The sequence below is a fragment of the Globicephala melas genome, chromosome 9 (genome assembly GCF_963455315.2).
Source record: "Globicephala melas chromosome 9, mGloMel1.2, whole genome shotgun sequence".
Classification (NCBI taxonomy): Eukaryota; Metazoa; Chordata; class Mammalia; order Artiodactyla; family Delphinidae; genus Globicephala; species Globicephala melas.
Window position 1 is genome coordinate 25512598 of NC_083322.1, and position 72089 is coordinate 25584686.

Genomic DNA, 72089 nt, shown 5'->3' on the forward strand with positions numbered 1-72089 from the left:
TATGCACTGAAGCTTAGCTCTGAAAAGCAGAATAAGTTAAACTTTCCATGAACTGACAGCAGCATTTGTACATGATTTATGATCTGCCAGTACTCTATCATCCATAAAAGTATTTCTTTACAACTATATACCCTAGGAATTTCTAACAGTAGTTAACAGATAGGAACTTCCTCTTAGAGTTTCTTCATAAGCCTATTAAATGACTCTCTATTTATATTTACGGTTAAAGAGTAGAGTGATTGAAATAACAGGATAATATTTTTAAATTGTGTGTATTTGAATTTGAAACACAGTTTTGCATTTACAGCCAATTATAGACCTTAATTTATCATCCCTCATTACTCTCTCTCTCTGAAATAATAAATCAGTTATCTCACTTTCTAAACACAGTGTCATTTAATTCCAGGTCTCTCACTCAGCTTCTCCCTATGAATGGGTTGTTTGGTCTCACAAAACACCTCAGTGTTTTTTCTCCATCTATCAGCCCCATGGAGCCTAACTTTCTTCCTCTTCTGGCCTATATTCCGTGACCCACTGTTCTTTAGTCAATCACTGGATAAAAACTTGAGCCTTGGTTGAATTCTATAGTCACCTTTCATCAAGCTTTCACTTAAACAGATCAAAGATACTCTACAACCTGGCAGCCAACCTCTTTGGGCCTTAATGGTACCTGTGAGGGCCCACTAGTACTTCATTCTCCCATTCCCCTAAAAATTATTTTCAATTCATATTATGGAGAATTCCAAACACAGTAAACCAAATAAACCAAATACCATAATAAACTCCAATATACCTGTCATCCTCAACAAACATCAACCATTTACCATGTTTATTTCATTAAAACTCTGCACACTCAGTAGCTACCCAATTTTCAATTAAGTGAAATATCCACATATTGAGAGGTGTACACCTTAACAGTTTGATTCTGATAAATGGATAATCATGTAATCCACACTGATATCAAGATACAGAACATTTCTTCCACACTGGAAAGTTCTCTCATGTCCTTTTCTCATTCAGTTCCCTCTACACAGAGCTAACCCAGTATTTTTATTTTTTTTCCCACCACAGATTAGTTTTGCATAGATGAGATTAGTTTTTCTAATCAAAAAATAGCTTCTTTTAATCAGCATTATGTCTGTGAGATTCATCCGTGTTGCATGTATGTTTATTCCCTTTTATTATGGATAATATTTCATTTAATAAACAATACTACAATTTGTTTAGCCATCCCTCTGTTGATGACATCAGAGTTGTTTCCAATTTGCAGCTATCATGAATAAAGCTGCTATGTGAACTTTCTCATACAATTTCTGGTGGACATCTGCACTCATATTTCTGGAGTAAATACGAACAAGTGGAAAGGCTCTGTCAAAGAGAGTAGGCACATGTTTACTTGGCTCTTTAATCTGATTAGATGTAAAGACACAAATGATTCTACCACCACTAGAGCACTGAGAGTCAATGGCATGATATGGCAATAGAAATACACAAAATATCTCCATTGGATATTCCTAAGCAAACACTAACAAAATGCAAGGATCTGAGTGAACATGTATATAATATTTTAGGTTACTTTTGCCAACCTAATAAGTATGATGAGGTTGGCTGGTTGCTCCTGATGCCTCTGGACAAAGTGGGAAACGAAAAGGATGGGCTCAGGAAATCAAATTCCCAGCAAAAGCACTGCATAAATGACCTGAGTGCTTCTGTAGCTGCCTGCAAAGAGACACTTATCTCCAGTAGCTGCAGAACTAAAATGGCTGAAATCCAAACTCAGAATCTCACCCTGCAAGTGACTGAATTGCAACACAAATTGAATTCCCAGCCCCACAGGGTGTTTGCTGTTAAAGTGAGGGCATTAACTGGGAACGAGTAAGATCCTGTGCATTTTAACGGGGATGTGTGGTAAGACCCTGAAAGAACTGAGGGTCGACCTGGTCTCTCCACCTACTGCTTCTGAGAGGACTAACTATGAATTGCCCGAGGAAATGTAATGGCCTTCCCTGAGGCACTGCCTTCCAAGACAATGCAGACACTCCTGAGGACCCCCCCCCATCACTTCTCTTTGTTTCTAGATCTATAACTAAATTCAAGTCCCAGTAGTTCCCTAAAGGTGAGGTGTACTACACGCCAGAAGAATTACTTGAGTTTTCTAATTTATATAGGAAGAAGTATGTGTGGGAACAGATATCAAGGATGTGAGATAATCATGGAAGGAACATAAAGTTGGGTAAGGCCAAATATTTCGACGTGGGCCCACTAAGCAAGGATTCTGCATTAATTTTGTACCTAACCTGGGAGGTTTGAGAAGACACAGCTTTCATGGCAAGTATGAGAAGTAAATTTGTGAAGGTAGACCCAGCATCTCTGAAGAACTGAGATCATTCTTCTACGTAGACTGAACTTACAATGGGGACTGAGTCCCCACTGAACTGAATGGTGAACTGAACTGGTAAACCTGAATGTAATGTAAGTCACTGGATCCCAGGGTGGCAGAAGCTGAATGACAGCAGACGACTGCCAAAGGCAAGATGAGTATGGCTGCTGTAATGTACGGTAGAGTCAAAGGAGTACTCAGAACAGTCTAATACAAACAAGGGAGTTGGCTAGCTATTAAAGTAAGTAAACACTAAGTAAAGTGTTCCTAGAAGTGAAATACATGAGAAGCTTACTAAATGCTTACTTGATCTACGGCAGTAGTGCTGACCTACAACAAAGAGACTGCCAGATATTCCTCCACCAACGATGGATTTATTCAAGATCAGCTGAGAGTTACAATTAAGGTTCTGTAATGATGGCAACCAAGTGCAAGCCCCACACAATAAGGTAAGAAGAATGCTTTTACAGAGGGGAGAAGTCGGTAGGGCTATAGCAAACCAACAGTCCACGGCTTTTCATTAGCTATGTCCCTGCCAGGAAAGAAGAGGAGTCTTTATTCTTCCTGTTGGGCACTGGCAAGCGCTTTTTCTCCACACCTGTCAATAATGTCCATCAGAAACAGTTTTCTTTCAGCTGACAAGGTCAGCAATACAACTTCACTGTCCTATCTCAGAGGTATATACCACTCTCCATCCCTATGTCATAATTTAGTTCACAGAGATATTAATCTTCTTTCCCTTTCACAAGGTATTACCCTGGCCCATTACACTGAGGTCATTATTCTGATTGGACCTAGGGATCAAGAAGTATCAACTACTCTGGACTCACTGGCAAGACATTTCTGCGTCAGAGTGTGAGAAGCAAACCCAATAAAATTCTAGGCCTTTTATCTCTAGTGACATTTCTATGGGTCCAGTGGTACAGGGCATATCAAGAAATCCCTTCTAAGGTAAAGAATGAGTTGTTGCATCTGGCCCCTTTTACAACCAAACAAGAGTCACAAAGCTTAGTAGCCCTCTTTGGATTTCGGAGGTAATATCTTCCTCATCTGGGTGTGTTACTCCAGCTCAATACCAAGTAACCTGAAAAGCTGCTAGTTTTGAGTGGGGCCCAGAACAAGAGAAGGCTCTGCAACAGGTCCAAGCTGCTGTGTAAGATGCTCTGCCACTTGGGCCACAAGAACCAGCAGATCCAATGATGCTTGAAGTGGCACTGGCAGACAGCGATGCTCTTTGTACCCTTTGGCAGGCAACAGGCCCTATCATAGTTATTATAAATCTGAATTGAAATTTCCTATTTATTCCTTTCACTGTCTGATAGACAACACTTTGAAAGATGCTTAAGGAAAGGTATTATGTCTGATCCACCGTCCTCCCCATTTATAAGATAAAACATCTTATGTATATTTTTGTTGGACTTTAGTTAGAAAGAGACATATCGTCAAGATTCTCCTTTTTATTTTGTTATTTAAAACTGTCTTTCAATTTTAATAGGTATTTGCTATAAAAGTATTAACATGACTATAGATAAAGGTACTATTTTTGAATACAGCAATTGTTATGTTTCAGAACAAAGCATTCTATCCTTCAAACTTTTGAATGGGAAGTTTTCTGTTGTCTTTCAGTAGGATATTCTCACTGCACATGCATGCACCTTAACATCTGTGCCATTCTGTTTTGAATGTTTGACAGAAAAATTATTCAACAGGTACTCCAGCTGTCAAAGCATGCCATTTGTGACGCTTCAACAAGCAGCACAGACTCTTCAAACTACACTGCACCCAGGGGAAACCTCCACTGGGAACTCCTGCCTCAGATGTTTCAAAGCATACATAGGACACTGACACTTTTTAACATCCGGTCTCCTCTATTTCTGCAAAATTGGTCTCTGTTGATAATCTCCTTCTTATTTTTCACCTGGGGTGACAGTGATATGATTGATCCTGTTTACTCACTTCTCGATGGGCTCTTAAATACTGTCTTATCTTTGACATTTCACTTATCTCTGTTTTACTTGTCAGTTATTTATTTCATGTATTAATTATTTCTTTATTTAATGGTGACCTTTCTCGGAGAAGTTCCATGTACGGATATACTTTTTTTTCCTTTTGGTTTCAAAAAATACTGAGGAGTAGAGATGGAGAGAATTGATGAAAAATGATATAAGATCAGTTTTTAAGCTACTTCTGGAAAGCACATCCCAAATCATTGCTATATAAGAAAATCTATTCACATAAGGCATACCTTTGACTATTTTATGAAAAATATTATTTCAGGGAATATTGTGCCATTTAAGATATGACACAAGCGAATAGCACTCACTTTCTACTTCCCTAAACTTATTATCCTTCCTCTATTATGTGTATCCATTGGTGATTCCTTATTCTTCCGAAAATCCTAAATCAGTAAACTTGAAACGATCCTCGAGATTACCTCCTCATATTCAAAAATTCATCAAGTCCCATTAAATCTATTACATTTACTCATTCAGACAAATCCTATTAAGTACCTGACACATGCCAGGGACTTTGATATACAGTAAGATGGAAGGAGAAGCTAAAACTGCATGATCCCTGACATCATGGATCTTATGGACTCGTTTTGAGAGAAGAGGCAGACATTAATCAAATAATTTCACAGACAACTGCAGGTACACGAAGGAGAGGTACAAGAAGGAGAGGTTCTTAGTGGTCCTCGTGCATATATTAAAACTTCAATTGAGAAGTGGTGAATCGTGTTCGTATTAGAAAAAAGAATAGGCCTTGAGCAGATGAAGGGAGGTTTGGAGTGTTTCAGCTGAGGGAACAGCATGTGCAAAGGCTCAGAGGACAGAGGGGGTAGAGTAAGTCTGTGATACTAATAGAAGGCAGTGTACCGGCTGGGTGAAAAGTAAGACTGGAAACTTTCAAAATGAGTCTGAATAAGTTTAGGAGGGACTTTTCTATGTCAAACCTTATAAGACATATTAAGTAATCTGGTTCTTAGTATATAAACTATTTAAAGCCAATGAGTCACTTCAAGCAGAAAATGGAAAATGAGGGATTGGCACAATCAGATTTGAGTTTTGAAAGAGCGCTCAGCTGTGAGAAGAAAAATTTGGAAAGGAGCAGTGGCTGGACATGAGGAGAGTACTTCAGATGCTCCTGAGAAAAGATGATCTAACACAAAGACAGTGTTAAAGATCACTTACTGTTATCTACATTTTACAGCTCGGGGAAAAATGCGAAAGGACGAGGTTTAATGTAGTGAAGAACCATAAAATTTCTAGACATGTTGATTTTAAGAAATCTTAATGAAGGCCAATGGGGTGATATCAAATAGACTGTCATATATATATATATATATATATATAATGTGCTTAGAAATTCTAGGATGAAGATATAAATCTGATTTAACTGCATATAAGAGATAATTAAACCCAAGATGAAATTGCTTAAGTGTTATAGGAGACCTAAGATTGGAATGTGATGACCTTTGGCACATAATATCTGAGGAAATAACGATGAAATTAGAAAGCAAAGCAAGAAGCAAACAGAGAGACAGAAATAAAATCAGAGAATGATACCATAAAGGGCAAAGAAAGAGAGTATTTCCAAAGAGACTTGTTGGCCATGAGAAATGAAAGCATTTATCTAAACAAAAACTTGTATTTAAATGTTCTATAAGCAGCATAAGAGCCAAAAAGTGGAAACCACCCAAATGCTCATCAACTAGTGAATGGCTAAACATTATGGAAAACTACTCAACCATAAAAAGTAACAAACTAATAAATATGTAATAATATGGAAAAAATTAAAACCACAGCACTAAATAAAAGAAGGCAATGACAAAACATGAAATCTAAGAAACAGAGAAAATGACCATGAAATAAAGAACATTAATGCTTCTCTGGAGCTGGCGGTGGGAGGTTAGACAGGGGGAAAGACTGACTGTAAAGGGTCAGAATGGAACCTTTTGGAGTTGTGGAAATCTCTTATACCTTGATCATGGTGCAGATTAAATGAAGTAAATTACGCCTCAATGAAGTTGCATAGTCAAGGGAGTTGTAGGTCAACAAAATCAAATGCTATTGAGAGGTCAGGTGTGATTGAAACTGCAAAATATTTTTTAAGTTAAACATAATGATTTATTAAGTTAAACACAACGGACACCAGGTATTTATCAGAAATGACTGTGCGAGAAGTTAAATCAGGGTGATTATTTTTAAAGACTGAAGTAATTTCTAGTGACTGAAGAAACAAAATCACTAACTTTTCTAAAATTTAAGACAATTAATTAATTACTTCAGTACCTAACAACTATTTAATTCTTCATCCTTAATCAACTCCTAACAAACACATATAATGTTTCTTGTGATTAATGTAACACTGTCTGGCTCTGTTTTTGTTTTGCTTTGCTTTGTTTTGTGTCCCCCACAGAAACTGTCAACCACATCCAAACTGAGGATGGACATGGGAATGGCTACATTTCACTACCTTAAGATTAGAAGTGGAGATCAGTGCTTTGGCAATTGCATCCACGCTATTATTATCACTCGAGTTTTCTTTTTCCTTTTAAAGAAGAGTTTAATGTAATGTTCACTGCATCAGAGTTGGCTGCGTAGTGCCTTTCAGAGGAAAGCGCCATATAAATCTAATAAATAAATAATAAACAAGTGATATAGGCAGGAGGAAAATTATGTGTTTTAGGTGAGCTGTAAAGAACATTGTAAAACCTGTAAAAATGTGTTTGTTAGATGAAGAGACAGGGAAGAAAATGCAGATGATCATCGTTCATACAGAAGTGAGTGCCATGCAATATTTTAAAGTACAGAAAAACCCCCAAGATTTTTAACCCTTTGTGAAACTGACTCTTGCCTCTGCTTTTGGCTGCAGGGAATGTGAGGCACAAAACAGCAGGTAGCTCAGTGGCATTTTGTTTACTTCCTCGGTAGGCCACAGAGGGGCTGTATCATTCGGGTTTTAATTTTTTTTCTACTACATCATATTGGTTGCAATTTTCAAGTAGCCTAGGGCAATTTAGCACTGTCTGACTATAAACTACATAAGTTCATATCTAACACTTAATGATTAATCATCTCACACTAAATGTTTGCTAGGATTATCGCCTTAAGAGCAAAAGTAATCTTAACAATATTATAGCTATAATTTTATGTGGATTCCTCAGGTACCTTGAAATTTTTAATTTAACAGATAGTTAAGATCAAAAATAGTTTTGTGTACAAATATACTTCAAATCCGTAAGTTGTTTTATTTCTTAAATATTTATGTGCACATTTAAGTAACCACATCGAAATATTTCAGATGATTTTGGAGCATCTGATATAGTTCACTCGAAAATGCATCATTTCTCTCTAAATATAAAAAGTAAATATAAAATACATTATATTTACATAAAACATAAAGTCTTTCTCAATATAATATTCATTTTGGTAATCAATTTTATAAAGATGTTTTCTTCATCCCAATCTTATATCAATGAAGAAACAGGGGTACATATGTACCATATTGTATGATACATATGGAATAATCTGTATTTTCCTATCCATTCCATAATTGAATTTTCATTAGTTAGGCTTCTGATTTGATGATTTAAGAATTTGCTTAAGTGGTGTTGTTAGCTCACAGTCTATCCACAAGGACCAGAAAATCAAGTTTGAAGGCAATGACCAACATCATGTAAAAAACTAACCCAGTGAAAACACCAGAGCCTTGAGCCATAGAAAACAGATATTGCAACTTGCACCCTAAAACTGGGCACGGTATTCTGCCTCTATGAGAGACGCTGACACTAGTTCTGGAATCTGGAAGAGCTACTACAACCCATCAGCAAAACAACTTCTGTGTGATCCAACTTTCCTTATGTCAGTATATCCAGATTCATCATCCAGAGCAGGTCCATCTGAGTAGTGAAGCACACATCCGATGCTCGGGCTGTAACTTCTAGGGAAACTGCCAAAGATAGACTGTAGATATTTCACCTTCTATGGTGAAAAGGAGACTGTCATAGAAGATGGTTGATTCCTCTAACATGGGATGAACTTTCAGATGTTGGTGTGCCAAACGAGAAAAATATATATATATTACTACGGACATCAGTAATGATTTTCTAGAAGCAAAAATTATAATATTCTTTTTTCTATGTACTGACAATTACTCCTACTTGTTTGAAGAGTTTCTGGTGCAATACATAAGCATCAATTAATGCTCGCAGTTTGTAGCCCACTTGACAGTCTTTAACTATGAGTCAGCACTCTATAACTTAGGACTGCATTACTTTAAAAGTGTGAGGGTCTGAAGACTATTTATGAAAACCCCACAGATAACATCATTCGTAATGGTGAAAAGCTAAAAGTCTTTCCTCTAAAAGCAGGAACGTGACAAGGATGCCCACTCTTGCCGCTTCTGTTTAACATAGCACTGTAAGTCCTTGCCACACTGATCAGACAAAAAAAGGAAATAAAAAGACATCCAAACTGGAAGGGAAGCAATAAAACTCTAACTGTTTGCAGATGGCATGATACTAAATAGAGAAAACCCTAAAGTATTCACCAAAAAACTATTAGAACTAAAAATGAATTCAGTAAAGTTTCAGGATACAAGATTAACACACAGAAATCTGCTGCTTATCTATACACTAATAATGAACTATCAGAAAGAGAATTCAAGAAAACAATCCCATCTACAAACCCATCAAAAAGAATAAAATACCTAGGAATAAACTTAACGAAGGAGGTGAAAGACCTATACTCTGAAAACTATAAAACACTGATGAAGAAATTTGAAAATGATACAAAGAAATGTAAATATATCTTGTGTTCTTGGATTGGAAAATTAAATGTTGTTAATATGTCCATACTACCCAAAGCAATCTACAGATTTAATGCAATCCCTATCAAAATAGCCACCACATTTTTCATAGAATAGAAAATAATCCTAGTATATGGAACAACAAAAGACCCCAAATTGCTAAAGCAATCTTGAGAAAAAAGTACAAAGCTGGAGATATCACACTCCCTGATTTCAGACTATACTACAAAGCTACAATAATCAAAATAGCATGTTACTGACACAAAGACAGACACAGAAATAAATGGAACAGAACAGAGAGCCCAGAAATAAAGCCACATGCTTATGGTCAATTAATCCCCAACAAAGGAAACAAGAATATACAGTGAAGAAAAGGCATGGATTTAAGTATACTACCAAATGTAAAATAGATAGCTAGTGGGAAGCAGCCGCATAGCACAGGGAGATCAGCTTGGTGCTTTGTGACCACCTAGAGGGGTGGGATAGGGAAGGTGGGAGGGAGACGCAAGAGGAAGGAGATATGAGGATATATGTATATGTATAGCTGATTCACTTTGTTATAAAGCAGAAACTAACGTACCATTGTAAAGCAACTATACTCCAATAAAGATGTTAAAAAAAAAAAAAAAGTCTCTTCAATAAATGATGCTGGGAAAACTGAACAGCTACAATGTAAAAGAATGAGATGAGAACATTTCCTCATACCATACACAAAAGTAAACTCAAAATAGATTAAAAGACCTAAATGTAAGACCTGAAACCATAAAACTCCTAGATGAGAACATAGGCATAACACTCTTTGACATAAATTGTAGCAATATTTTTTGGATCTGTTTCCTAAGGCAAACGAAATAAAAGCAAAAGTAAACAAATGGGACAAAATTAAACTTCAGAGCTTTTGCACAGCAAAGGAAATCATTAACAAAACAAAAAGACAACCTACAGAATTGGAGAAAATATTTGTAAATGATATGATCTATAAGGAATTACTGTCCAAAATATATAAACACTGATAGCACTCAGTATCAAAAACAAACAACCTGATTAAAAACTGTGCAGAAGACCTGAATAAACATTTTCCCAAAGACATACAGAGGGCCAACAGGCACATGAAAAGATGCTCAACATCACTAATCACCAGAGAAACGCAAATCAAAACCACAATATCACCTCACACCTATCAGAATGGCTACCATAAAAAAGAACACAAATAACAAATGTTGGCAGGAATGTGGAGAAAAGGAAACCCTAGTACACTGTTGATGGGAATGTAAATTGGTGCAGCCATTATGGAAAACAGTATGAAGGCTCCTCAAAAAACTAAAAATAGAACTACCATATGATCCATCAATTCCACTCCTAGGTATGTATCTGAAGAAAACAAAAACACTGACATGAAGAGATACATGTACCCCAATGTTCATCACAGCATTATTTACAACAGCAAGGTATGGAAGCATCCTAAGTGTCCATTAATTGATGAATGGATAAAGAAGATGTGATATATACACATACACACACACACATACATATACAACAGAATATTAGTCAGCCATAAAAATGAATGAAATTCTGCCATTTGCAAAAAAATAAATGGATCTAGAGAGTATTACTCTAAGTGAAGTAAGTCAAACAGGGAAAGACAAATATACTGTATGTTATCACTTATATGTGGAATCTAAAAAATAAAACAAATTAATGTATATAACCAAACAGAAACAGACTCACAGATATAGAAAACAAACTAGTGGTTACCAGTGGGGAGAGGCAAGACAGGGGTATGGGATAAAGGGACACAAATTACTATGTACAAAATAGATATGAAAGAAGGATATTTTGTACATGGTAGGGAAATATAGCTACTATTTTTAATAACTTTAAATGGAGTGTAACCTATTAAAAAACTGAATCACTGCTATACACCTGAAACTAATATAATACTGTAAATCAACTGTACTTCAATAAAAATAAATTCCTTTTAAAGATAAAAATAATAATGAAATAAAATATGTTATCTCAATTAACTTGAGCATGGCTTGGAATGAAACAGATTTCCATATCCTTATCTGCGTCCTGTCTTCTCTAATTACTAATTATGTGATTTCTGAAAACTTATTTTACCTCTTTGAGCCTGTTTCCTCATCCTTTAAGATATCTCCTTGAATATCTTAAAGTATTCAAGAGAGTAATAAAATGGTGAACATGTATCTCTTAATATAAGTAGAATTATATAAAAACTATGGTATAAGAATGGATAGAAAATATGAGGTATTACCTATGATTTGTGTCACATATCATAGTTTACCAAATGTCTTCATATGTAATCTCTCTTAATATATCACGTAATCCCGCATACCATCCTGTGAGGCAATTCTGTGGCCTCTACACCACTGTTGTATTATATTGATATTTCATTGCATCCACTTACTGAATGCACTTCAATAAAATACAGACATGACACACAACTGCACATTTATGTGAGGTATGACCATGTATATCTGGGTGTGAACTCTATCATTTAAAAGCCAACATAAATATGCCACAGCAAATCCCCAATCATGACCAGCCATTTGATAAATTGCTCTTATATATTTAAACTCTTCCTTACACTGATAAAACCACACAAAACGTTTTTGTATCTGCACTGAAATATTTAACAGTCTAATGCTTTATCTCTGCTACATATGTAGCACTTTATTATACTGTATAATTTAAATTATTTCATATATCTGAATATCCACGTTTATTGTAACTCTCTTGTTGGCAGAGATGCTAAAAAGCAGTGCAGAACAGAATACCATATATAAGCATGGAGGAAAAATTGGACAAAGGGAAAGAAGGACTGATATCTAGCTGTAGATCTACTATTTAGTTGTTGCATGGCCCTCAGAAACAGTCCTGGAGCCTGTAGATTTGCTTGATCTGCCCCCCAATGTCATTGTATTGCATATCTGATCAGCACTGAGGTTTCTGGGCTGCCTTTAATCTGTGTCACAGTTAATATATCTTTTGTATAATATGAGGGGAATGATATATTGAAGATCATAAGTTACTAAATGTAAATATTAAATGTAAGATACCTAACATGGTGATGATCATGTAAAAGGTGCTTAAGTGATGTGTTCCTTTTATATCTGTCTCTACCTGTCTGTCTCTCTTTAATTTCCTACAATGTCTAGGCACATTAAAAACACCTTTTTACATTAATTTGGTCAATACTCTCACTTTCTTATTGAACTGGTATTAAGGAATACTATTAAACTCTCAAAAGATTATGTATATATATTTTAATACATAGTCCTTACTGATGACAAACACCATTTCTTAGCCATGTTTTACCAGCACTGTTTGATATGCTCCTCACTTCCAGGAGAAGACAGTATCCATTCATTTAAAAACAAAACTTCTATTTTGACAACAGACTGACAACATTTAAATAATCAATTTTCTAACCAGCCCTCACAATATCAAACATGACATATAATAAAACCAAGCAGAAGTACGGACTGTTGTCTTGAAGAAGGGTATATGACCTGAGGATCAAAAAACAATGACAGTCAACAGAAGAATTATGCTACTTAATTGCATGGGTCATGAAGACTGTTTGTAATCCTGGATATGGTGGGCAAATAAAAATTGTCTTTCATCTCCACTGCTTAAGGTTGAATGAGATTGCAGATGTAGCTAGCGAAATGATGAAAGGAAAAATTAATGAACATAAATTAAAAATTCTTCGTATGTCTGTACTGATAAAATCTCCTCACTCTCTAATGTGTTTCCCTTCCCAGGCCACCTGGAAGCATCTGAGTCCTGCAGTTTCATCTGATCTGTCCCACCCATACTATTGTACCCCTGCACACCCGACAATGGAGTTCGGGGGATGGAATTATCTAACCCTTCTAGTATTGACTGAGCTAACAGAATTGGGTTTCAGTTGAAAAAAGAGAACCAGCAAGGAAGAATGAGAGAGGTAGGAAGAGAGATGGTTGTAGCTGGTGGCACTATTTTTTAATAGAACACAGTAACCATTTATAGAGTAAGTATCCTTAGGAACTTCACGCTAAAATCAATATGCCAGCTGTGAATACAGCACTGCTGCAGGGAATTTTTTTTCAAGAAAAAAAAAATCTTAACAGATTTAACAAAAATAGAAAACATATGAGTGAATTTATCCCCAGGGATTGAATGGTTCCTAGGAATAGAAGGTAGAAAGAAAACTATTAGCTGCCCATTATGCCAAGCTTTAAGCATAAAAGGAAGCATGGCGGGAGGCATGGCAAGATAGACCATCTTCTCCAGGATGGTCTGAACTCAACAGTAAGAGCCCCAAATGCTCAGACTTACCTTTGACTGAATTCTATCTACCCCCACCTCTACCCGCCTACACACATACACATACACCCTTCACGGCATTAATGCTAAATGGTTCTTTACATTTTAAAATATTTACCTAATTCTAACATGACCAGGCACTTTTATTGGCTGGCTTTAGATGAAAAAAACATTTTGCGTCTATGTTCTTCGGGAGGCTGACTGTGTGGATGCATTTTCTCAGTTTAGATCCCATTAGAATGGTGCAGCTTTTTAGACTGCCTTTGATGTACCAGAGAAATGGGAGGCATCACACACCAGTGACAGAAGTGTAACTAATGGCCCTCTCCCAGGATTTCTGACTCAGGATGTTGATAAATGTAAGCTAGTAGGATTGGCAAAAGTTAGCAAAGTTCTAATAGAATTAACAACCAGGCTGTCAGCATTCAAAGCCAGTCCCTCTCAAACGGACTAGACACTATGGCTTTGTGAATAGATTCTGTTAATGATGATGACGATAACTAAAAATTTTTGACTAAAACTACATGACAGACACTTTCCTGAGTATGTTATGCAGGGGTATCTTGTTTTTTTTCCCAATTTAATTTAATCCTGTGAGGCAAATGCTACTATTACTCCCTTTCTACAGCAGGAAATGGAGGTAAAATACAATGCTTTCTAAAATCAAAGAGTAAAACGATTCTTCTTGTTCCGTTGAGAAGACTTGAAGCTAAAAGCATTGTATAAACAATGTGAAGACAGTGTGGATTCAATCAGAGAAATGGAAAAGTAGAAGGGGAATTGAAGTGAAATATTTAAAAATTCCTCCTAATCATAAACCTGAATAGAAAATAAAATGATCATTTCAGTGGAAGAGAAATACAAAGAATCATTATTGTCTTACACTCTCCTCTCAGAAAAACTCAGAAATCAGATAAAACAATATATTTATGGATGAAGAGTTGTTTCAATACTTATCGCTAAAAACTTAGTTTAGAATTGTGGATATTATAGTCCCCACAGAATATCACTTGTTGATACATTCATGAATGAATGACTCATCTGGATAGATTTTATTCTTGACCCATTATAACAGCTCCTTTCTTTAAGGCATATGCAGTTTCCATCTCACAAACTATTGCAATCAATCAGAGATAGGTTTCTAATTCTTGACCCACATTCAACAATAGCCTGTTGTGGGCTAATTTTTTTGGCATTTCTAATAAATAACAAAACAAGAACCAAAATAAAACCCCCAGAATAAGAACCAAAAAACACACGACTTAAGAGGTTTATCTGAAGCATGGACTCTCCAGTTTGCAAGAGAATTTACCACTCCCTAAGATTTTACATCTAGCAGTTTTATATAGTCACTTATGCACCTACCTAGAGCTTAAATAGTCCCATTAGTTAAGGACATCTTTACTCTAACGTAAAAGAAGGAAATGGTTGTCTGATTCAATGAAGCAGGAAGAGGGCAGGGTGGTGGGAAGAATAGTGTCACTTCGTGTTCTGGCACACATCACAACTTGTTCTTGGCTAGCCAACCAAGCTCTATCTTCTGAGGAAGGAGAATTACCAGTGTAGGTGGTAGAAGGTGAATTCAGAAGAACACCAGAAAATGTCTTGTGACCTCAAGTCTCATTCTGAAACCACCCAGAGCATATGGAAACGGGCTAACATTTGCTCAGGGAAGTGGGAGGTCCGACTGCCTTCCTGAGACACAGGATGCAATCAATACCTGCAAACTGCAAACTCCTATCGTGTGCAAACACTGCTGAGGATGCGATCATCGGAAAACCAGCAGAAATTAGTTTTCCCACGTTTCTCAGGATTTTTTCCTGAAGTTGCCTTAGGGCTTTGGTTTCCATCCTTGATAGATAGATAATTTAGGCAGAATGAGATTACATGTGTTTGGGTGAATACACATATACACATATATAGAGAGAGAGACACAGAGGGAGAGAAAATATGTTGATATATATCTACAACTATATATACATATAGGGTGGGCAAAAAAGTGCCATCAGTTTTTTAAGTAAAAATAAAAGACATATTTTTCATTTTCACCAAGAACTTTACTGAACGTGTTCACCCTTCTGTTCCGCCATTTTCTGGGCAACTTCCTAATTCCATCTTCCCAAAACTTTTTATGTTTTTGAGCAAAGAACTGTTCCAGGTGCCTTTTACAGTCTTCCAGGGAACTGAAATATTTTCACAAATGCTCAGTTACCTTTGGAGGAAAAAATTTCCTTTGTAGCTCCACCAAGCTGTGATTTTTAGGTTGGGGTTGAAAAATCCTTTCCAGGGATTATTCTTTAAGATAAAAGAATCCTCTAACTCTGGAATAAAAGATTTAGGGGGGCTGAAAGGAACCTTTAAAAGCTAAAGGAAGAAAAGACCAGGCCATCTTTCAGCTCAGTATGAATTGTCCCTTTCATTTTAAAGAACAAAAAGCCTAGAGGATATGGAGTAATAAGAGAAAGCAAAATAAAAATACAAATGGATATTTACTATGGGTTCACTCACTGATTCAACAAGAATTTAGTGAAGCATTTACTATGATGGCAAGGATTTTTCTAGTTGCTTGGAAGAACGCAATGAATTCAGAGAAACAGGATCTTTTCCCTCATGCAGTTTATATTCTGGTAGAAAAACACAGACAATAAACAAGTAGGCAAATAATTTAAGAATAATGATTGTTTTATATATTGTTAGGTAGGTGTGAGATCCTATAAAAGCTTACAAATACAAGTATTTGAGGACAACTAGTTGTACACCAGCAGGTGATTGGGAAACACCAGTAGGTGACTGGGGAAGTGAATTAGGGAAGGCAGCCCATAAATAATGTTATGAAGGAGCTCAATCCCTCTTGGGAACTCGGAGAATGTGTAGAATGGCCCTCAGGTTTATTCTAATCTAAAGACAAAATAGCTAGTGTTTCTACCCACTTCTGCCTATTTTTCTTCGAATCATTTTACTCTTTGTTCTTCAGACTGAAGAATTTCCACTGCTCTATCTTCCTAGTCATTCATTATTTTTTTCTGGTATTTTGCATCTACCATTGAATTCATTTAGCAATTTTTTCTTTTCAACTCTAGAATTACACTATTCAACTCTAGAATTTCCATTTTCAATTTCTACTTCTCCTTTGAAGTTTCCTATTTATGAAGCCATTATATATTTTTATTTAATTTTTCAAACATGATGTCATTCAGTACTTTAAGCATATTTCTAACAATTACTTTGACGCCCTTGTCTGCTCAATCTGATGTTCGGCTAACTCGAGGACAATTTCTGTTGCCTTTTCTGTTCCCCTTAACATTGGCCATTTATTTTACGTTATTTATTCTATTTTATATTTTACTGGTCAGCGAATGATCTGGCCATGCATCGTACTCAAAAACCTCAAGTCCTGTGTGTGTATGTGTGCCTGTGGAGGAACTCACTTAAACTCCAGCCAGTTTTCCATCTGCCTTGGCTTCAACTGTATACCAAGCTCTCTCAGTTCTCCCTGAACATGTGTGGAGGTTTCTATCAGTCAGGCAGGTCTGGATGACTTATGTGTGGACCTCTCATTCTAAGCTCTCCTCATTAAATTTCTGGCAGGTCTGCCACTTGCCCCAACTGTGACTGTAACTTCTGGCTCACAGACATGTGAGTTTCCTCTCTTGTTTCCTATGAGTTAGCAAATTTTACTGATAATGTCACCAATGTGAGTTTTCGGTTATATTGGTCCAAATGGAGCCCACCCCCTCTGGCAACAAGATCGATTCCCGTGGCCAGGTCCACCCTGGTAACAACTACCATTCTTGCTGCCTGAGTTGGGTGGGTTCGATTAGAGCAGTACCGGGAAAGAATGCCATAGCCTTTGCTACTGTTACCGAAATTGCTGGCAGCTTTTATAAATGCATGCCTCTCAGTTTGTTTGATCATTTTCTGAGAATGCAGTATGGTTGTTTTCAACCATTCTGTCCAATTTTATACTTTTTAATTTTTAGGAGAGGATTTGCTAATTTTTTAAAGTTACTATAGATCAAAGTCTACCCATGCCCCTCCCTACTTCCTTTATATTAGTACTGAAAAGACATGGTGCACAGACCAAAACATATTATTATCAAGTTCACCATTAAAGCAAGTCATATAATTTCTCCATTTTTCAAAATTCTTGCTGCACTTTATAAATGACGGTTATGAAAAAGTGGTCAACATAAAATAGTGAAAACTCAACTGTGCAAAGAAAATGTTGATGTCTTTACAGCTGCATACACAGTCTCAATGAAAATTTTTTTTCTGAAGTTATACAGAGAGGAGGACATCTGTTGCAGTGATAACTTTTCTTTATTCCAACTTTTTTATTGGTAGCAGAGATAGAATAAAAATAACTAAAACGAGAATAAAAACTGATGGCAAATATTTATACCCAGCTTTATTTGCGATAAAGTCATCTATCATTTAGTATTCCTCAATTATGTGTTCCAATTTGAGGTTTCCTTTTTGTCCTGAGAATGCATACCTGTGAAACCCATCTTGCATCCATCTGAATTGACTCTTTGCTAAGTCAGATTTCTCTGAAAGCTTTTAGGTTGTAAACTGTCTTTTGAAAGTAAAACGATTTTCATTATACTAATTCCTCACTTAAAGTCATCCTTGTTTACTGAGTCACAACTTTTACTCCTTGTGCCTTCTTGACTCCATTTGCTTTTGAAATGCAATTTTATTATTTCTTTTAAATTTATTAAATTGCCTCCGATGGCAGAATTTATGCAAAGCAAGTAATTACTAGCATATGTGAATTCAACAAAGATTATTTAGGACAATTAAGAATTATCTGAGACTAAGAAAAGGGAGATGTAATTGGGAAGCAAAGCAATCTGGCAAGATGAATATATCTTGAAGTATCCTGAGGCACACCGATTAAAACAGGGGACGCTCTTCTCTTCATGATACAGAGTGAACTAAGAAAACTAATAAATCTGTTACACGCATACACATATGTATATTTATATATGTGTACACATATATATGTATTAGCAAGGCTTATCAAAGAAAAAATTGCAGAGTGAAATAAGAAAACGTATATACGTATGTGTATGTATGTATTAGCAAGACTTATTAAAGAATAATTGCAAAAATTAAAAAAAATAATATTGTCAAGCCCTCCTACATACTAAACCTTGGCTACTATTTGATAGAGTGTGTAGTAGTCTACCTTGGTTCTCTCAGATCCATCTGATTTCTGCAGGGGCCGGAATGACGTATTAAATGGCGATATAATTGGAGGTATGATGGGGACTACCATCCCTGCATTCTACAGAGCCTTAAAGATAGCACTATCTCCTCCATCCTTCCCCCTACAATATTTTTTTTTTTATTATCTTGTATAGGGAAGAGGGACTGTTTCAGAGGTTTCTGGCCTTCATAACAGCCTGTATCCCACAACTTAGGGTTACCACAGATACCAAGTGTATCGATCCCAATTATACCTTCTGAGCCTGGGTAAATACCACCATGTGGGTGTACAGGCCTAGTGGATACTCTATAAGCTTAACACAGGCTAGGATTCCATCTATTGATATTAGCTGGACTCACATGCCTCCAATCTAATAGGCAGCCATGATGACACTGGTTCTCTGGGTATCAACCTGCACCTGTGTCTAGTGGTCCTTGGAATGTTTGGGTATTTCTCTTTACCCAGTATATGGTTACTCAAGTTAACAGCTACAGATACCTTTTGGGAAGGACTGAGGGGATCATTATCATTTATAGTTACAGTGGCATTGCAGGTTCCTTTTTCCTGGAGATGAGGCTTCCTCTTCATTCAGAGGGTTCCAAGTTTTCACACTATCTCAGGAAAGGAAACTGGGAAAGAGATGATGACACTTTGTTGGGTGCCTCCCCTCAGGTCCTGATACTCCATCATTGATATCTTCCTGTAGAACAAGCTTAGGTGTATTCCTGTTGGCTGGCCATCTCTTTTCCCCCTTGACTATTGTGTTGCATCAATCGTCTTTGTAACTCTCTGTAATCCAGGTCCCTTGGCTGGCACTCTGATCCTTTCCTTCTCTACAATAATTGTGTCCACAAAGCTTCAGTCAATTAAGCACTGACTCCCAGCCTCTATAGGTTTCAAGTTCTATGATTCTCGTTACTTCCAGTGAGCCTAGTTACTCCAAGGCCTCTGTTACCATCAGCCCTGAATTACAAAGAAAAGCCAACTGGGAACATTTTAGTGATGCTGAAACCAGCCCCTCCCACCTGTTTTCTAACAGTCTTGTTTTTCTCAAGTCCTGATGCACACACCAAACCTCTGCTAATTAATCAGTGTAGGTTTATACCTCCAGCTATCTCCCCTCCAAATAAGGTTTACTGCCTGAGGTCCTTCCAATAGAAGAATTTCCTTCCTTCAGAGCCACATTCTGAATGGATACAAACTGCAGCAGTACTTTTCTGTCTGATGCTAAAAAATCATGGACACCCACTGTAAGCCCGGTTTGACCTATCTTTCCTTGTCAGCCTGTTACAGGACATCTCATGATGACATAGTGTAGATTGAAGGATAGTTAGAAAAACAGCAGCAATAAGCATTATGGGAGACTGAGACACGTACCCATGCCTTTTTTCACTATCAAGGAGGCTATTGTTGTGCTCTTTATACACTGTGAGTAACCCAATGCAAAAACCCCAGCATGCGTTACCTGTTCCCTGGGACTACTCTTGATAGCAAGAACTTGATAGCAAGTCAGTCTAACTAGAAAACAGAAACCACTTGAGGATTAAAATAGACACACTTTAATCTAGGGATTTAATCTATGGGAACACTGAGAAGCCAAGCAGGGGACATATGAGTATATCCATCGATAAATCCAATTATCTGAACTATCATTGAACTTACGTTTTTTATCCTTGCAGGAATATTATGCAGGCTTATTAGAATAACTGAAGTGGATTTGATCATATTTCAATATTTTATAGATTTTTATGCTTTGTCTCATAAAGCAATAGCTTATAAAGGTTGATTTCTAAGTAATTCCATAGGAAAACATTTACTTTTAACATCAGGTTTCTTCTTTAGAGATCTCTCTTCCTAACTATCAGTATATATTTAGCTTTGAATCAACCTCCAAACCTACAGCACTTGACTTTCTCTGACCAAATAATTGTGAAAAATCTGGTGTCAGTTGACAAATGGAGAGGAAAATATATATATAAACTATTCACCTCACACTGCTCTTCCACGTGTCCCAGTTATTTGCATCCTACTTTAAATTCCAATTTAGCACCCCATTTGCGAAATTGGCTATTTGGACCTTTTTACATTCAAACCTGTTGTAAGCTATTATTAATGCATTTACAGCACACTAGCTAGCAATGGCACCTTGATACACGGTAATCGGCATTAGCTGATTTTCTTTTGTAAGAGCTGTAACTTCTACAAACCTACGGATATTGATCATTAGCACAATGATCCGTGTCACAAACACCTCCATTTATCACCACCTCATTTTCATTAATGGCATCAGTAAACACGTTCATTCACTTCCTCAAGTCAACAGGATGTGACAGAGCTTTGTAAAGGAATTCAAGGTTTGGGGGGAAAGTGAGAAGTGTTTTACATCTACTTTAATGGTGGCACAAAAGCTTATATATTAGATCAGACATCATTCACAGCACATCACAGGGTATGCTGGATACTTCAAGAAACAGTTTGAAACTTTAAAACTGATGGCTCCTTCTTACTGGTACCCGCCAATATATTATAAACAGTGTATTTTTTCCAAATATAAATTGATTGTAAAGCAGGTGTCAAATCTTGAAATAACCCTTTCTAATCCAGAGTGTGAATAAACCCATACTGAAAAAAAATTTTTTTTTATAGAAAGTGTTTTCTCATCATGATCCAAGTATGCTCAATCATTTTAGTACATATATCTGAGATGTCTGGAGAGAGGGAAGCTTCTACTAAGAGTATTAGAATAGGGAATTTTATTTCCTTTCACCACTGGAGAGAATGGGGAAAAAAAGAATATTGTTTATGATGAAAAACACATTAGGAGCCCACACATCAGAACTACTTTTATTCCTACCTACCATAGTGCTTTAAATTATGTGGTATACTGATAAGCAACCAGTGATGAAAATACTATGCTATGATAGCCTGATAACTAATATATATATGGTTTATACTCAAAAGGTGGCATAGTTACAGAGAGAGACTTTAAAATGAATATGTTCACATGCGTTCACTTCTGTAGACATCTTTATTTTACCTGTCTCCCGTCTTTATGGAAGTATTTATGGAAGTTTAGTTCGTGGTTCACTACACCCTGAAATTGCTTAAATGTCACAACTGACCTGACAGAATCCAAGATAGGAAAAGCATAAACAGAAAACAAACGTATGATACGTAAGGCAATATCTGACTAGAAAATTTTCTATAGCCTCCCTATTCAGATAGCACTGGTAAGGGCGGCCCTGACATCAGGTAATTTTTATTGCTTCGTATATTCTTAAATGTGATCCGAAAGTAACTGCTATTAAATTAAAATAATGGTAAGTAAATAAAACTTTTCCACTATGTAAATGTGTACTATCCTGGCCAGGTTATGTAGAAAAAGAGCTAATTGCATGGCTCATGGAAAATGACTACCTGAATTCAACTACCACTTACATGACTTTGATCAAGTTATTTATCCTCTATTTACTTTATTTTTCTCATATAAGAAGAGGGGATAGCGACATACTTACTGAACATAGTAAGAACGTTAAGTGTTATAAGCATTACTCTTTCTCTTCCATGAATCTGGTAAACTACATGCCTAAGGTTTGTTTGTGTTGTTCAGCAGAAAGCAGTACCTTTGATGGCAAATCCATCTGTATGCATGAGGCACCTGATGTGCTGTTAAACGTTCATGTGAATAAGGATACAGAGAAGAGACCAGTGGTTGCCTGAGGCAATGGGCAGAGGGTGGGCAAAATGACTGAGAGGGTCAAAATATACAGATTTCCAGTTATTAACTGAGGAAGCCACAGGCATGTAATGCACAGCATAATGTAATATACAGTAATTAACAACACTGTATTGCATATTTGAAAGTAGCTAGGGGAATGAATCTTGAAAGCACCCATTACAAAGAGAAAAATTGTAAATATGTATAATGACGGATGTTAACTGAACTTATTGTGGTGATCATTTTGCAATATACACAAATATCGAATCATTACACTGTATACCCAAAACTAATAAATTACGTCAATTATACATCAGTAATTTTTTCAATATCTTCATGAATCATCAATAAGTTCTGGTGTCATTATTTTATTTTACTATAGAGTTACCAATTATTTGGTATATTATGATGTGTATACCCTAGAAAAAGAAATATTATATATACTAAGTTTTTATAGTCCTCTAGGGAATGACTTATTCCATATGTATCTTCTCTGATTCATTGAAACCAAACTTTATTTTAGATGACAAACTAGGTACAGGGAAAAGCTAGGTGCTGTCACCTTTTTATGAAATCCACAGTCCTAAGGATATCCAATAATAACTGATTCACATTAGTGTTTTATTTTTGGTATGGTGTGGACATAGTGATATAAACACAGAAAAAAGTTTATTTTATTCATGAATATGCTCAATAGCTTAAAATTCAGCAGTTTCTTGAAAAGAATAAACACAAGTAAATCACTATATGTGATCACTATCTCTCAAAGATGTTGAACATCTACTAATTTGGGTGTACAAGGTTTTGTTTTTATATATTTAGGATTTCCTGGATTGTGTTTAGTCTGTACTAATGGGGGTGGCAACCAAGTGATACCGATTTCAGCTATTTTTCTGGAAAACAATTTATCTCATTAATGAGGCCATTTCTTCTGTCAATATTCAAATGCAGAGTAATAAAGAGACTCACATTTGGCTGTCCTCCCACCTTCATATGGCAGCTGCATTAACTCCACCATTTAAAACCTCAGTGAATATCATTCACTTGAAAATATCAATTTCAGAAAACAGAATTGTACCGCCATCTTTACATTGGACGTTTATTTTTAGATGAGCAAGATAAGCCATTATGTTGAATAATGGCTCCTGAGTAAAGCTTCATTTTGGCTATCTACATTTCCTTGTGCATATACGAGTTGTGGCTAGCTGTACGTGTGTGTGTATAGACACTTCTAGTGCATCACTTCGACATTCTACCACTGGGATGATGGTATGACACAAAGCAGTTAAACATTAACTAATCCATCTCCAGGTCTTCAAATTGCCCATTTTGAGAATGGCAAACTTTCTAAAAAAGAAAAGTACTATGCCTTTATATTTTCATGCTTGTAAGTATATTATAAGGAAAAAATGAAATGGTTAATAATACAAATAGCTAGACCATAGCAAGTTCTCTAATACTGCCCATTTTCTCTAAACCAAGTTCTCAAAAAATTGCTAAAATTCTCAAAAATTCCCCACGTATTACAGTTTTTCTCAATTTATCTTGTTACTAATTTTTGCATGGCAGAGATTTATAACATTTCTTTATTTCTCTCTTTCCTTTCCCTTCCCTTTCTTCCTTTCTTAAAAACAAAACAAAACAAAACAAACTGGGCTTTGTTCAGCGTTAGTTTCCCAGATTGCCTTCAGAACGCTTTTCCATTGGCAAAGGACACATCTCTACTCCTGCTCCTGTTTGCCACATCTCCAACCTCACACTGCATTTAGTTTTTAATCCCCACCACGTCAGAGCTTGATTAAATAGAGCATCTTTAATAATGCTTTTAATTTTTTTGCTTTCCACAGTGGCTCACAAAACATGTAACACTGTGAAAAATGAATAATAACACCCCCAAAAAGATGTCCATATCTGAAACCCATATCTGAGCAAGTCCATATCTGAACTTGTAAATATGTCATTCCCCTACTTGTAAAAGAGACTTTTCAAGGTGTGGTTAAATTAAGGATCTTGAGATGGGAAGATTATCCTGGATTATCTGCATGGGTCCAATGTAATCATAAGTGTCTTTATAAGAAGGATGTAGGAGAATAAGCATCACGAGAGAAGATGTAATGATAGAAGCAAATGTCCAAGAGGAGAGAAGATGCTATGGCGCCAGCTTTGAAGATACAGGAAGCCAAGGAATGTAGGTGGCCTCTAGAAGCTGGAAAAGGCAAGGAAACAGATTCTCCCCTAGAGCTTCCAGAAAGAATACAGTCTTGAGGATCCACTTTAGACATTTAACCTCCAGAACTGTAAGAGAATAAATTTGCATTGTTTTATGCCGTAAGGTTGCAGTAATGTGTTATAGCAGCAATAGGAAACTAATACAGACGTATATGAGCACTGAACACATTCCTACTGACTATTTTCTCACCTCCCTTTTTGCCTTTGCTTATTGTAATTGCATGCATATTTTCCATACATTTAGTATGTTCCCACTTCTCTACCTCCCCAGTCACTGACATCTCAAAGAATCATATTTTTCAGTGACTATGAAGTTTATCCAACTCTGCAATTTCCTTTATACTTACAAATGGTGGAGAGTTGAGAAATGCAAAAAGAATGTGAAAGATTACTAACAAAATAAAGACTAAAAAGAAATTGTAAAAATATATAAAATAGCAAAAGTGTGTGTGTTCCATAACTTTGACTGAAATTTGACGGGGCAGGTGGTACATGGACCAACCTTTCCTTAAAAGGCATAAATCATTAGTCATATGCTCTGATTTAGATGTGCTCTACAGAAGCAGCTGTGATCCCATTGTTGATTAATGCATTGTGAAAGTTGATTACTATGATGATAAAATTCTGAGTCTAAAAGATAAACATGTTTATTACAGTATGTAACAATATATTCAATACTAATTGTACTGATACTAGCATTTAATAATAGATACTGAGTACACACTTTATGCCAGTGGTTGTCACATGTTATCTCATTTAACGCTCACTACAACTGTATGAGATAGGTACTATTAGTGACTTTTATAAAAGGAACTGAAGCACAGTAACTCACCTGAAGTCAAATCCACTTAAATTTTGAATGTCCTTGCTACACAGATGAAAATTTAATTGTCACAAATATGTTCGTAGGCCGCTTATTTTATTTCTGAAAGACTATTAATATATCTAACCCTTAACTGAAACTGAAAGCTGTTAATTTAAAATTATCATTTTTTAAAGTAATGGGTTGAGAAGTATTTGTCTATGCAATAATTGTCTATTTTAACTATCTCTTTCATTCCTAATGACAGGTTTGTTTTCAATTTAACAGAATATATCATGTTCTGTATTGCCAGTAAATGTCATTTAACAGAATGTGGTAGAGATGAAATTGGCATAGCCTAGGGGAAAGGGGAGAGAAACAAATTATTTAAATATACTTCTTTCAAAGTAAAAATAAACAGAAAACTATTTTAAGACAAGGTTTATTTAAATCACAGTAAATTGCTATTGTTTTATGACTGGTTTATGATATAATTTATGATGGAAGCTATCTATATTATGATTGAATAGAAGCACATCAGATTACAGAACGTGAGGGAATCCTCTCATGTGCATTGCCTCCTGCAGACTCCTACTCCCACTCCGCCTGTTCACTGACATTACCTATAGTGGCTGCCAAGCAAGTGCATTTCCACAGGGAATTTGTCATCTGTGTTTGTTACTGTTTTGCCTGCTGCTTTCACTGGGTTGGCAGCCATGCTAGACACTGACTTCCAGTTTTTTTTTTTTAATGACAACGGAAAAAAATAAGTTGTAAACTGTCAGTTCTCATCCATCACTGTATTATCATGAACCACTCCAGCCATGGACCTCATCTAATCCATTCTCCAGCCTTCAGGCAGGATTATATTTAAAAAAAAAAAAAAAAAAAAAAACAGCCTGAGATCTATTGGATATTTAAACTGTTTCAAAAGCCCTAGGGAAAGACTGAGATGTTTGGCATTCTTTTAAATGCCATACGGCAATTTCGTTGTTTTGATTATTTTATGACATTAGTAAATATTTATTTGTATTGGCTTGTTGTCAGGGTGACAGCAATAGGTAGGATGAGAAAGATAAATTACACCTAAAAGGAGCTAATTAGCACAACTGTGAAGACAACTAGGTTACTATATGGTTGTAAAGTCAAATAATGTGACAGCTTAAAAAACATATTGTGCTTCATCATAGACAGCTGGAAAGGAAACGGATGAATCTGAGTTGCCAACGCCAAATATCAGTTAGTTTTATTTATATATTTTTAATTTTTGTTGGCGTATAGTTGATTTACAATGTTGTGTTAGTTTCAGGTGTACAGCAAAGTGAATCAGTTATAGATATACAAATATCCACTCTTTTTTAGGTTCTTTTCCCATATAGGTCATTACAGAGCATTGAGTAGAGTTCCTTGTGCTATACAGTAGGTCCTTACAGTGTTAGTTACCTATTTTATATATAGTAGTATGTATATGTCAATTCCAATTCCCAATTTGTCCCTCCCCACCTCTTACCCCTTGGCAACCATGTTTGTTTTCTACATCAGTTAATTTTAAACATAACTGTGAAAAGTACTATACAGTACAATTTTTCCATGCATTCTAATAGGATAGATAAATTTACTCAAACTATATCATAATCCTTAAAATAAAAAGCACAAGTACTCTAATTCACTGGCTAACAAATTCTTATTCCTATAAACACTTAAATACATGTTTGGCTCTACAGATACTGAAGTCCTGTTGCCATACTATGGTTAGTATTAGAATTATGCAATTGCATGCAGTATTATGTGGTCACACTGCCTGCAGGAGATTGCCTAGGTGGCCCCAATTCTTTAACTATCCCCTTTTCTATATCCTTTCTCATGGGCCTTTCATGTCCCTCTCACTAAGTAGACAGCATATGTTTCCCCATACCTTTACTTTGAATCCAACCTTGTGACTTGCTGTGGCCAGCAGAATGTTGTCAGGTAGCAAAAGTTTGTGTACAATTGGTCTTATGTCCCTTGCAATTCTGACCTCTTCACAAGACCTGGATAGCTTCTGCTCCTCAGGCAGGACCACAGAGCGATCACACGTAGAACATGTATAAAGAGCCCCAACTTCAGAGAAGGCCCACCCAGACCCACTCCTTGAAGCAGAGCCATCTAGCCACGTCCAGCTGATCCCTGCCAATCCACAAACTCATAAGCCAAATGAGTATTTGTGGCTGAGATTTTGTAATTTACATTGGGACATTATTGTGACAATAGATAACTGATACACGGCCTTTCCATGATTCCCATTTATTACTTCAGCAGCTATAATCCTAATATCTAGTTTGCATTTACTAAGTATTTGTTGAATAAATGTGAATGAATGAACTAAAATATTACATGAAAATTCCAGATTATCAGTGCATGTTCTTCTGGAAGAAAATTTCTAGTTATGATTTAGTAGCAACATCAGAACAATATTAAAACTGTTGAGTTTTATGTGTCCTGCTTCAATTATTAAAGACAATTTATGTTCATGTCTATGTTTTATTAAAAAAATCCCATAAGGATGCACAATTAGGACACTGCACCCAAAATTTACTTGAAAAAAAATATTTTTGTCTTGCTGTTGTTTAGCTATGTCATCAGTTTGACTTACAGTTAGTGTCATTGGTTCCTTTTTTTTTTTTTTTTGTGGTACGCAGGCCTCTCACTGTTGTGGCCTCTCCCGTTGCGGAGCACAGGCTCCAGATGCGCAGGCTCAGCAGCCATGGCTCACAGGCCCAGCCGCTCCGCGGCATGTGGGATCTTCCCGGACCGGGGCATGAACCCGTGTCCCCTGCATCGGCAGGCGGACTCTCAACCACTGCGCCACCAGGGAAGTCCATTTGGCTCCTTTTTCTATTTGATTTTAGAATGTGCATTCTGGACCCTGTATAAGAAATATTCTCCTGGGCTCTCAAGGATATTGTCCTATATTATCTTCTAGAAGGTATATCGATTTTCTTTCACATTTTTATCAACAATCCTCTTGAAGTTGATTTTTGAGAACAATTTTAGTTAGGGGTCAAATTTAATGTTTGTTTCCAAATAGCCCCAGAGCAAATTATTTAAGACTGTACGTTCCACTGCTCAGGAATGTCACCTCTGCTTTAAACTTGCATCCTTTTACACATGTATCTAGTTTAGGATTCTCTATGCTCTTCAATGGATTTATTTGCTTATATTTGAGCCAGTAAGACTCTTAATTATTGTATATTTATGACTTGTTTTTATATAGATCCATTCAGGAAACAGTACAAGTTTATTATGAAGAATTGTTACAAAGAAAGGGAATGAACAAGATTCCATGGGCCTCAAAAGTATCAAATGTAGAAAGCAGCTACAACTTGTAGGCTAAAGCAGTGGGAAAAAGAGAAGGCAGTGGGAAAAAAATGTAAGGTTTGAGTTGACCACTGCTGGTCCTTGAGGGCTGCTGCACTGAGCGCTGATGAGCCTCCTGCACTCCAATTCGTGAGCTGCCATATAGGGAAAAAGAAAACAAAAAACCACCACCACCAGACAGGAAAGCACCTTCTTCTGCTCTGGCCTAGCAGTGTCCCCTCAGCACCTAATAGCATCAAAGTCTGCTATCAAGCCAGCTGGCAAAGGATAAATATTTATAGGATCCAGCTGCAGTATCACAAATCAGGGAAAAGATGGGTGAATTTGGAGCTGAAAGACAATAAATTGATATGACACCGTCTTGACAGCTGGTAGAATAATTCCTATAAACTTGTTCTTATTCAAGCTTGCATTGGATATATTTGGACTTTCTCACTCATATACATTTTAAAATCTGATTGCTAATGTTAAAATTTTTAAAAACTTGAATTTTAATCAGGAATTCTGAAAATATTTGTCAATTTGGAGAGACCAATAAGCTTCTAATTAATGAACATGATATTCCCTCCTTTATCTTTGATTTCTCTCAAATTATGTAATTTTGTATATACATATATTTTATATTTTTGTTATTTTTAATTTATAATCTTTCATATTTAAAATCTGAGATTTTTCTGTGTATAGAAATACAATTTAACGTGGCAATCTATTTAATCAACTTAACAGTTTATCTGAAGACTCTTTTTGTACTTTTCCAAATCCACAGCCAAATCATCTAGTGATGAGATGATAGCAGATCTATTCTTCCTATTTAACAATTGTCATTATATATTTTTGTTGTTTTATTGCATTAGCTAGGAATGGTACAATGTTAAATGTAAGTGATGACAGTAGATACCCTGTATCTTGTTCCATAACTTAACTTTCAACATTTTAAAATTAACTATGATACCTTGTAATGGCACCTTTCACCAGATTAACAAATTTCCCTTCTACTTGATTCGCTAAGGACTTTTATCCCAGATGGCCCTTAACTTGATTAAGCAGTTTTCTTGGTTTATTAAAATAGCCATCCCTCTTATCATTTAATGTAGTGAATTGAATTGATTTTTTTTCAAATATTAAATAAGCATTCTATTCCTTGAAAAAAGCCAGCTTGAGAGTAATTATTCATCTTATATACAGATAGGTACAATTTACCAAAAAATCAAATTGTGTTTTTAAAATCTAAATTTATGAATGAGACTGGTCTGTTATTTGGCATTTTATATTAATTTAATTTTTATTGAGATACATATATATTCAGTAAAGTGCAGAGTTCTTAATTATATACTCTGATGAGTTTTGACAAATGTATATACCTGTGTAATCAAAACACCAATCACAATATACAAAGTTTCTTTGTGAATCTTTCAAAACTATGCTCCCTACTCTACCGAGAAGTAATCAGTATTTTGATTTTTATCCCATAGATCAGTTTTCTCTGTTCTTTATATAAATGCATTATATAACAAATTCTCTATATTTGAGCATTTGACCAGGTAAACTCAAGTTCATTATTTTGTTAATAAAAATATATTAAATAGTCACCAAGTAATAGAATAATTTAAATACGCAATTGTTTTAATATATTCAAAATTTAATATTTTGTAGAAGTATATGGTATTTCAAAAAGATTATTAGAGGCAATTTTAAATACTTATTTAGACAATTGCTACAGTAGATATTACTTTTATATTCCAAGAGCTAAAATCTAGAAATATATATTTTAGCCCATATGCTTAGTTACTCAGAGAAAAAAAATTCTGTTTCAATTGGAAAAATATTGCATAGCTTTATACTTCTTACACACAGAATTGTCACAAAACAACACAGAAAGAGGCAGAGGGTATAGCTAGAAAATAGAGAGGAAATATATCTTTAGCTTCAACTTGGCAGTTTTTCTTTCATGGCATTCAGAAAATAGCCAGAAAAATAACATAATACACATAATCCAAAAAAAAAAAAAAGTCAAGCTGAGAAAAGAAAGCCCATAGCAACCAGAAGAGTATCACTGACTAGTCAGATCATTTGAGGGTCTTTCTATTACAAAGATGCCTGAAATTTCAGAATCTGGGTATGCTGGAGAAGGATATCTGACTCAGGTGAGTTTTGATGGTGAATTTTTTAAAAAATTATTTTCTCAAATTTATGAGTTGAAATTTGTGAGTGTTGTAATAGCTAACTGAGGGAATACAAATTTTGAAAACTGTCAATTTCTGTCTAGGCATTTACTCTTAAAATCTTACTTATTACGTATACTCAGTGTTTTGAATGCCTTACTGATCATTTGATTTGATCATTTTCAACCTCCTCCCTCTGCCTTCCTTCCTTTAAAAAACAAAAAAGTTTAACGAGACGGAGGAATAGAGCAAATGATATAATGAATACTCATGTATCCATACGGAGTATCAGCACTTACCAGCATTCCACTGCTCTTTATTTACAGCCCCATGCTAAGCTATTTTTTCTAAGTATTTCAAAGCAATTTTTCAGATACCATCATTTTACCTATAAATGTTTTGAAATGTATTGGGAAAGAGCTTTTTATTTTTGTGAGGGTTTCATGGTATATACATGTGTCAAAATGAATCACCTTGCATACTTTAGATATGTAAAATTATTTTATGCCAATAATACTGCAAAAAAGCTTATAAAATGAAGATTCTGTACACATATATATCTAGGTATTGTATGCATTTTCTGATTATAAGTGAGATGTTTTTGTTTTTTGCTCATATATGAAACATAGACTTCATTTTATAACTATTTATCCAGCAACCATACTGTATTTCTTGATTTTTAATAGTTTATCTGTTGAATGTACTGAAATTTCTCTGTATAATGATAGTTTTCATTTTTTCCCCTAATCTTTATATGTTATCCTTTTAAACTTGCCTTAATCCACTGGCTAGGATTTCCAATACAACACTGAATAGAAATAACAGTAGAAAACTTTGACATTTTCCTAAATTCTAGGGGAAAGTTTTAATATTTCATCACTATGTTATTGGCTGTAAGTTTTTCCTAGATGCACTTTATCAAACTGATAAAGAATTTTGTCATGTTATCAGTTTATAGATTTTTAAAAAAATTTTTTTAGTTTATGTAGTTTTTTAAAATGAGTACGTGTTGAATTTTATCAAAACTGTTCCTCATCTACTGAAAAGATGTTTTTCTTCATAATTAGTAAATAAAATTTTCTGACTTTCTAACGTTAAACAAAACAGACATTCCTAAAATAAACTTCATTGTCGTACAGTTGTTTTTATATATTGATGAATTCAATATATTGAATGATTTTTTTTTTAATATATACAGCAGGTTCTTATTAGTTATCTATTTTATTATTGCTTTATCTTTAAAGTCTACTAATTTTATCTGGGTAAATCTCCAAAATGGCTTCATAGCTCAATTTTCTAAATTATATGGCAGGTCTTTTCAATATGAAAATGTAGGTCTTTCATTTCTCTTGGAAATGGTCTCTTGGAGTACAGTTTTCACTATTAACTTTGTTTCATTATTCTGTTTTTCCTTTGTAGGAACTCAGTGTATATTTATGTACTTTCCTTGCCTAGCTTCTGTATTTATCACTCCCACTCTAATGGTGTTTGCTTATGTATTTTTTATTTCTTCTTTGTTCCCTGCCTTTACTAAATGACCTTTCCTATGTTTTCAATTGAATCTAGGCTATTTATGTGTGTGCTCTGTAATCTGGTCTTATTTTGTGAAATGATTTTGTATTTTTCAAACATGAAAGATACTGGGATACCTCTGATGAGTTTGCCAGCTCTTACTTCCTATTTTACTTTATTATCCATTTCTGATCTAAGTTTTTGAACGTATTATTTGAAGCAGTTGTTTTGTTTGTTTTTTTTTAATTTTGGCTGCATTGCGTCTTTGTTGCTGGGCGCAAGTTGTGGTGAGCAGGGGTTACTTTTTGTTGCGGTGCATGGGCTTCTCATTGTGGTGGCTTCTCTTGTTGCAGAGGACGGGCTCCAGGCATGCAGGCTTCAGTAGTTGTGGCATGCAGGCTCAGTAGTTGTGGCTCTCAGCCTCCAGAGTGCAGGCTCAGCAGTTGTGGCGCACGGGCCTAGTTGCTCTGCAGCATGAAGGGTCTTCCCAGACCAAGGCTTGAACCCGTGTCCCCTACATTGGCAGGCGGATTCTTAACCCCAGCACCACCAGGGAAGTCTCAGTTTCTTTTAATATGTACATACAAATGATTGTTTAAGGATGTTTAATACAGACTGATATGCTCCCTTGCCTTTTTCTAGATTTGGGTTTTTTTTGGTTGGTTGGTTGTTTTTGGAAGAGTTACTCATTAGCTAAAATCCCGTAATTATCACTTTGTTTTCTTTTTGTTGTGGTTTATGTGTTTTGCAAACAAATTTCTGTCCATCGGAAAATGCCTCATAATGTACAGAATCAGCAACATCACCAAGCAGGGATGAGAGGTTTGGGTTGTTTACTACATTGTTTAGTTCAAGTTCGCCCTCTTCTGTTGCTACAGAGAAGTGCAGTTTCTATAATGGCAGCTTTATTTTGGGGGGAGCTTCACTGTGTCTTCTACTTCTGTGGTTCTTCTCCTCCTCCTCCTCCCCTTTTTTCTCTAGAAGACTTATTTTTCCTCTTGCTTCCTTCCCTTACATTCACCACCAACCATCTAAGGAATGACTCTGAAGTTCTCTCCTTTTTGCCCCATAAGTGATGAATTTCTAACTTCACCATCTAGTCCAAGGTTCTTTTCTGGTTTCAGGTTTGGTTTCTGAAAGCTCTTTTCAACAAGTCCCTACTTTCTGATGATATATTTATCTCTGTCCAAAAACATTTTGTACTACAACCCTCTCTCACAAGTTAGCTTTTTTAGTTGTGGATATTTATTTCTCTACTTACATGTAAACTGGAGAAGGGGAGGGGGAGAGAGAGAGAGAGAAATACTAGTTCTCCTAGCATGAATTATGCATGGTTTTATTTGTTCAACTTGTTAATCTGTTTGCTTTTCGCACTACATGTGAAAAGACTTGGATTTAAGGGGCATCCATTTTCCTTCACAAACAGAATCCTCTAACACTTACTTTTAAATGAAATAGTGAAATAAAGCAAGATGGAACAGAATAGAAATAGATTGGATTGCATTCACACATAAAGTAGATGGTATGTGCATACGCTTACACATGAGCAAATATATATATATATAATCTTTATTTACTGAATTTTAATAAATACTCTTATTGTGGGTGTGGTTAAAAAAAGAGTAAAAAAGGAAAGCACTGCTCTAGAATACATGTGGAATTTTTTTTTTTTTTTTTTTTTTGGTCCACATCACGAGAAAAGAATTTCTGATGGGAAAAGTAAAAAGAGAAGCACTGAAACAAGTTTGGGTGCACAGCAGAGAGAAGCATTTTGAACTGAGAATGGTAAGTCATGCCAAAGTCAGCACATCAGAACAATGTTAAGTTGTCCTTCTTTAAACAAGATCATGAATGTCAAGCTCAGCTAAATTAGATCTTCATAAAAAATCTAGAGAGAGCAAGACCATCAAATAAAAACAATAGTTTTGGAATGTGTGTTCAAGTTACCATTTTTTGCTTTAAAAGTCTTATTTTACTTTGTATATATTAAGATTTGATTTATTTCCTCAAAATAATTGTTTGCCACGTATGACAAGAAAAATCTTTACATGCCTGAAAATTACCATATTCAAAGCTTTCCTTACTCTATTTTTCTCAATTGTTCTTTTTATTTGGTTCCATGATCCAAATAAAAGTAATCATAGCCTGAATATGTGAAAGCATTTAAATTATACAAGCACCCATAGAAAGGAGAAATGCATATAGTTGACAGCCATACAAAATGTCTTTACAATTTTACTGTTTAGTCTAAACAGCAGCGTGAAAATAACATAGAACTCCAATGATTAAGTTTCTTAATTAGACCAGTGGACAGCTAATCCATAGTTAAATGTTTTCTGATGTTTCTTATTATAACCTGCCATATTTGAAAGTTAAAATTAAAGTATACATTTCTTCAAAATTCAGTGTTACTAGCAGAGAAAATTACCTCACTACTTTGTCATTTTATTCAGGGGAACTGTGAGATTCTGATCCTGGGAGTGAGTAAAACTGTAAGAACTACAATTTCTTGAAATTTTTGCATGTATCGCGTACTATCTAACACACTAGTAATCTGTTCTCATTTAATTCCTATAACAATACTCTGAGGTACCATTTTATACGAGAAATAACTGAGATTTCAAGGTGTTAAATAATTCGCCCAAAGGTACACAGTTTGGCAGATGAAGACAAGCTCACAGTCTCAACCCTCCTGCTGCCTTCATTCTTCTTAGGACTGCACGCAACCCCACTCTTCCTACCCCAAACTGGGGCCATGTTTATTCCCCACAGAGAATGAGCCCCCAACTTCATCTTCACCCTCCTGATCATAAATTTTCAGAAATGAATATATTCCATAGGATAAACCCCTCTGGTTCATTTTAACTCTTCATTGCCTTTAAGGAAGCTAGTAGATCATTTAAAATACTATTTTTATTAAGCATAAATTCAGCCATACTGTAAAAAACCTAATTTTGGAGATGAAAAGTAGTAACTCTGAGTGTTTTTTAAGTGGTCATTTGTATTACCCTAATAATTTACAACTTTGTAGTACTCTGTTATGGTACCCAATTATCTTCTACATGCCAGGAGGAATTTAAAAAGGTTTCAAAATAAAACAGAGTCTTAACTGAGAAGAAATGAGGTGGGGGTGAGAGCCAATGTATTTTTAAAAAAGAGGAATCTTAGTTTACATCCATATTCCTGGGAGATACAGCAAAGAATCCCTTTATGAGAAAATAGTCAAGAAGCTCAAAGAACCCCAAGGAGAAAATACAAGCCATACCAAGGCACATTATAATCAAAATGTGGAAAGCCATAATAAGGAAAATGTCATTATGAATGGGAAGAAAGGTAAGAATAATGACTTCTCATCTGAAACAATGGGAACTGACAACTGTGGGAATTGAACCCACAGCCGTTATCCTCTATGCTAATCAGCCCCAGACTAGTATCACTAAAATATCTAGATTTGTCTTAAAAGTTGCTGAATTCTCTCCTCATAGTTAAGAATTAAAGATAAAAATCTGAAATGGAATAAGTTGTGTAGGAGAGGGCTTGGAGATAGTGTTTCAATGGATTTGAGAAGCGGCGTATTTTTCCATCAATTCTGTGTTTATATTTCATTATTTCTGTAAGAGTCTAATAAGGTAGTATTATCATCTTGCCTTTAAAAATGGCTTTCCTGAAACCCATCAAAGAGTTCAGGTCTTTTGAGCATTAGCTGCCCCAGACTCCTTGTCTGGTGCCTTACAATAATCGCTGCACTTTCCTTCACCAAAACTGTGTGTCAGTAAATTGGCTTTACTGTGGCAGGCAAGCAGAACCAAGTTTGGTTTGGTAACAATAAGGAAACTAAACCCAAGAGTGTAACAAAATTTGCCAAGACGATAAACAGAAAACATTGTTGAAGTTAGATATACTAAGCACAGAACATTCAGAAAATGAAGAATAGTCAAAAGAAATAATATTTAAAATACTCAGTTCTACCCCCTGAAGTAAATACCACTATTATTTATCTGTTTTCCTCCAAATTTCTTTAAAATATAGTTGAATTGAATTTATGTATCTGCAATATAATGCAACTCTTAACATTTATAAATCAGAGTTCATGCTATTCAAAGAATGTTTCTCACATAACAGATTTTCCTTTAATTCTCTAATATAAATGTTCATCTATTTATAATCAAGCACATTGTTTAATGTTCAGTATAAAATTATACATTCATTCCAATAAGTAACTTTTGAAATTAAAAAAATCTACATAGCTTATAAATGGAAAAAACAAATTCATGCCCAAATCTTTTTGATTCCAGGTCCTGGGATCATAATCATTATTCTGTACTTTCTTCTAACTAAATTGTACCTGGAAGATACTATTCATGATACTGAGATTAGCAGCAAATGAGACAATTATTACCAATAATGTAAATATCAGGGGTGGCCAAAAGTAAAGTGGAAGTAATTTATTTTTATTTTTGTAAAAATAGACTCAGGTACATAAGTTCTCTTATTTTTTAAACATTCTTTTTTTCTCTGTCTTGGTTACTACTTCCAAGAAAAATGGACACTGTTACCTCTGGAGAATTCAGGAACTTTGTTTTTTAAGCTAGCAATATAGAAATTTTGTGAAGCTGAAAACTTGGCTACTTAATAACTGAACAAAGAGCAAAAAATATTCATTCTTCTCTATTTTCTCTTTCTTTGAACACAGGTTTTCCAGTAAATTAGCTAGCACCAATGCTGGTTAACAGAAATATAAATGACTGAGATGAAATCATAACCTTTCCAAAGGTAAAGAGACAAATTGTACTTTGATTTTTGACTTTCTCCTGTAATGAGAAAAAAAAATCTCAAGTTTTTACAAATGTGAAGATGGATTTCCTAGAATGAGATTTGCTCCAATTTTAAAATGCATATGGTGCATTTTCAAAATTATTTCCATTGGTTTTTTTCTTGCATGCTTTTGAGGTAGATAACTTGTTCTAACTTTGTTGGCATATACTCAAATTCACATGCAGAATTTCTTTTGTGAAGTCATCCAGAGGATATAGGCTAGAACACTGTGCTCAACTGAACAATATTATCTCCACTTCACAGATGACAGAACTGAGACAGAAAAGTAAAGTGACGTGTTCAATGACACCGAATGAGTCACTGGAAAACTCAGGATTAGAATTCACTGTCCATGATTTCCAGGACGGCATGTTGGCAGAACTTCTCCCATATTTGACTAGAGGTTTTGTTAGCTTTGCAAACTCCAAAACAAACATGAATCTATTTATAACATTGGTGTGGAAATAAGACAAACCTCTACTTAGGAATAAACATGATACATACATTTTTATCATGGTGGAAATAGATTTAAATGCAACATGTGATCCATGGTGTATCCAATTTGGGTAAAAGTAAAGTGTACTATAAGTAGAAGTATATCTATACTATACCTTCACATTTTCATGTAATTAAAGCAGATCCTATTTAGTTTGGCCCATACTTCTCATGCTCAATGTTCAAAATTTCATATGATTCCAACTTATATATGAATAGAAATACAATCATATAAATAGTTTATTTTCTCCTGAAAATAAAGTCTTAAATTCAGAGCTTCAGCACTAATTCCCAAACTTGGTTCCCAAAACACTGACGACTATGTATCTCATGTATATGAGTATCTCATAGTCTGAGCTTAAGACAGTGAAGGGAGAGTTCAAATCCCTGTGAAAGACTACTGCCCTAAAACAGTGGTTCTCAGAATGATTCCCAGACCCCTGGGAGTTCTGGAGTCATTTCACTGGGTCAAATGTGGTCAAAGCTATTTTCATACTACTACTAAGATATTTATGCCATTTTTACTCTCATTCTCTCATGAATGTCTCTAGAGGCTGTATCACATTTGATAACATTATTGCTTTGATGGCTAATGTAATAAGTGCTTCTGAAATCTCATGCCTTAATTTTGTTTTCCTTTTTAATTTCTAATATAACTACTGATAGATACTGCTACACAAACAAAACCTCCTTGAAGTACTTGATAATTTTGAGACTAGAAAGGAGACCAAAAGCTTTCCGTTACAGAAGATGACTTCCTAATTTTAAAAGAGGGAACAGCTCCCTGGTGGCCACTTTTGAGGTGTAGCTTTGAGAAATCTTCTGGAAAGTTCCTTCAGGTTTATATAGGCTTTCAAATAATTCTGTAAGCCATTTAATAACCTGAAATAAATTTCTCTATAAACTAGCCACAATGTGCATGTTTTTCTTCATCTGAACTCAGACTAATAAGCCATGTCTTTTCAGTCAAGAGAAAAAGATATTTCCATGGCAGAAAGGACTAAAATTCATTAAGAAAGCATTGTGTTCAGTGAATGGTGGAAAATCTAGTCTAACTAACACCTAGCCAGCATGGCTAGAATTGACAGGAAATGGTCTAGAAATGCGGGTAAGGTGTGGAATGTGCAAGGCCTTCAACGTCAAGTTGAATAATTTACACATTATCCTTTGGGGCATGTGTTCTTATACCTGCCTAGAAGTTTTATAAAATACAGATTCCCATGCTTCACTCCAGACATGTTTAATCATACGAATCTGTATTCCATCAAAGCTTCTCAGACATTTATTGGCTAGGTTTTTGAACTAGACTTAAACAATGGAAAAAATGGTTGCGAGCAGGAAATTGATCAGATATGTGCACTGGAAAGAAATTTCTGATTTTGCCACTGGTAATTGACTGAGACAGAATAAGAGGAAACAGGGAAAATAAGACTCAATAATACAGTCAAGAGATTATAAAACAGTAACAGTGGGGGAAAGATAAATGATTACCAATACAAGAAGCATCTTACATGACCCTCTTTTTCGTGCATGTCTCACTAACCTAGAATATAGTTTCCTTGTATATACCATCTGTAGTATATTATTTCAAAAGTGCTCTCTTATCCCAGTTTTGAGATCATATCTAAAAAAACTCTCAATTCCCCTTTACAGAAGTTTGCTAAATGCACACCCCAACCATTTTATCAGGCTCTAACAAATCCTGGGTTACAACACTCACACCCAACTTCCAGAGGCCTCAATGCCAAACATCTAAGGACATCCCACTCTTCTTTGGGTCTGTGGAATCATTCAAAATACCCAGTCCACAAGAAGCCCTCCAAAATCTAGTTAACCCTACCTTACTTGCCATACATAAGCAACTTCCTACAGTTCCAGCCAGTGCTTACCACCCTTTTCCCAGGTATAACCCCTTGTGTGGCTCTGCCTGGGAGTCTTCTCTTATTCAAACCTACAGGTGACAGTCTTTTTCATTTATTCAAGTAGGCATTGTGCTGTGATCCACCATCATGAGAATCTAACAAATGTTTTTATTCTTATATATTGTAGTCACAGATGAAGCAAAGTATAAAGATCACTGCTCATCACACAGTATGTGCAGAATTTTTTTTTTTTTTGATGAATGGAAAATTGAGAGAACCTGTAAAATGGGGAATTATCTTTTCTCTGGGGTTTAGTATTGTTATACATATTAGAGATAAGGCAAATACTGTATTTGGCACATGACAGGCTACTGAAACATGTTAGGGATTATTCCTACGAATAAAAGGGTTTCAAACAAAAATGAAACAGCTGACCTAATAGTTGGGTTCCACAATGAATGACTAATAAAATCTTTGTGGGCCGGATAAAGCCCCCGGCTTGCCAAAATGTAAAGATAACTCCTCTCAACATAGTGTTTATAGCATTAGCAAAACATGGAGAATAGAAGCTAAGAACAGAAACCCCAAATAATTTCTGAAATTTCAAATTATCAGGGGAAGGAATGGCATGTTTAAACTGAAAAAAATATTATCACTACTTCTAATTTCTCCAAGATCATACATGTTGAAAATGATAACATCAAATAAGTATGTACATAAATAATTACACATCTATGTTTACTATACCCATAAATGTTTATTTGGGGAGTATTTCTACATAGGAAAACATGTCATCTGCAAAAAATTTTATTTCTCTTTGTTGTCTTACTGCACTAGCTAAGACTTCTAGGATGATGCTGTAGGAGTAGTGATGTAGGAGTAGTGACAGAGGACATCCCTGCCTATTTTCATTCTTAGGGGGAAATAATCCAGTATCTCACCATTAAGCATGGTAAAAGCTATAGGGTTTTTTGCAGGTATTTTTTATCCAGATAAGGCAGTTTCTTCTATTCCTGGTTTTCTGAGAGCTTGTATCATTAATGGCTGTTGAATTTTGTCAAATGTTTTTTCTCCATCAATTTAATGATTATGTCACTTTTCCTCTTTATTCTGTTGATATGGATTACGCTAATTGATTTTCGAAATTGCATCAGCCTTGCATACTTCAAACAAATCCCACTTTATTATGCTATATAATTTTTTTACATCTTTAAATTTTATTTGTTTTGCTTTTATGCAAAATTGGTGTATTCTGTAATAGTAAATAACCGATAGACTTATACTTACGTTGCTATTATAAAGTGTATGATATTAAACAATTATTTTTAACTAAGCTGTCCTGCAAATGAAATCGGCTTTTGACTTCTGTGTACTGATTCTATATCCAGCCAAATTGCTAAGCTACCTAAAAATGGTGCTTTTCCTTGTATTTGAGCACTTCACCTGTGAAAAATGATTGTATGACAATTTCTTTTCTAATCTTTTAACTCTTATTTTTTGTTTTAATTTTATTACACTGTATAAAATACATTTTATGGTCACTCTGTTGATCAGAATTAATAACAATGGCATATTTATCTTGTTCTTAATTACAAAGAAACGGGTTCCACTAACTAAAGTCTTTGATGATTTTTTTTTCTCTTGACTTCTGTTATTACATAAATATCATGAATATAAGGTAGATTGAACAATTAAGGCCAAAACTATGATAAACATACAGTAGTACTTTAAGAAAAGGAAAAAATCTAACAAAAGGTACGCAAGATTACTACTGAGGAAAGTTCAAAACTATTAAAGTCGTTACAGAAGATCTGCCTCATCTCTGTATGCTTCTGATGACCTAAGCGCTGGCTCTTATTTGGCTAAATTAAACCTCTGGGAATTCTGAGGGAAATGGATAAAGGACGAGAAATCTAGAACAAATTTTTATTTGTATCTTCCAGGCACCAAAGGACAATACCAACCTTGAATCACATTAACTTTTGGGGCTGGATTTTTTTCTTTCAAGAAAATAAACCAGCTAAATCAGCAAGAATAGTTCATTGATTACAAATTCTCAGAGGATTCTATTATTGCTTTCCATGAGCAGGTAAAGAGACACATTTCTTCATTTGAGACCTTTGCAGGAAGGCAGATTCTCCCACACATATTCTCTCAATAAGAGAGTGCAGTATCCTTGAGTGTCTCATATATGAGAAAGCGCTTTTTTACAGCCCAAACCTGCTTAGGTGTAAAGCTGATATTCCAATTCCCAGTGGTTATTATTCTCACGAAGGGTGATTTCGCATGTCTCTCTGTTCTGACTGATTTATCGATGTTCTCCTTGCATCTATGTTCAAAATAAATGTTTATTGAACTCTATGTATAGACTATACCAGGTAAACTGGAATGAAACACAGATACCAACTATACTATAGTTTATAATCTATTTAGTGTTATGCATTAGTTATGTCTAAAGAAATACTACAAAGTCATATATCAAAAGATGCATATTGAAAATAAATGTATCTAACAGCTTACGCCAACACCACAGGAAAAAAAAGTGAAGGTATGGTCAAGGTGGAATGAAATTAATTTGGAACAACTATCTCTCAAACTTTGTTTTTAAAAAGGCAATGAATATAGACTGCTTTTCAAAATACGTATATTATTTTCTAGGATCCTCAACTATCATGTGCTTGTTAAAATGCTATTTTCCCAATACCTCCAGCTAGTGTAACGATGCCTGGTTGCTCACAGAAGAGATTTTGCTCATTCCATTGCTTTCTTAATATACTTTGCTGTATTTGTTTTACCCTTTTATCTCATTTGTTGGGCTCTGTGATTATTTACTTCTGAAATTACTTCAAACATATGAACACAAAAAATGATTGATTTAAAACATGGAATTTGGCAAGTGATTATACATAATGTGCTCTAATTACTTGCAGTGCAGCTTTTATCCTATGAATTTTTCATAAGAATAAAAAGTGCATGGTAATTAATTGATGATTTTTCTTTCATTTAAATAGTGAATACGTCTATAACTTATAGATTAAGACAATTGTTCTGATGAACTGAAATTATATTTTTTTCAAATGTTATGTAAACACATCATTAAAGCTATTAGGATCTCCTAAGTAAATCATGTGAATTTATTTCAAACTACTATAATTATTTTTTACCAATGGGCTGTTAAAGATCCTGAGGTTGGAAACTCTCTCCTCTATATGCACATCTTATAAACTTGCCCCCAAATATATGTATTTTTAAGAATAATACAGAATTGTAAGCACTAACCCACTGAAATCAAGTTTCTCTTTGGTCCAGAACTAGACTTCATATTTTTTCAATCTCATACATTAAAGAGACTTTAAATACATTTCAATTACTTTCAAGGAAATTTTTGACAACTTACTGTTATAGGAGAGGTATCAAATTGGGAAGAACTAAAGAAGAAGAAAAGGGAGGAAGAAGGGGATGAGGAGGAGAGACATGAGGAGGAAAAAACTGTAGTGACCAGCAAGACATGCTAAATTCATAACAGCGGGTACTAATACTTTTTAACAATATACTTAACAATTATGATACCTTTCTCAAGATAAATGCTGCCATTTATTACTTTACTTTGAAACAGGTTATGACTTTTAGGGATAACTCACTTCATTTAGAACCTGATATACTGAACAAGTCAGGGTCTGAAGTCCACATACACCTTCACTTATAAGCTGTATTAGCATTAGAGGAAGTTTAAATTACAAATACTATGATTAAATATCTAGTTGTTAACTGTTCCAGTAAGCTCCAGTCTCCTAGGGATGTCACAACAAATTACCACAAACTGGATGGCTTAAAACAACAGGAGCTTATTGTCATGTTTCCGGAGGCCTCCTAGAAGTCTGAAACGGATGTGCCGGCAAGGCCGAGCTCCCTCTGAAGGATCTGGGAGGGAATAAAGGGGTTCCTGATCTAAAGCAAGTTCACAAATAAGCAGGACAATTTCCAACAGGTTTCAAGGCCTGAATATAATTCTCTATGGCTTTATCTGCCCCCTCGGCCTGTGGAGGTCCTGGAGGTCCTGCCTTTGGGTTGCATTTGCCCCAGAGCGGCCTCTGAGTCCGCATCTGTGACACTTGCTATTACCTATCTATTGACGTGAACAATAAATTAATAAATGGTGGGTGTGATTTGGAACTGATTTTAATCACAAAATTAGCAATTACCAAAAAAATCCTTCTAATTTCAAGCTAATAGAGTGTAATGTTCTTGAGAATACTTAAAAGAACACATGACTTTCTTTGATAAACATAGCATATATTAGGTAGAGAGGATAAAACAAAAGTACAAAGGTACAATAAAATCTGTATAATGAATAAATTTAAACACAGAAGAAGAGAAACTAAATAGAAGTTGAAATTCACTGTACGTTCCAGTAAGACTATTAGGGAAGTGATATATTGGGAACATGAGATTATTTAAAAGTAGAACCAATTGAGAGAAAAACACCACAGAAAGGAAAGGAGCAGTTTATCTAAAGGAGTAAAACAGTGAATTCAGTACAGAGGTAGAAGGTGATTGGACAGGGTAGCTGCTAAATTTTGGGGAGAGTGAATTGGCTGGGGAGGAACAATAGGAAGTTAATGGAAACTTGCAGGACAGAAATACGAAATAAGTGAGCTGAAAGAATCAGATGAGGAAAGACCCCTCAAGACACTATATTATTTACCTTGCAATCAGTATAAAGTGTTTTGAGCTGCAGCCCCCAAGGAGATTCCTATAACCAAAATGGCCATTCCTATGACCTGCCCTGTCAAAACTGGCCAGCTATAAAGTTAGAGCATGAAAAACTGTTAAGTCTGTTTCCGAAAGTTTGTCTGTGACACGGACTTATTAAATCAAAGCCCATAATGACACAATCCATAAACATAATTTTATATTGAAAATAAAGTGTATCTGCAATCATTCAGTCCATTATTGCAGTTGACAATTACTGGATTAAATGCCCTATGTTCAACAAGAAAGACTTACCCGTAATATTCAACCATTTTACTCAGTGCAGCACTGTCTGTTACTATAATTAGAGCCTGGTTTTGATATGTCCCAAACATAATTCAGGGTAGCCTTAGTTGAGTTCCCTTTTCTATCCCTGGAATTCCACATTTAAAAGACATTGGAATTAGTATGTGTATTAGTCCACTTGGGCTGTCATAACAGAATTCCACAGGCTTACACAACACAAATTTACTTTTTCACAGTTTCAAGGCTGGATGTCCAAGATCAAGCTGCCAACAGAGTTGGTTTCTGGTGAGACCTCTCTTCCTGGCTTGCAGATAGCTGCCTTGTTGTTGTGTCTCCACATGGCCTTTCCTCTGTGTGCGTGCACTCCTGGTATCTCTCCTTATAAGGCCACCAGGCCTCCTGCATTAGGGCCCAACCCTTCCGACCTCATTTAACCTTAACTGCCTCTTTAAAGGCCTCATCTCCAAATAGAATCTTATTGTGGGTTAGAGCTTCAACATATTAATTGGGGGAGGGGGGACACATTTCAGTCAATAACACCACGAACAGCACAAAATGAAAGATAGTGAATTTTGATGCTGAAGGCACATGTCTGTTTATTTGTGATGATAAAGTTCTTTACACTAGCAGCAAAATTACTCTCTTGCTGGCAGTCAGTATTAACAACAGATTTCTTTCCCCAGGAAATGCATCCATTTCTTCTAAAGCCTTCCTGTAGGTCTGTAGATTGTTAAGCAAAACTCCCTGTTGTAAACATTACGCAAGAAAAATTCCACGCTAAATGAAATGACACTCTAGCTGCACAAAGTGCCATCATCATAAAGATCTGAGAAATCTGAGCATCTCAGCGTAAGACAATTCCAGTAGGATCACTTTTCTTTCTTATACTTAAGCTGATAATTCTTTTAACTTCTTGCAAAGATGTCCATTTCATTACAACATGGAATTATACGTAATATGTTGGCATCATGATAACAAAAATAGCAGAGTGAACTTTTTGTAATATTTGGAGTCCTTTATCATCATTCTTCCTTTTATTTCTGAATTGGGAGGCACTTTGCCTGTGCAGACATAACTATGCAAATGATATTGCTTGGCTTCAATGGGGTTTTTCGAATGTTTGCCCAAGTGAAATTTAGGTCTGAGGCATCCGAGGTATAATCAAATTTGAATGTGGATTCCTGGAAGGGGGATGTCAGAAAGTCCTCCAGTATTTGTGGTATAAATAGTTTTTGAAGCAGCAGGAGAAAAGAGCTGCTGAACTGCCTGAAGGCTCACTGAAAGCTTTACATATTTCCATTTTCAGAAGGATATCCTGAAACTAAAGCTATCATCAATATATTAAAATGATCACATTTTCCTTCTTTTTCCCTACTTTCTTAATCTGCACCAGAGAAACAATAATAAATACTCCTTAGAGCCATGGAGCTTATGGGGAAATCTGTTGGGAGCTTATTTTTAGAGCATCTAACTATTGTTTCCCTGGAATAAAATATGCAAAAATCATTCTGCAGGGTAAAATATTAAGGATTCACATATATTATCTTCCCAGTGCTGGGTTGCTCACTATAATATCCTCTAAAATGTATCTATTATGTCTAATTTAAGTTCTGCAACTTTCCTATTAGATCAATATCACTGGGTGCAGAAACCTGTGGATAGCAGCTGTTACAAATCCTTTCTCCTTCAGACAAACTGGGATCTCAGTATATTTCAGGTCTCCAGTTCTCCTGAACATAGCTATGTGAAAGTCTTGGACTGTCTTCTTGCACAAGAAAACAATATTTACTTTTCTCTTCTAAGAAGAGAAGACACCTATTTGAGGTTCCTAATGATCTGTATAAGCCGCAGAAAACGTCTTTTATAACTTGCAAAAGAACACTGACTAAATCTCCATAGGTATTGCAATTTTGATATCAGAACAGAAGTTGTGATATCAAGGTTTAATGACCTGTTCCCTTACACCATGAAAAGGGCATGGGACAGGTAAGGGGACTAAGGGAGTTTCTGTTTTACACTTACATCCTTATTATCCTGAATGAGATTTAATGATGTTTGAGTATTTGAACGTCCCATAACTGGGCATGTTCAGATTAAAGACGTCTGGGTCTTTACATGCCTTAGACACTAGTTTACAATATGGAATTAGGGCTTTGGAGCCACCAGAAGTTGGAATGACATTTTATGGAAGAAATTTTTGGTGATAAAGTTTAGTTCATTGATTGATCGATTCATATATTTATTTATTCACAATAATTACTTAGTATCTCTACATGCTAGGCAGAATTCTAGATACTGGAGACACAGAATAAAACAAAGTCCTGCCCTCACGGAGCTCAGAGTCTAGCAAGAGGAGGCATGGTAAATAAATACATCACGTGCAATGGGAAAATATAATTTAAAAAATCTTCTAACCCAGAAAACTTCTCACAAAGGTAGAAGAGAAAGAAAACAGTGTCGTTACTGAATAAACATTAAACCAGAATGTGTTGTGTATCACAGGTGATATGCTAAAACATTGCAAAGACAGAAAGAAATCTCTACCCTTTTATGAGACAAGCAGATACAACCCACTACACACATGTTCTCAAGATAAACAATAACTGGAACTCAGGTAAGAGTACTGGACTGCACCAACTGTCATATACAGTTCATTCTAAATTCACTTGGTAACTGGGGTGGTCATCTCAATTTGCTAATTGGCTTTATCAAAGGAAAAATAAACTTCTCATATCTTTACAGCAAGAGGTAGTTTTGCAACTTGGAGGAGGTGCTCGTGATCATAGCCTTCCACAGAAACTGGGAAGCTATTCTTCCTTGAAGATTACATACCAGAGAGAGCTCCCAAATCCTTGAGAAAGACATTCCTTGGTCTTTAAAGTTGGCAAGAGGCTATCTTTCTTTTTAACAAATTTATATACATTTCAAAGAGATAAAGAGAACTTAAAATTACAAGTTTTCTAAAGTAAATGCTTTAAGAAAAGTGAGGAGGATAAGCCTTTTCTCTTATTTTCAACAGGGAGAATTAAAGCTTCTTATTTTTATTTTGTATTTGTCCTTAGAATCTCCTCCCTGTGTTACTAGAAAATAGTAGCATTACACTTTGCTAATAATCTCCATTGCTATCTTTCCTTTCTCTGGGCAAGCTGCAGACATCTAATATCCAGCAAGTCCAGTGAAATTAAAGAAACCCTTTCTTTGAAGCTTATAGTAAAACAAATCTTTTGTTATCTATTTCATTCTTTTAGCTTTTTTTTCCCCTGCAGTAAACAAGAGAGTTATAGCTTCCTCCTCCCCTCCTAGAGAAGAGTTCTGAGTTAAGAAAAAAAGTTCTGCTGCCCAAAAAAGAAATGTTATCAATGTTATCTATATTGTTACAGTTCCTTGGAACTGAAAACAAAAAAAGACATTGCCTCTTTAAATGCTGAATCTGTTTTGATCAGTTTGTTGGAGAGAAAAGTGTTGGACTAGGGTACTGTGACAATGTCCAAAGGTAGAAAAGGAAAAGGAAAGAAAACAGCACCATCTGTCTCTCAATGGAGTTTCCAGTGTCATTTCCACTTACAGCAATTAATTGGCAACACAACCTAAATCAGACTACGGTTAAGATACAGGCCTCCATCCATATGGTACAATGATTTTCAAGTCTTAGAATTCATTCAGAGAAGTGAAGTCCTCTATTAGTTATCAAATGGATAAATAATAAATGGATAAACTGCTTTTTTCTCTGCCTGGAAGATTCAACAGTCCCCCCACCCCACCCCAGATACCTATTCATAGAGCTCTTTCCCTTCCGTTTGGTTCCCTCTCATATGTAATTTTTTCAAAGAGGTTTCACCTGGCTACCCTATATAAATAGCACCTTCTCCTTCACTTTGAGAACCTCCCCATCCCATTTATTTGTTATTTGCTAGCACTTATATTTCCTTGTATTTCCCCCAGCGCTAAGATGACACCTGACATGTGTGAGGGCAAGACTGTCAAGCGCAGATTGAGTCACCCCCTCTCGTAACCTCTACTAAACCCTCTTCTATTCACTAGCGTTAAACAATTTTCTCAGTGGATCTGGACCTAAAGTCTTCATCCTCTTCTCACATTATTGTGTATTTTCATTTTCCTAGGCTACTGTGTGCGTATTTATCCCATAGCATTTGCTACCTCCAATGTACACGTTTCTACTGTAAGAATTAAAGGCCTTTAAAGGCAAAGACTGTGTTCTGTTGCTCTTTAAACCCTAAAAGTGCAGCTGCTAACAAACTGCCTGGTACACAGCATGTACCAATAATTAGTTACTGAATATTAATATTTGTTCAGGTATACATAAGTAGTAAAATCTATAATTTTCTATAAGTTGAAACATCTTATAATGAAGCAAGTTAAACATATATAGAGAGAGAGAGGAATGAATTCATTAGCTTTCCCAGGAAACTACTGAAATTTGGATGGTGGAATTCATTGCCCTATCCCAAAGATGAATTGGGCTGACAAACCTATTCTTAAAGTTATTTGAGAACAGGAAGGTGTTTAAATTCTTAAGTAACACTGTACAGACAGCCTGCTCCTCTGTTTTCTAATGATAATGGATCTATTACTATGCTTCTAACTAAGAGGCCCTCTTGAAATAGAGCCAATTTTCTCTATACAGTCCTTTCCTGTTTGAGATTATGCTGTAATCTACAGGATGTTACTGATGATACCTTTTTTTTTTCCTTTTCCTACCTTTGGACATTGTCACAGTAACCTAGACCAACACTCCATGGAAAGAAAGAGAGAGATTGAAAAAGATTCAATACCTGAAGGGGCAATACCTTTCTTTCAATTCCAAGACGCTGTTACAACATAGCTAACACTGATAAAACTGTTTCAGGGGCAGAGCTCTTTTCCTTAACCCCAAAATCTTTTTGGGGAGGAAAGAAAGCTATAAATATCTTGTTTACCACTGAAAAATGTACGCTAAAATAATTAAACAATAGATTCACTTTATCTCAAACGCCATATATGCTAACTCTGAAACAATTGGAAAAAAAAACATGATTATTTCAATCCATTCAGCAGTAAAAGAAAGAAACCCCCCAAACTGGATCACTTTACATTAAAAAATTTACAATTTTTTTTTTTTTTTTTTTTTTTGTGCGGTATGCGGGCCTCTCACTGTTGTGGCCTCTCCCGTTGCAGAGCACAGGCTCCGGACGCACAGGCTCAGCGGCCATGGCTCACGGGCCCAGCCGCTCCGCGGCATGTGGGATCTTCCCGGACCGGGGCACGAACTCGTGACCCCTGCATCGGCAGGTGGACTCTCTACCACCGCGCCACCAGGGAAGCCCTATAAAAATATTTTTAAAACTTAAAAGTTCTATATCATTTTATATTTGGACTATTTAACATTTTATATGGTAAAGTAAAGGGATATTTTCTGTATGTCAATTGAAGAGGATAAAATGGGTCATGGGCTTATAACTAAAATCATTCAAGTCTTAGGATTACTTTTTCTGATCATATGCCATTATATGTTAAAGCCCCCAAAATAGATGAATACATACATGGAAATGGCACACTTGGAATGTAAGTTTATGTGAATTTAGTGATTTTAGAGAGTCAAATATTCTGAAAATACACTGTGCAATGGAAACAGTTTTATGTCTAGCAGAGGGGACCTGGTTGTTACCTGATTACTAGAAACAGGTCTGGTTTCTTTGAGCAAAGTCACAGGGGATTATATCCACTCCTAAATGCAAGAGAAACATGGTAGAATAGCAGAAGAGCTCCTGAGGAAGTCCACAACTTTTCTCTAGTCAGGGTCCTATCCAGTCACTGATTAATAAGCCTGTGACCAAACAGCCATTCTCTCTGAGATTCACAGTGTTTATCAGGAATTAAACAGTACGTAAAATAAACAGGAAATGTCATGTAGTTGTAAAGCATAATTAAATACAACCATATGTTTTCAGTCTTTCCTTTGAGGTTGGTTACCCAAATCTACATATCAAAGTAGAAGCTGGACAGGATTATACTCACTCTCAAAACCTCTTAGATTCTGTCCTTAAACCTAGTTTTACTCCGAAACAAAAAAATAATTTACCCCCAGATTCGAAAGGAATTCCTTCTCCATGAAGTTAAGAGAGACATGGCAGAGACTGTTATTTACGCTTTTTAATAGAGACAGAATTGACGAATTCATTTTTATTAGACATGGAATTCAGCACACACTCAGTGCCCTAGCACATTCTACTCAACACATCTCATGAATATGATAGGATGTCAGGTTGACTAGCTGCAATTACATAAATGGGTTACCTTAGTCCCTTTGGGCTGCTATAACAAAATACCATCGACTAGGCAGCTTACAAAGAACAGAAACTTACTGCTCAGAGTTTAAAGGATGGAAATCTGAGATCAGGGGTGCCAGCATGGCTGACTGAGGGCCCTCTTTCAGGTCTTAGACTTCTCACTGTATCCTCAAGAGGCCCAAGGAACTAGAGAACTCTCTGGAGCCTCTTTTATAAGACACCCATTCATGAGGTTCCACACACATGACTTAGCATCTCGCCAAAGCCCCATATCCTAATATTATCATCTTCAGAGTTACGATTTTTAACCTATCAGTTTGGGGAAGATACAAACATTCAGACAACAGCATGAGTATAAAGCAAGACCAACAAAAATCATATACACATTCAATCAGATAGTGGCAAAAGTATAAAGAGTTCATACCCTGGTCTCTTAATATTATTTAAACTGCCAGGTGGAACATATTCTGTGGGCAGCAGTTTTAGGAATCTATGTATAATTCTGTTAGAAACAACTCCAAATTCCTTTATTGTGAGAATGGAGAAAAACACAGACAACAAACAGGAAAGCTCACTTTATATGAGAACTACTCCCACCTCCTCCCAAAAAAGATTCATGCATGGTACTATAAGGTAACATCTATGGCACTGAAATTAGAATGAGATAATGAAATAACATGAACAGACTAATTTGAATTAGATTGTAGGGTGCAAGATGTGTGCAAGTTTCATACTGAGCATGGCCTGTCTTATTACCTTTCCCATAAGCCTTACTGGAGGATTCCTTTGAACTCATAAAAGTGAGATCAACACCAAAATCATCCCTCTACCTAACCCATTCAGAACAAAATGCTGCTATTTGTTTTCTCTGATGATGTTCTTTAAATCTGACATGTAATATGATAATCTGCTTTTTTTTTTCCCCCGTGGGTGCTGATGTGTAAGTTCTAACAATGCAAAACATCAGGGTTAATAAAGACAGAATGATTCACCTCTTAAAAGACAAAAGTCCCTTACTGTTCAGCTACAGAAAATGGAGATTGGCAGTTTCATTACTGACGTTAGGAATTCTCTCCCTTTTAAAAATCCAACAAAATAAGCCAGGATCTATTACATGTCAAGGGTTAAATTCACATAAGGTACTTAGGGCTAAAACCAGCTATAGCTTTGCTGGTTTCAAGATAAGCTTTCAGCTTCTATTACCTAAAAAGAGAGGTTAGCAAATGCAACTAGTCTGTGAAACTCTGGTATTTTAGTTTTGGTTCAACTCTAAGGTCAAAACCTGAGGATATTTAGGACATATAGGTTGTACACAGGTCACACCTTAGCCAGAACCCCTACCTCAAAAAGTGGAATGCTTTTAAATTCAACTTAATTCAGTGGTTGAAACAAGCAGTCTTTAGATCATTAAACTGACTTTTTTTTTTCATTTGTTTGTAGCTCCACTTAACTGTGCTAAGAGTCTATCTGTGCATTAATTTTGTATCCTGCTACTTTACCAAATTCATTGATTAGCTCTAGTAGTTTTCTGGTAGCATCTTTAGGATTCTCTATGTATAGTATCATGTCATCTCAAACAGTGACAGCTTTACTACTTCTTTTCCGATTTGGAGTCCTTTTATTTCTCTTTCTTCTCTGATTGCTGTGGCTAAAACTTCCAAAACTATGGTGAATAATAGTGGTGAGAGTGGGCAACCCTGTCTCGTTCCTGATCTTAGTGGAAATGCTTTCAGTTTTTCACTATTGAGGATGATGTTGGTTGTGGGTTTGTCATATATGGCCTTTATTATGTTGAGGTAAGTTCCCTCTATGCCTACTCTCTGGAGGGATTTTATTATGAATGAGTGTTGAATTTTGTCAAAAGCTTTCTCTGCATCTATTGAGATGATCATATGGTTTTTCTCCTTCAATTTGTTAATATGGTGTATCGTATTGACTGACTTGTGTATATTGAAGAATCCTTGCATTCCTGGGATAAACCCCACTTGATCATGGTGTATGATCCTTTAAATGTGCTGTTGGATTCTGTTTGCCAGTATTTTGTTGAAGATTTTTGCATCTATGTTCATCAGTGATATTGGCCTGTAGTTTTCTTTCTTTGTGACATCTTTGTCTGGTTTTGGTATCAGGGTGATGGTGGCCTCATAGAATTAGTTTGGGAGTGTTCCTCCCTCTGCTGTATTTTGGAAGAGTTTGAGAAGGATAGGTGTGAAAATGACTATACTACCCAAAGCAATCTACAGATTCAATGCAATCCCTATCAAACAACCAGTGGCATTTTTCACAGAACTAGAACAAAAAAATCTCACAATTTGTATGGAAACACAAAAGACCCCAAATAGCCAAAGCAATCTTGAGAAAGAAAAACGGAGCTGGAGGAATCAGGCTCCTTGACTTCAGACTGTACTACAAAGCTACAGTAACCAAGACAGTATGGTACTGGCACAAAAACATAAATAAAGATCAATGGAACAGGATAGAAAGCCCAGAGATAAACCCACACACATATGGTCACCTTATCTTTGATAAAGGAGGCAAGAATATACAGTGGAGAAAAGACAGCCTCTTTAACAAGTGGTGCTGGAAAAACTGGACAGCTGCATGTTAAAGAACACTCCCCCTAACACCACAACAAAAATAAACTCAAAATGGATTAGAGACCTAAATGTAAGGCCAGACACTATTAAACTCTTAGAGAAAAACATAGGCAGAACACTCTATGACATGTATCAGAGCAAGATCCTTTTTGATCCACCTCCTAGAGAAATGGAAATAAAAACAAAAATAAACAAATGGGACCTCATGAAACTTCAAAGCTTTTGCATAGCAAAGGAACCCATAAACAAGACGAAAGACAACCATGAGAATGGGAGAAAACATTTGCAAATGAAGCAACTGACAAAGGATTAATCTCCAAAATTTACAAGCAGCTCATGTAGCTCAATATCAAAAAACAAACAACCCAATCCAAAAATGGGCAGAAGACCTAAATAGACATTTCTCCAAAGAAGATATACAGATTGCCAACAAACACATGAAAGAATGCTCATGATTAATCATTAGAGAAATGCAAATCAAAACTACAATGCGATATCATCTCACACCAGTCAGAATGGCCATCATCAAAATATCTACGAACAAAATGCTAGTGAGGGTGTGGAGAAAAGGGAACCCTCTTGCCCTGTTGGTGGGAATGTAAATTGATACAGCCACTATGGAGAACAGTATGGAGGTTCCTTAAAAAACTAAAAATAGAACTACCATACGACCAAGCAATCCCACTACTGGGCATATACCCTGAGAAAACCATAATTCAAAAAGAGCCATGTACCACAATGTTCATTGCAGCTCTATTTACAATAGCCAGGACATGGAAGCAACCTAAGTGTCCATCAACTGATGAATGGATAAAGAAGATGTAGCACATATATACAGTGGAATATTACTCAGCCATAAAAAGGAATGAAATTGGGTTATTTGTAGTGAGGCGGATGGACTTAGAGACTGTCATACAGAGTGAAGTAAGTCAGAAAGAGAAAAACAAACACCATATGCTAACACATATATATGGAATCTAAAAAAGAAAAAAATGGTCAGAAGAACCTAGGGGCAAGATGGGAATAAAGATGCAGACCTACTAGAGAATGGACTTGAGGATACAGGGAGGGGGAAGGGTAAGCTGGGACAAAGTGAGAGAGTGGCATGGACATATATACACTACCAAATGTAAAATAGATAGCTAGTGGGAAGTAGCCACATAGCACAGGGAGATCAGCTCGGTGCTTTGTGACCACCTAGAGGGGTGGAACAGGGAGGGGGGGAGATGCAAGAGGGAAGAGATATGGGGACATATGCATATGTATAACTAATTCACTTTGTTATAAAGCAAAAACTAACACACCACTGTAAAGCAATTATACCCCAATAAAGATGTTAAAACAAAAAAACACTAATTTTTGTCATTGTTTGGTCTAAATTGTACTTACTTTTCTCCTAAAGGACGGTACAGTAAGAGCTCTGTGGACAGATAATTACTACAGACCTAGACAAGGATTGATCTATTTTTTTGTTTTCTCTCAGAAGACACTCTGCTTGTTTTATTCTGGCTTCTGGTTTTAAGATATGTTAAAGACATATTTACAAAAATTTATATTCACATGATATTCTTCTCCAAAACATCAGCAAATCTAGCTTAGTGAAAGTCATTTCTGATGAAGAATCTGTCAAGGTGAGATATCAAAAAAAAAAAAAGGTGAACCTCTCAAAGGTAATTACTGGATCAAAAATTGAATATCCACATCCTTTACTTAGGTGTGTAATCTACTCTGCTTGATTCACTTTACCTAATCAAAGGACTCTGTTTAGATATTTGTAATGCATGTGTAAGGTGCACGAGTATGGTAGATTTAGGATCACATAACTACCCAGATATATAAACAATTATTTTGCACCGTAAATTTAAAACCCTATCAACACAATTTTTTAAATTAAAGCAATCATTACATAATCTTAACAAGTAACAAAAAGAATGTAGCTGAGTATATGTAGCAATAGATTTTGAAAGAGAATGTGTGATAAATAAGTGTAAACTATTTTGTAAGCCATAGATCATTGTAATCTAAGTGTTCTTCAATAATAAAAAACAGAATTAAGGAGCTATCTTCATGAAGTTCTAATTTTACAGACAAATAATGCATGTTTTGAAAAATTTTAATTATTCATAACTGCCAGTGGTTCAGAACTGGAGTATACACACACATAGTTTTAGGGTAGTTTAAGTCATACTTTTAAAAGCAGTATTAAAAACCTTTCAACATTTTGAAAAGATTTGCGTACTCTGCTTTCAGTTGGTTGAATGTTTTGTGAGAATGCATATGCTATATAAATGTACATAAATAGACTTCAATATCTATATATACACACATAGCTACATAATTTGTCCTAATCTAAAAAATACTGATCTGCTGATCTAGATTGACAGTGGTAATGTATATATTGTCAAACTATTTGAGATCACTGCCTGTGGAATATATATTTTTGAATTTCTCAATACCTAACACAAGCTAGGCATTAAGTGTTTGTTCAAAGAAAATTTAGTACAGTGAAATTAATTGATTTTGCATATAATATGTCTTTGAGTAAGGTAAACGGGTATTTAAATACAATGAATAGTTTAGTTTAATATTGAGAAATATAAATTACTATTTTTAAGACAAGTAGAATATTCCCTTATTTCTGAATAGAAAATAAAGCCATTGGCAATACAATACAGAGTGCCCTCACTGAACTTGTAACTTCGAGAGCTCTGTTTGCTCTCTAGTAACAAGCATGTATGGTGTTGGGAGAAAAAATAGTATTGAAATATTACTAAAGGAAACACACATGGAGAATACATACTACACAAAGAAAAATCAGGTATATAGTTGAGTAAATATGTTGCATACATTATATAAAATCTGCTAAAAGTATTAGAAAACTGAAATAGAGGAAGACTGAATGAAATATACATGAGAAAAAATTCGATAGTGTGGTTTTCCAAGGAATGTGTCACACTGGTGATTTTATGAGAATGTAGCTATATTAATCAGATAAACAATTAATACTTTAAATTCAAAAAATTCTAAGTTTTTTTTAAAATGTGGCAATTTAAAAAAATTTATGTGAAAAATTTATAGCAGTATTTAGTAATTTTGCAAATGACAAAATGATAAAGAATCAAGGCCACCTGAATTTGGTCTTGATCAATGATTTTTTGATCTGATCTTTCTTAAGACATTTTAAAAAGTGAGACCCTCAATAACGAATAATCGCATATAGAATGCCATTTTACTCATTCCTATGTACATCAGAAAAATATCACATACTGCTGACTAGTCCATTTTAAAAATTCTTTATATAATTTTGTAACTGGTACATCATCTCCTTTAGAGAGATTCAGTGTGTACAGAGACACCTCATCTGTTCCCTAGAAATTAGGTACCAGAGGTTCTCTATCCCACCTTTTATGTCCAGAGGTCCTTGAACTTAAGGGAGTTAAATTTGGGAGTTGCTGGGCTCTAGAACAATGAGTCTACCTTCCCTGGAAGGTCACTGTTGACCTTCAATACAGGAATAAGGCTTCAAGTCCATGCAAAATAGTCCTTTCCCTAAGTGGTAGCTTCAGTGCTTCTGGGGACACAAACATCAATATGTAAAACCAAATAGCTTCAAGCTGTCAGGTTTGATCGAACGTAAGTTTAAAAAAAAAATTAAAAAATAAGCATTCATAAATTTAGTTCTCAAATCACCACACCAGGTGATTTTGCTTTCTTTGTAAAAACACGCAGTTATAACTGTATACTTAGATTGATCAGTCAGCCCAAAATAAAGATAGCTACAGAACAATCGGTAATGTATTCAAGGAAGTTGTTGAAAGTTGAGGACCAATCCTAGGTTACTAAATCAGCTAATATGACATATTGGCGTTCAATATGCATTCCATAAATTATCTGGATTTTTTATTTCATAAAAATGCATGTGGAAAAACTAGTTGTAATACAAACGTAAGTTAAAATGAATACAGAAGAAAGATATTGGATCAGCTTGGATTAACGTCATTTCCTGCGATGAAGCAAAAGAAACTTTCTAAAGCAAAGTGCCATGGGGCAAAAAAAGTTGCAATAACTGAAAAGAGAAGATAGTACATTGGCTTTAATCAGTACTGAAAGTAAAGGAGCTTATGAATTGGGCTTTTCACTCACACAGAAACCTTTAGCAGCTAAAGCATCTTGAAAGACAAGGAAAATGATTTATGTGGAAGTCTAAGAGAGAACAAATATGGGAGTTATTTAAGCAGCATCTAGTGAAAACAAGGCAGACTGTGATATGTGAACCTGTAAACTAGATTTTGGTAATAGAGAAACAGCCATAACATTCATCATGGGACTTTGAATAAAAATGAAAGGGAAACCTTTAATTAAAGGTAATTCTTTATCTCAGTCTCATCTAGTTTCCAAGTGTTTGTAAATCTCATGGGAACACAGAACTCTCGTCTTTTCATTCTTCTCTGCTCCTACTCTGCTTTTTAAAAATGTTTTTAGCTCAGCTTTACAACAAAAAAACTTTAGTTCCATAAAGACTTGGAGGATTTTTTAAAATGTAAACGATGCCGTGAAAGTGAATCATCAGTAGGCTCTTAAAGACAAAACAAACTCAATGAATTAGATTAAGTAATCAAAAATGAGTCAACTTTTGCATTCTGCTTGGGATGTAGAGAACAGGAAAGGACAATATTTCTTTACCTTACAAAAATATTTTAATAGAATCTTTTAAATTAATAACAGACACCAAATACAGACCCAAAATGCTCAAAAAACATGAAGAATAAATAATAAAAAAAATAACATTTGTGACTTGCAGTTTCAGCTGTCATCTGCACAGCTTAGAAGTTGTCACTCTCATTCTTACAGCAAGAAAATGCTCAAAGAACTGAAAAATCAATAACTTTTCTTAGGTACATCAAGGAATTAAGGTTGCAGGGCAAACTGTCACCCTGACATCTGGAAAGGCAGATCAATCCAGAGAATTACAGTCAACATTTACTCACTTGGAGAAGAAGCTGCAGCAGCCATAAACCGGTAAAAACGTATCAGTGGTAATTCTGATGAACTGTGGAAGGCTGAGTGTGTACTAGTGTGAGAATGAGAAACTCCTGAGGGGCATGTTCTTAGGAGTAAACTTAAGTAAAGTTTTCATGGGCTTTACCTCCCGGATCCACCCTGAAGGTTCTGAAGGTGAGAATTCAAGAAAGGTCATTATGTGCCTCTGGCAGTAGGAGGGGAAGAGTGATAATTGTGAAGTACATCTTAGAACAAAGACCTGCTCCCCAGGGAAAAATATTTTACCAGAGCCTTATCCAACTGCAAGGACATTCATCTCACTCCAGCTCCTTCTAACACTCTTGTCTCACATTAAGTGTGTGGAAGTGGGAGGCTGCGCCATTGGGAAATACTTGTGAAGGTCACGGCCCCAAGTCACCTGTTCATTAAAAGGCTGAGATTTAATCATAATATATTACAGAATGCTTTCCTTACCGGACACTTACTTAGAGACGCCCAAACTTGAGAGGAGACCAAAACAAAACACTAGATGAATTTGAAGCCTCTGGTGTCTATACCTAGAGCAAACACTAAATGCAGCCAACTTCTAGTCAGATTAACATTACCTGATACTACATATCTGGCATCCAATTAAACATGAAGAGGCATGCCAAAAGGCAAGTAAAAATACAGTCTAAAGAGGTAACTCAAGCGTTAAAATCAGACTCAGCTATATCACATATGTTGGAAATTTAGAGCACCTGTGATTAGTACGGTACGAACTACCATGGAAAAACTAAACATATAAGCAGAGAGACAGAACCTCTAAGGATTAAGGAAACAAAACATCTTACTTACAGAAGAAAATTAAGATTTACAACAGACTTCTCACCAGAGTCCACTCAAGCAAGAAGAAAATAAAGTGAAATATTTAAAGTGTTAAAAAAAATAATAACCACTAACTTAGAATTCTATGTCTAGAGAAATTATCCTTTAAAAAATGAAGGTAGGGGTTTCCCTGGTGCCTACCAATGCAGGGGACATGGGTTTGAGCCCTGGTCTGGGAAGATCCCACATGCTGCGGAGCAACTAAGCCTGTGTGCCACAACTGCTGAGCCTGTGCTCTACCGCCTGCAAGCCACAACTACTGAGCCCGCACACCTAAAGCCCATGCTCTGCAACAAGAGAAGCCACCACAATGAGAAGCCCATGCACCGCAATGAAGAGTAGCCCGTTTGCCACAACTAGAGAAAGCCCGCACACAGCAATGAAGACCCAACGCAGCCACAATAATTTTTTTTAAATTAAAAAAAAAATGAAGGTGATACGGACTTCCCTGGTGGCACAGTGGATAAGACTCCGTGCTCCCAATGCAGGGGGCCCGGGTTGGATCCCTGGTTAGGGAACTAGATCCCACATGCATGCTGAACTAAGAGTTCACACGCCACAACCAAGGAGCCGGCGAGCCACAACTAAGGAGCCCACCTGCCGCAACTAAGACCCAGCGTAACCAAATAAATAATTTTTTTTTTAAATGAAGATGATATAAGGACTTTCTCAGACTAAAAAGAGAGAGAGGGCTTCCCTGGTGGTGGCGCAGTGGTTGAGAGTCTGCCTGCCAATGCAGGGGACATGGGTTCGTGCCCCGGTCCCGGAAGATCCCACATGCCGCAGAGTGGCTAGGCCCGTGAGCCATGGCCACTGAGCCTGCGCGTCCAGAGCCTATGCTCCACAATGGGAGAGGCCACAACAGTGAGAGGCCCGTGTACCACAAAAAATATAAAAAATAAAAAGAGAGAGAAATGTGTGACCAGTAGACCTGACCTGCAAGAAATGATAAAAGAAGTCCTTTGAGCAGGAGAAAAAAGGATATAGATCAGAAATTCAGATCTTCAGAGCCGACTTGAGAGGACCCTAAGAAGACAAGAGAGGTAAATATAACAATGATCTGCTGGGTGGGATGCTGTAAGGGAAAAAGGACATCATGTACAAACTCTAAGGAAATCTGAATGAAGTGTGGACCTCAGTCAATGATAATGTATTAATATTTGTTTACTGACTATAACACATGTAGCATATTAATGCAGTGTACTCATAATACGGAAAATTGGGTGTGGGATATATGGAAAGTCTCTATTATTCTTACAATTTTTCTGTAAACTTAAAAATGTTCTAAAATAAAAGTTTTTTCAAACCAACAAACAATAACACTTTGGCATATCATACTCAAAATGTTGCAAAAATTATAAAGAGAAAATCTTAAAAGCAGCCCAAGAAAAATGACACACTACATAAAAACAAAGATGTGAACTATAGATTTTTCATCAGAAACCATGTGATCCTGAAGACATAGAGCGATGACTTAAAATGTTAAAACACTGAAATACACACACACACATTCACACACACACATTCACACACACACACACACACACACACACACGCACAACTGTCAAGCTAAAATACTATGCCCAGCAAAATAATTTTAAAAATTGAAGGACAGTTTCCAAGTCTGGCTAAAATGGAATAATCATTCTTCTCTAGCTCAGTTCTTCTACTGATTATAAGTAAAATCCTGGAAAGAAGGAAAGAGCTCTCTGTTTAGACTCTGAAAAACACATAATAGGAGGTGGATTGAGAGGGAAATCAAAACCCAAATAATGGCTGATATGGTGATGGTATCTTTTAAGCTAAGGATATCTTTCATACATTCAGCTTTAGACTCTATGATGGCTGCTATCCCAGAACCATGCAGTGAACACAGACGAGCCTTCAAGACGAATCCTCTCTTTCTTAACAGAAGGGAGATTGTGGGAGTAATTCTCTTTTTTGTTTTTACCCTCCTGGCCCCAGGCACGTTACAGCAATGAGGCTTGGCTCTGAGATCAGCAGAAGCCACAAACGTACTGAAAATTAAGAGAGAAAATCTTTGTATGTGGCCAGAGGAACTGGTAAATGAATGTTCATATGTCCTAAAGTTTGTGTGGGGAATTCCTGTTATCTTTTTCTCTTTGCTTGACCCACAAAGCAGACCCATTTAAAGGAAATGTGTGACAACACAGAGAAGTTAAAACACCATATTTTTAGCCAGAGAACCACGGAAAAAGGAGTCGTAGGAACCATAGGAGGTAAGGAAACCTAAAGAGAGACGAGATGGACAGAGGGCTCCTATACTTGTGTACAAAGTCAGGCTTGCCCCTGAGCTGCACATGTATGGAACTGAATTACTCATTGGGGTCTACCCTAAATAGGCTGATTCCCTGCTAAAGGAAAGAAAAGCAAACAAAAATTTTAAGTATTACAGTGTGCTATAATTCATACATTAAAATAAAAAACCTTATACAAATGAATGAATGAATGAATAAATGGGGAGAAGGGAAAGTCTTCCTTCTCTCTAGTTGAATGTCAACTAATAAATATAGAGGAAATGAGGTTAGCAAATTATAAATGACTGCTAAAACAAAGGGATAAAGCCTTGATAAGGAAAAGGATATTTACCTATGTTTAAATAATCTCAAAATATAACCCCACATATTACTTATTCCAAAGGGTACCGTATTAGTTTATAGCACAGAAAATGGCAGGCATTATCTTATCTGATCAAAGTTAACATTATCACTTCTGGACTCAATGTTTCCATTTCTTCAGTTTAAAACTTAGTCAAGTCCAACTTAAAATCTCAATTTCAAATTAAAATCTCAAGCCTAGACTTGCTTGCTGCAACCAGGAGCCACTTGCTGTGGACAACAATGCAACCTGAGGTTTACTCTTGTCTATCCCACCGCTGGTTCTCCACTTGTGTCTGCTCTTCTGCTGGTGATGGGCAGTGAAGGGATGTTTGCTCACAGACGGCCTGAGGAATTGTGGTGGTGAGTTTCTAACGTTATTTCTTATTGTTCTTCACTGTGTATTTGTCTGTTAGTGTCCTCAGAGAGTCGAGTTTCAGGTTTTAACTGTTAACTAGCAGCCAGCCTTAATAAATGGCATATTAGGTTGGTTTCAAAGCTGATACCACCACGTTAACCTTTCTGAAAATGGATGGTGTGTGTGTGTGGGGGGGGGGTTCTTCACGTGCTCCAAACGTTAGTCTGCTATATCCCAGTGCAGTTACGATCTTAGCAAGGTGTCCTTATGCTTGGCCAGATTCCTTGTAAAGCAAGAGAGGGAGGGAGGAAAGACGAAGATGACTGCTTGCCAGCTGTCTTCTTTCTTTCCTCCCTTCTTGCCTGCCTGCCTTCCTCAAGTATTTAGTAAGCACATATAATACAAATGATTTCAAATAATACTTTAATATTTGAATACTATTAATACGTCTCCAAATTATCACTCTTACCAAAACACGCATCAATAATACTCGATATCATTATAGTAGTGTCATCATTACATTCATAGTCACTGAGTTCAGAAATGTATATAAAATGTGTGCCTACGATGCCGGCTATTTCAAAATGTATTAAGGCCCATAAAAAATATCTTCCATACATTTTTCTGCAACGCTAATAAACCTGTTGTTGCTCCAGAAGACTCAATTTCATACAACTCTCCCGGCTGAACCATGCAATCAGGTATCAGTGAGAAGATGCAGCATCTGATTGCGATTTAAGGTCTTAATAGACCTGAGAAAGATCCCTAAGTTTCAGCAATGTAAGATTACTAGGATCCCACAGTGAACAAGGAAAGTTTGACCATCACCCACTACAGATGATACCTGTATAATTTCAGAAGGGTTGGAAGAAGGACTAGTAGAAAAAGATTCTGTCTACAAACCAGACCAATGTCCTCAAATCTAGAATTGTCTCAGTCTGAAGTTAAGAAACCAACAATTCAGTCCACTGAACCACAGAAGCCCCTCTCCATGATCTACAAGCAGCTTGTGAGCAAGTCTGCCCCTATAAATTAGGCATCTATGAATAAAATCCTTCATTATCTACTTTTCTATCAGAACACCAAGAAAACCATTTTGCAATTTATCACAAGAAAGACTGTGAAAAGATTTAATGGAAGCTTGGATTTACAGTTCATATACCAATTTTAGAAAACATATAGATATACTAGATGATGATACAAAAGCAAAAAAAAAAAAAAGAATCTTGATGCAGAGAATTCAAGAAGTGGTGTTAATTGCTCTATCGAGGAGAAAATATTAAGGAACATATCATGTTTGGGGAACAGTGAGAAGACTGCCAAACAGATCCTGAAAGTAGCTGGACTTCCTAGGTTAGCATCTCACAGATGCCTCATGTTCAATATCCATAAAATTGAATTCAGTATCTTTAACATCTGGCCTTCCTTTTAAAACAAACACACTAATACACACACACACATATATAACTAAAAGGAAAACAGATTGGGTGTTTTGTTCTCTTTATATTTTGTTTATTTTTTAATCATGGTGCAACTCCCATTATCCACTTTCCCAGGCCAGAAGCCTGAAGATTCTTTTAAAATTTGTCCCTCTGTCAATGTCTAATATTCATCAAGATACACTGGCTCTTCCTTCTCCATCCTTTTGCACTGACTCTTCTTTGGTTCAGATTCTCATTAAGTCTTGCTCTAGGTTGTGGTTCTAATACTGCAACTGATCTCCCTCTCCCTCTCCTTCTCTCCCTCCATTGTAGTCCCATCAATAAATCTGTCAAACTTCTGCCAGAACAATCCTTTTTAAAATATCAAAATATCAAATATCATTCCCTCTTTAATAGCTTTTATTGCTCTCAGGATAAAACAAAGCTCCTTATCATGGCATATAATACCCCCTAGAAATGTGCCATTTCTCTAAACATAAAATGTGCCTCATGTTTCAGACATGCTAAATTTATTAAAGTTTCTCAAATGTATCATATTCTTGAACACTTCCATAACTTTCCTCCACCTGGAATCATCTTATTCCCTTTTCACATGGTCGGCTACTTGAATAAAAGGAAAAAGATGTTCCATGATATCATCTCTTGACTAAGTATTCCTTTAGCACCCTGTAAATTTTTTAATCAAACTTGTTATAAATGTTCTTTTAATTTCCAATGCCCGTATTACATACAGAATAAAAAGATTAGTAAGACACAGTGCCTAATTTCAAGGAGCTTGTATTCATTTGGGGGAAATGTTAAAATGGCTAAACAAAGAGTATATAAGGACACAGCATCTTTTATTACTGGTTTTCTCTGTACCAATTTTTATTAAACCTAACTTCTAAATCTCTTAAAAGCAACCTGTCCTTCAACAAGTCTGTGTCAATATCCTCTCAAGCGACCACCCAAACTTATCTCATATCCCTTTAATGCATTATCAACACTGCTGGCAGACTGATGTTTCTAAAATATAGATTGGCTTCTATAACTTTCCAGCTTAAAAGCTTTCGGTAGCACCATGTGGTCTATGGGATAAAATTCAAACTTGGTGACACTGCCTTCACAGCCTGTTAAAATCTGACTCTAAATTACCTTTCATGCTTTATCTCCTACAAATCCTACTTGGTTCTAGCAACAGCAAACCACATCATTCTTTGAACCGACCATGGCTTCTAACATCTCTTGCTTCTGCATGTTATTTTTTTCTTAAATACCGTTTCCACTTGGAGAATCAATACTAACTACCTTTCCCTCTCAAGTTTTCCTTGACTTTCCTCTCCCTGCTATCATTACTCATTACTCTATGACCACAAATACCGACTAAATACTCATGCAATAGCACCGCTATATTGTATTTTCATTTTAGAATACATACTCCTCTATTAGACCGGAAATCTCTCAAATGCACAGACTATGTTTATTCATCTCTGTGCTTCCAAGGGCTAAACAACATAGAACAGTTTATAAGGGGTTAACACATGTTTGTGAAATGAACATATGAAAAAAAGAGTGAATTATACACATATTCATACACACAAACTTTTATCCATATTTTTATATTGAAATATATTTTTCATCCATATTATACACACACAAATATGTATTATACATACAAATGAGCGTACTGTACGTATGTGCCCCGCTTAAACAATAAGAACACTCATGTATTCACCAACAGGAAATGGGTACTTTGGTTTAAAAATGTTATATGGCATGCCACGATGTAAATTTGGTACCCTATAAACCCTCGGATGGTGGCAGTACTGGCAAAAGCACTGGGCTGGGAAAGGTAAATGTGTGCCCAGACTAGAAGCCAGTTCCAAAAAGGATGGACTATTGTCCCCAAACAGTCTGGACAAGATTGACGTCATCAATCCAGGACCGAGTGGTTGATGGGTCTCATTAGTTGCCTTTGCTCTACCGAGTGCACCATGTTCCTCTCAGATATTGGTAGGTGAGCGTCCAGCAGGGCCAGTAGCTAGATCTGACACAGTGAAAGAGAAACCCTGCTGTTGGACTATTCCCTTCATGGGCTCATTGCTCGAGAAATGGGGTGGCTAAGAACAAATGCTGGCTAATATCCTTAAGAGGAGTCCTCTTATCTCTCCTGTTGTTAAGGGTCTCCTCTAGGTTGGATGCTCATAGGTAGTTAATAATGCGAGACAGATTTTCATGCTTTTTGCCCACACCCATGATCCATCCATGGACTCTTCTGCAGAGTTCTTATTGTTTCCTTGCTGAAATCCCAGTCTTGCTCTTTGCAGGCCCCTGACCAACCAACCTAGCTATTTGTGAATGCTCAAGTGTCTGTTTGTATAAAAGTAGATCATATCTAATTACATGTTGCTCACAGCTAGTCACACCACAAGCATTTCTTCCTAACATTGTGGTTAAAGCTATCTTTGAGTGTGTGGTTACGTGGAAGTTCAGTTTCGTTTCTGCAGCAACACATCAAGTTAGTTTCCTCACTAAGGAAACCACCAGGAAGCTATAGGTATGAGCTAAGGGAGAGGCATTGCTTCTAGAGAGTAAGTGGAACAATTTACACTTCTTCATGTAAATTACTGTTGCTTCTGAACCTGCTGAGGCCCAAATCTAAATACACCATTTCAAATACACACTAAATTTTATTGCACACATTCTATCTCATTGGTGGAGATCTGCTCTGGCTACACAGTCAACAGATGTTCCACCCATAAAAATTCAATTTCTACTGTGTTCTGTAGCAAATAAGGATCTGGTTTCTAGAGAGCACATGGTCCTCTAGTGCAGATGCCATGACCCTTGAGATACATGCAACAACTTTATCTATCCTTGATACTTCTGCCACCACTGATTGTAAGAGTCATGTGGCCCAAGAAGTAGGTCAGTTTGCACTGCACTAGAACAGTAGTTCCAACTGTGAAAGACCCACTAAGTCCTTTGACTCTATCTATCTTAGTGGTAGATCTATCTTAGGATGTGTGAAGAATAATAACTTGTCCTTTATCTCAGAAAGTAAATGCTCATTGATGTGGCAGGCCTGTGGTTTTCTAGGAGTATATTTACCACTTCTGGGATGCATGTAACTTAGTAGGGTATCTAGAAAACTTGTTGAACACCAGGTACAATTAGCATGATAAAATCAATCTGGTGAACCATTGTGATGCATGCCCCTTAAAATTACAAGAGATGCCTAAGGCCTCAGCAGAGTATAATGTAGTAGGAGCAAGATAGTTACCCTAGTCCTGGTACAAAACTGTGAATGGATATTTGTTCCCTTCCCTCAATAAAATGTATTACTTTGATTCTCCATTGATGGAGATTGAAGAAAATGCACCTACCATATCAATAGTGATATCCAAATATCAGAATTTATGTTCTTTTCTAGAAACACGTCCAGCCAAACAGTTTCAAATAAACTGTTTTATAGTACATAGGTTCATAGTTATCCACTGTCACCTATCATAGTTTATCTGAGTTTTGAAAGGGCCACAGAAGTGGACCGATGGAGGATGCTGGTGCATTTCGTTGGTCTTTTTTTCCGTAATAGCTTTCTCTCAGCAGGTCAGGAACTAACCAGATTCTAAATATAATCAATCCTAGTGTTGCATTTTTTTTGAAGAATATTTTATAACTTTGATAAAATATATTTTATTTCTTTTATTTTACATACAATCCTTTAACAAATCATTTAACTTTTAAACGGCTGTACTGAAGTATAATTTACGCACAATAAAATTTACCCACTTTAAGTGTGCAATTCAATGAATTTTTTTTTGGTAAATGTAAAGAGGTTTCCATTGAATTAGTGTTCTCATCTCCAGGCCTAGCCAAACACTAATCTACATCTGCATCTCTAGATTTGCCTTTTCTGCATAATTAACATAATTATTCACGTGACTTTACACCAAGGACTTATTTTCATGAAGATTTTCTAAATTTAGACTCATAATTTTAAACATTCATAGGTCTCTAATTTGTCCGTCAGGTATAGAACTGAGCATCAAGACTCCACAGAAACTTCAAGTTTGCAGAAGTACTAAAAAAAGGTCTCATTATATGAATTAAACCCTGTAGGAGTTTAGATCACTGTGCTTTAGAGAGTTTACCATGTGCTTGTTTTTGTCACCAGTTATATACTATGTTGCTCTGATAATGAGTGCTAAACTCAGAAGTTCTCAACTGTTATTTTCTTCCCCATCGATTTTTTAATCTCAAGGTGACCCAGTCTGATGTATGCCTATACCCGTTATACAGGGTTCCCAATATATCCTAGCAGGCAATACTAAAGGTAATAAAAGTTGCAAGTCATCTATCTAAAACTACCTGGATAATGAAAGCTCATTTCAAGGAGGTGAATAGATAAGATATTGATTCTGGTGAAAGACAATGTATGCTCAACTCATGGTCTGGTAATAGAGGGAATGGAATTAGAGAGGCTAGCTGTCACCACAAATAACCTGAATCTCCTCATGAAGCAAGATAGTTTCTAAGTGTGTAAAAGTTTCAACTCGGAGGAACTTGAAAAATATAGCACTTTCAAGTAAAGCAGAATGAGAGTAGAAGAGGATTTCATTATTTAATTATAATCCAGATACCTGATGTAGCTCTTCAATTAAGATTAGCCCCAATTACTATTCGGTATCACTTACTAAACTGAGGAAACTTCTCTTTCTGCATTATTTTGTTAAAGAGGAGTTGGATTTTGTTTGTTTATTTTTAGTGCCTTATGTCCCCAGGCATTGTTCTAAGTTAGGGCCTTGAATAATGAATGAAATAGAAAAAGCACCTGAGGTTACAGAGCTTATATTCAAGTGGAAGGGAAAATACAAATCAAATAAAAAGCTATCATACAATATGATTGCCGGTAGTTAAAAAAAAAAAATGCTGCCCAGGAAAAATAACACTGTAAGGTGAGAGTTTTAGGAAAGTAGGGATACTTTTTTGGGTAGGGTTGCCAGGGAAGGCCTGTATAAAGATGATATTTGAGCAGAGAACTAAGTAAGGTGAAATACAACCATATGAATATCTGGACGTGAGCTTTCTAACCTGAGGGGAAGTCAGGTGTAAATCTTAGGGAGAATATGTGATAAGCACGTTTTGTGGAGGAGGGGAGAGAAGTCCAGGACATCTCAACAAGAAAATGAAAAGTCAGACATGAGGACACAGAGTTACCCAGGTCAACTAGGTCCTTATGGGGAACCTTGATAAGAACAATGGATGTTGTTCTAAATATGGTTGAGACACCATGCAGAGATTTTTAGGTAGAAGAATGACAGTCATTTTAAAAAGAAACAGTCTAGCTATTAAGAGGGAGTTGGAAAAAAAGGAATCAGAGACTGCCTGATAGAGTTTTGGACTAGTTCAAACAACAGATAAAAATGGCTTGGACTGGAATTTTAGTGATTACAGTTGAGATAATATGTCACATTTGCTGAATAATTCAAAAATAAAGTATAAAAAATTCCCTTATATATTAGATATAGCATTTGAGAGAAAAATCAAAAATGATTACAATATTTTAGTATGAGCAACTCATGGACTGGTAATCCCGTAGACTTCAAAAAGACTGGGCAGTGAAAAAGATTCATGGAGATGATATGGGAACCAAAACTTTGGACTTGGATATGTTAGGTCTGAAATGCATATTAGATATCCAGGAAAAAATACATGTGTCAGGAAATGGGATAATCACAAGATAGTGAGAAAGGATGAGTTTCTAAATAAATGTTTGTGAGTCATCAGTACAGAGAGGATTTTTTAAAACCATAAGTCTGGATAAAATCACCAAATAGGGGGAAAAAAAAAAAGCACATGGAACCTTGGGACATCACGGCATTTCAAAGGCAGACACAGGAAGAGAAGAAGCAAAAGCAGCACTGATCTCTAGGAGTGATCACTCCCAGAAGCCAAGGAACAAAACTGTTTTTAAGAACGAGAGCAAGACCAACAGTGCTAACTGCTCTGAAAAGGTCAATTAAACAAGAATTAACTGCTATAACATACAACCCGAAATCTCAGTGGGGGAACCCAAATGTTTATTTCTCACCCACATAGAAATTATATGTACATTAGCAGAAGGCAGAAACAGTGGGGTCTTGGCTTGTCCCATACAGCCATTTGCATACCAGGCTTCTTCTGGTTCCAGAAAGAATAATTACAGTAGTAGAAGCGGGTCACTTTTTGGTAGAGAGACAGAGCCAATCTTTGGTAATGTGGGAAGAAAGGAGCTAGAAGTAAATGTCCCTACCTCATTCTCTGCCCTCACTCTGATCTCTTGCTGATCCTTCCATTGATTAAATTCAACTGGAAGATAAGAGTCAAGGAAGGCATTGATGTAGAGCATAACTGTAAGAAATGTGGAAAGTGACAGTATATTTGGTGGGGCAAATATAAGATATCAATACACCGCTGTTTTAATTGCTGGAAATATGTAAGAAATATTGGTATGTGGCTATTTGTTTTCCTTTTGTACAAGCGGCTTGGATATTCTTACATACAACATACACTGTATGAATTTAGAGTCAGCTTTTCAATGTGCACATAAAAAAACTGTGGTATCATAATTGGAGTTTCTTAATATTTATAGATTAATTCACAAATAATTGATACTTTAAAAAGATACTGAGCCCTCACATCCATGGACTTTACTTCATTATTTATTTAGCTCCTCTTTTATAGCATTCAACAGTATTTTGTAACTTCCTACCTAGAAATGTTGCACAGTCTTTCTTAGATTACCTTTTTTTTTTTTTTTTTTTTGCGGTACGCGGGCCTCTCACTGTTGTGGCCTCTCCTGTTGCGGGGCACAGGCTCCGGACACACAGGCCCAGCGGCCATGGCTTACGGGCTCAGTTGCTCCGCGGCATGTGGGATCCTCCCGGACCCGGGCACGAACCCGCGTCCCCTGCATCGGCAGGAGGACTCTCAACCACTGTGCCAGCAGGGAAGTCCCTAGATTACTTTCTATATACCTTATAGGTTTGTTTTGCTTTCGAGAGAAATATTTTTCAAACTATTTCTTCCCGTTGGTTATTGTTGATATATATTATCACTATGGTTTTCATATATTTCTCATGTCTGATAGAATGGTGTTATTAGTAAGCCCTTTTTAGGTATTTCATCCCTTCTTCCAAAATATTTTTTCAAAAAAAAAGTCTGCCATTAGTAAAATGTTTTTATTTCGTTTTATATTTTCTATAATCACTTAACTTGAACAAGTTTTCTTTGTCCCACTTTCATTTCACGTAACTTTGTACTCTCTGACTTAGAGCTGTACGTTTAGTTTTGAAACATTTTATGAGGTTAAGCAAGTTCTAATTTCTTGTTTACTATGTGCTTCTTTTGTGTCAATGAATAAGTGTTAAATTTTAAAGTGAGGATTTCACTTTAAGATATTATTTTCTTCTTTATAGTTTGATGTGGTAAATCTTTCTGTGTGAGACTGATTTATGAATTTATCTATTTTACATTCTTTGTGTTGCTTAGCTGTTTGTTATATTATTCTCATGAAACGACATACAATTTTTCCTAATTACAAATGTTAGATTTTGAAGCTCTGCAGCTTCACCTGCTCTTTGAATTGTTAACATCAATACAATCACCTGCATGAATGTCAAAGCTTCTTATACATTAATTTTTGTGAGGAAAAGCAGAACTGGTGAAATAAATTTTCACTTCCTTTAGAGGATATGGTTGTAGCCAGGTATAATATCTAATCTTCATTAAAAATGGAAAATAAGTAAAATTGAATATATTTTTAAATGTATTTTTTTCTCAATTTTCCTCATTCCCTCCTTCATTTGAACTGGTAAGGTTTTATACATCCTACTCTCTCACCCCACCTTTTTCCCTATTTATTTTTTAAGCTACAGCTTTGATTTACGTTCCTTCGGTGATTACTCATATATGTATGTCCGTATCTGTATCTACATAAGATGTGGAATTAAATTAAAATTATACATTAAAGTCTGACTTCTGGTTCTGGATTTAAGTCAGAGGCATCATCATGAATTCTTATCGTACGTTATTGGGGAGTGTTAACACATATACAGAAATATAAATGGGTATATATGCACGGGTTACTACATACATTTCCTAGTTCTCTCCACTAAGAGGGCCCATAACTAGTGTCACTCCAGTACCCAGATCTTGGTTTCTATATTCCATTTACCAGTAAAAGGAGCCAGAGCTCATTGGATAAGTGGTTAA